Genomic DNA, 72,089 nt, shown 5'->3' with positions numbered 1-72,089 from the left:
TTTTGTATTTTACAAGTATTTAGTTATGTAAACACATACCTCAACAAATTCCATAATGCATTTGAGGTTAACCTTTCTGCCCTCCAAGCTCAACCTCTGTAATAGCAAAATGCATTCGAGGTTATGCCAAACTATAAAGAGTTCTAATGCAACATAGTGCTAAACTGTTTATAACATGTTTGATTTGTATTTCCTTGCACAAACTGTCAGCAGAGAGATTTGGTGTCCCGGAAAATGTTACCAAGCTAGCAATTAGACTAATCCACTCTTTATATCGTAGCTGTACAAGATGTGCTGCAGATATTGTAAACCTGTCCATCCGGCTCATAGGTTTCCGGTGGGTGAAATCTGAGTATTTGGGTCGGTAATATTTGACATTGTCATCAAACCTAATGAAGTAGGGAAAATATCTGCATTGTGCTCTCAGTTCTAAGACCATTAGTCCTCAAAAGGTTATTAGAAGGTTCGGATTTTAATTAACATTGTGCATTTACATTGGAAGAGCGTTCTTAACTAGGTTTGAGGTTCGTATAAACTCCCAAATGAGGGGGGGGGGGGATAACTCCAGTCCTCCAGGTCAGATTTTCAGGATATTCCTGCTTCAGCACAGGTGGCTCAATCAGTGGCTCAGTCTTTCTGAAGATGTGACCCCTTAAACGTTTGTCCTGGTTCGGACTGTCCCTTAGAAAACGGCGCTGCTCATTTTGTTTTTGGAAATGACATTTGATTACCTGACCCAGGGGGTCCGTCAGAATTCCTGACCTCAGGAGACCCCAGCTCCCAAAATAATTTCAGTTTTTGCTGCCATGTTTTTTTTTTTTTTTACAGCGGGGACAAAATGGCTGCCGGGGCATTCCTGGGGCCAATACAAAAATAGCAACATCGGATAGTGAACTCGCGGCCATACAGTACTTGTAGTGTTTGTGGGTCAGAAATTGGCAGGAAAAAAAAACAAAACAATTTCTCAGGAACTGTGGGGTCCTCAGAGGTCGGCGGACTGCAGTAAAATAACACAATACTTATATATACGTGTGTGTGTGTGTGTGTGTGTGTATATATAAATATATATTGCATGTTTTTATCATTGTAAATTCTCTTTTCATACACATTGGGTATATTCATTTTATGGGATAGATATTCAATTATAAATAGCACCAACCCCTTAATTATTATTAATCAATATGAATGTACGCATACTTTGGATAATAACGTCCTAGTATACTACTTCGCGTTTCATCTATTATTTGTTACTTGACCAGGTCTGTGTAATTACAATATGTTTTATCAGACCTAGATTTAATCACAGATGGTGATAAACTTGTGATCTAAGCACTTGATCCCCCCTGGAGGATCTTACTACGCTTGTCCATGCCTTTGTGTCCTCACTCCTGGACTACTGCAATGCCCTCTACCTGGGTCTTGCCGAAAAGGAGCTGCGCCGCCCACAGCTGGGGCAGAATGCCGCGGGCAAGTTGTTACCTAACCAGATCCATTATTGCCACGTTACACCTGTTCTCTGTCCTCTGCACTGGCTGCCTTTAAAATGGCAAGTTTATTTCAAGAACTACATGCCTGGGGTCCCAGCTATCTGAAAGAGCTTCTAGTTCCCGACACTCCCATCCGCTCACTTCGATCTGCAGATGAAGGACCCCTAACAGTTCCTAGAACCTCCTTGACTTCCTTCAGCGCCCGAGCTTTTAGCCACGCTGCTCCCACTCTCTGGAACAGTCTGTCTTGTACAGTTCGACAGTAGAGATGGGCAGATTTTGGGGGCGAATTTGGATCGGCTCGACCGGTTCCTTTGGTCCGCGGATTTCACCAGATGAATGTCAAAAAGGGCGATTCACGGTTTCTTATTATTATTACCAATACACTTTGCGGATTACGCAAACCGTGGATGGATTCGTAAGAACTCGCCAACGCATTGCTGAATCTGCGGATTGAAACCACTCAAATCCGTTTACGGTTTTTACACCGCGAAATGGATTTTGGGGGTAACATCAGTGAAGATCCGGGAAATAGATTTGGGTGGATTCGCCCATCTCTATTCGAGAAGCCCCCTCTCTGGGAATCTATAGAAACAGTCTCAAACCCTACCTGGATACCCAGGCATTTAATTACGGACCCACCACCTGATCGCCATTTAAAAGCTACAGACCGTCCCATCCTGTATTGTATCTTTCCTTGTGTTTGGTCTCGTTTATAACCTTAAATGTTTTCTTCTCTCTCCCTTTCTGTATTTGCGCAGTGCTGTGAGTCCCATTGGGAGAAAAGCGCCAGATAAATAAAGTTATTATTAGAATACATTTTTACGATAGCTATTTCTTAAAGACCTCTTGAGCGGAAAGGGACACATTCTGTGTGCTTCAAATAGCCTAAAGTGTCCTAATTCAAGGAAAACTGATTTTCACTTGTGCCAGATTTCTATTTTCTAATTTTGTCTGAAACAGAGCAAAACCGCAAGGAGAAACATGACCACATTGTCCTGAAATGAGCAGAACATAAAGCCAGTTGCCAGATTGCAAAACTCTTTAACACGTAAACCATTTACATTTAAATTTAGACCCACTAGTGCCGTGTCAGCGTATGAATAAGGTTACCAGACGTATTGATTTGACTGGGACAATACTGTTTTTTGAGCGCTTGTCCCGGTGTCCTGAAAGGCTAAGATAAACGTTTCATTTGTACTGGTTTTTAAATTGCTGCACCAGAGGCTTTGGAGTGGCAATTTCAAATCTGGTACAAATGACATTTTAGTATTTGAAGGTCCCGGCAGGGGCGCCGACAGGGGCAGAGAGCTCTCCCCAGATGCGGGACGGACTTTACCCCAAAGAGCGTTAGGCGGCGAAAGATGGGAGTCGGACCCAACTTCCACATCTACACGTGTGTGTGTGTCGTGTACACTTGTACTGTAGGACATCCCTGCAGAGGGAGCTGGGCTCCCCGCGGGACTCTGGCCTGGTTACCAGCGGCGCCCACGGGGGATTCTCCCAGCTCCGTAGAACCGCTCGGCATCTGTCTGACCTGCAGTGCCCCAGTACCTTTGCCAGGTAAGTGACCATCCCGACTAAAGCACCCACTTATATAGCGCTGCCAATAAAGTGCACAGACTTCCTGATGGCTTCTGGCATCATGCAGTCGGTGACACTGGTAAGTACCTGTATCCACCGTACATGTATTTGTGCCTAATACTACTATACAAAGGGTTGCTGATGCATTCTTAGAATGGTTGATGACCTACTTTTCAAATAAATAATTTTGTCCCGGTTTGTCACGTTATAAATATGGTAACCTTACATATGAACGGTCAGTATAGATCCTGTCCAGCCATCAACACTTTGTGCTCTTATGATAGTGAACGTTTGTTCACTGACAAGTTAGATCAGATTTCTGTTCAAAGGGATTTGAAGAAGCAGTGCGCATGTGTTACGGTTGCGTACATCGCTGTGTACTGTCCAGGAGACCGATCTGCTAGGCAGAGGTGGAGAGAAAAGACTGACCCATACCTGGGATCCGAATCCTGAAGAGTAGATTCGTGAGGTCCGGCTCCGAGGTCAGGGCTGGAGAAGGTAGGATGGTCAAGGTCACTGTTCCGGGGACAGGGCTGGAGAAGGTAGGATGGTCAAGGTCACTGTTCCGGGGACAGGGCTGGAGAAGGTAGAGTAGTAGAGGTCACAGTTCCAAGGTTAGGGCTGGAGAATGCAGGTTGGTCGTGGTCACAGGCTGGGATCGGCAACGGAGGAACAAGGCTGTCAGAATAGGGTTACAGCAGGAGTCCAGCGAAACAGAATCTGGCACAGGCAAGGAGGAGAGGGTAATGAATCCTTATAAAGGGTGCAGACAGGTGCAGGCAATTGCTCCAGAAGGAGACGGGCTTCCTGCCTCGGCAGCCACGTTGGTAGAGGCAGATGTCCTGCCTCGGCAGCCATATTGGGAGATCCTTATAGCGTGGCACTTAAAAAAAAGTGTTTAAAGTGTGTTTAAATATATGCAGCCTTTGATTACCTTTATTGAAAACTAATTTCCTAAGCTGCGGATAGATTTGTCCTCCTGTAATCGATCAGCAAAGATCTTGCATCCTGGGGTTCACTAAATGGCTGCCTTTCAGTTTCAATCAATCCTTCAGTCAGTGTAACTCAGCAGCTACAATGTATTCTCATATTGGTACGGTAACATCCTTTATTGTTACAGTTTACAGCTCAAACTGCTGGGAATAATGGCTACAAATGATCCCAAACAGGAAAGTGTTGCAAACATCGTGCACTGCTGGGGAGGTGGGCTGAAGCCAGCTATAGAAGTCAAAGGATGCTCAGTATGTTAAAACACAAGAAAAATGGTATTAAGAGTTGAAGTTTTTTTAAGAATTATCTAATACTACAGAACTAATTTATTTATTTAAAAACACACACATGTAGGATATTGCACGGGTTGCGCCTTTAATCAAGTTGGCATGGTGAATTACTGTCCCAAACAAATGTTTAGTCGAAAAGTGCCAATGCGAGGAGTTTTGTTCGGCACATTTTTCAAGATTTCTGCGCACAATAACACTCCCGCGGCTTTCGCCTTTTTCGCTGCCAAAATGCGTCAATTTTAAGATAATGGCGACATTTGCAAAAAGTTCTCTCTTTCTCCTGCCACAGTACGGGGGAATTAGTGCACGTCGCCAAACTAAATGTATATATTTTGCAAAAATGGTGACATTTCCCCCCCCCAAAAAAAATTGCGTGTGCACATCTTTAATTATTAGCTGGTTACCTTTCACTCCATGGCGTCGCTTTATTATTTATTCGTTTGCTAAAAGTACCTCCCAGTGTGTACAGCTGGTACTTCACACTGACATGAGATGGTTATTTCTATGAGATTAGGGATATAGGGGCCTATTCCAGTAGCTGGAAAAAGTTCCTTTTCGCTTGGATATGCGCCTCGCCGTATTCTAAAAAAAAACCTTCTCGCCTGTCGAAACCGTGCGTGAAAGGCTTTTTTCAATGCGATTTCATTCTGATTGTGCAAATCCGTGCGATGTGGCGAAAATGTCTCAATCTCAGCATTGCGCTGGTATTTTTAAGTTAAAATACGAAAGCAGGCGAACAGTAAATACTCACACCTTTGATCTTGCCATTTCAAGGCTGGGGAGATCAATCCAATAAATGTCTTCAAGACCCCCCCAACAGGACAGGTTTTGAGGATATCCCATCTACAGCACATGTGGCTCAATCTCCTTGATAAAGAAAATCTATTTGCCGAAACGTTGGACCTTTGGTGGCACAATAAACTGCACCTTTAAGTAAGACCGTGTGCCTGCTTCCATTCCTTTGCTCAATCATCCCCTGCTTCAGCACAAGTGGCTCAATCAGTCCCTTCAGCCCAGGTGGTCAATCAGAGGCTCAGTCTTTGACAGGGCCTCTGTTTGATCCACCTGAGCTGAAGCTGGGATATCCTCAAAACCTGACCGGGTGGGGGTTGAGGGGCTTGAGAACTGGAGTTGAGAAGCCCTGATCTACCTGATTACTGCAAAACGTACTTGTCAATCATGCCCTGGCAGGAGTGGAAGGACCAATGCGAAGCTGAGGGCCTGTAACCCAGCCAGGGCATTAGTGGCTATTAATGTCCTTTTCTATGTGGATTATTACTATAATAATTGAAATGTATGTGTTGTATGATTTATTAAAAAAAATAAAAAATCTCTGCTCTGAAGAACCTACAGTCTCATTTTGTCAGCACAGGGAGGCAAATAGAGATAGAATGAATTGCCCAAGGAGCTGACACTGTGTGCTCATTTGCATGTCATTTCCCAGAATCCCTAGCTGCAGTGGAAGCACTGTATGTCAAAGGTTAATGGGGAAAGGCAGGGTTGCAAACTTGTGTGACATGCAAATGCACTCACAAGTGGTATTTGTTGCAGCAGGGGTGCGCAAAGTGGGGGGTGTACGAGATTTTCTGGGGGGTGTGTGGCTGTTACAGAGGCCCTGTGCTTTCCCGAAGGCATTTAAAAGAAGTCCGGCAACCTGGCGCAACGTGACCTCACATGACCCCCTTGATGTCATTTGACGCTGGAGCCGGGGGGGGGGGGGGCGCGAGCTGGAGGGGCGAGGAGAAAGGGGGGCGCATGCAAGAAACTTTGCACACCTACAGTATATGTATATACACATGTATTGCACCGACACTTTATTCGAGCAAATACCCAGTATGTACCTGGCAGATACCTGGAATGCGCCTCACCTCTGACAAGCCCCGTTGTGTTTGCCTTCCCAGCCTGGGTTCATGCCTGGCTGACGGGCGGCTAATCTGTTAAATGATAATGATTAGGATTTAATAGGCTGCAATGCTTCGCGTGTCTACCAGATGGCATAAATTCATGAATTGTAATGCAGTATATATATATACTGTGCAGTATTGCAGCCAGCGGGAATAAAATGCTTCAATCCCTGCCTGGAAAATAACCCAATGCACTCGGGCAGAAAACAGTCACAAACCTCAATACACCCGGGTATACCCGAATTCGTGGGACTAGCCGAGCTTGAATAAAGTGTGTCGCCAGTGTATATACACATGTATATACTGTATAATGTATATATATATATATATATATATATATATATATATATCAAATAAAAAGATCACTTGTGAGCACATTCACATGTCTTAGGCAGGTCTGCAACCCTGCCTTTCACCATTATCACCCAGCATACAGTGCTTTCACTGCAGCAAGGGATTCTGGGAAATGACATGCAAATGAGCACACAATGTGTCACCTTTTGTCTGAAAAACCATTGCCACATGGAGCCCATATAAGGTAATGCTCGCTGTTAACACAGCTTTAAAGCACAGCATGGGAATCAGATGCAAAGCCAGAAAAACCATTCACAGACATGTTTCAACCTTAATAGGTCTCATCGGTGTGAAGTTGGTGTGTATATATATATTGAGAAAAGAAGAGAGCGCAACCCCATAGCACAATATGAAATGTATTGGGGAAGGGAGATGAGAACAAGGGGATCAAACGCACTTACAGAGTAAATATTAAAAACAAGCATTAGTGAATCATGTCATCGCCAACGATGCAGGGAGGTTAACCCTGAGCTGCGTCCAAGCAGCTTCCACTCCAGCCCATCCGTCCTGGAATAAGGGGTGTCCCGATGTAGATGAGGCACTCAGCAATGGTAGCACAAAGAATAACATGCGGCGCGACCCGGCCACGATCACGTCGCGGAATAGTGACTCAATATCTGGTACCACGTGTTTCCAGAGCTTCCTAACCCGTTTCGTTGCTGACAGCAACTTCTTCAGAGGATTCTGGGTAGCATCATAGCCCAGCGCCTTAAGATTACCTCTGTCGTCAAGCTAAACATAATTTGGCCAATCAGGCTGCTTGACAACCCTGCACCAATGATCCTTCTAATTCTGAAGGACCAATCAGGGAACTCCACTGGTCTATGACGCTAACCCAGCTAAAAAAAAACCACAATGTGCAAATAATATAACGACAAATGCCACTAATATACATATATAAATAATAATGAATAATAATATTTCATTCAACACAGGAATATTTCAAAAACACAGGAATATATATAAAGTATTTGCCTGCAGTGTTTGAAATGCTGGTGAGTTAATTGGAGGCTGATCACAGCATGATAGCTATCTGAGCCTGTAAAGTGGCTGTGCGGGCGCATGCAGCAGGGCCTTAGCATAAGTAGCAATAGCAGGCAGCAGATGATAGAACGGGGGATAACAAGTTTCTCCTGCTGCAGTGTACTGATGTAAGCTACTAGTGGTCGGAACTGTAAGCCAGTTGTTAAAGCAATTAATGGACTTGTGTTCCAAAATGAGCCTACAGTCCACAGACTCAACGCTAGTATGTGGCTGTTTTTATTGGGCGTATATGCCCGGAGAGACTGGGTTTGGTTGCGGAGGAGTAGATGCTTAGACCAAGAGGTCTGTAAGTTCTCCTGATGATCACGGTTATGCTTGAGAGCGGTGACATCACCAACCCTCAAGCATGAGCGCTCGGCTGAACGGGGGAATTTTGCAAGCGCATCGGGGGGGGTGTCATTGGCAAGATCAAGGCTACTGTATGTCTCTGTGTGTGTGTGTGTGTAGACGGACGTTCACAGAGGTACACAATTGGAGACTTTTGTAAGGTGAAATTATAACAAGGCTTTATTGTGCCTTTTCCTTTTCATCAGGAAACCATCCAAACACAGGGGGGGGGGGAGGGGACAAAGCTTCTATTCACTTGGGAGTATTTCTAGTGAAATACTATGCAATTAATTCACAACTCCCTTAGATAAGCATGTCTCCCAACCCCAAAACATATAGCATGAAATAAGCAGATATAAGAAGTCTCTTAAGAATGAAAGTCTTATCTGTTCCTTGGAGGGAAAATCTTCTCTGGTACAGCTCCCTTCCCTCAGGGTGTGTCAGCATTCAGGTTTAGAAGTTTTCCCTTTGTCTTGTAAGCAGCTCTGCTGTTTCTTCTGGCAGGGCTCAAGACTGTTGTGAGAGTCAAAGACAATCTCTGCTCTCTCTCCCAAGTTCAGCTCAAGTATGAGCTAAGGAGACACACTTCCTGTCTCAACAGACAGGCTTTTGTAGGCAATCTAAATCAGGCAGGTGGTGTTTATTAATTGACTACCAGCAGTTAACCACCACACTGCTAGATTGAAAGGCACATTACTTAAACAGAGATTAGTCCCCTGTTACATACCTCCCCTGTTTGTGGGAAGCTCGGGCTTGCCACGGCCAAAGCTCATCCTTCCACTGTCATTCTAGATATCTCTGTGACTTGAATGAGAGTGGATGGAGGAAGAGAACCCTCAGTCCTGCTGGGATTGGAGCCCTTTCTCCAGTTTATTCGTGTCTCCTCCTGAAGGTGCTTGAGATCAGCACCCCTCAGTCGCTTGAGGAGGACTTTTTCCAAGTATAGTCTTTTTTCTACGTGCGCGGTCATGAGATTTCCCTCGCGTCGAGTGCTCGTCTTATTGTAGGCATACTCTATGGCAGCAGTTGCAGAGCGTTTAAAAACAGCCCTTTGAGTTTTCCACTCTTGAAGCTGTCTCTCTGCCCTTTTCCCACTCAATCGGGTTGCTAGTTCAGCCTCTTTGAGATTAAGTTGCAATTCCACACCCACTTCCAGAGAATGTCCCATCTTTTCAGCTTCATCAGCTAAGGATTCTTCTGGTTTTAATTCAGCACGTGTACCTTCTTTTGTTGCCTGCTGGGTGGCTGAAGGTTTTGCTAGTGCTTGTTTAGGTGGTTCAAATTTTGCAACCTTGTCTTTCAGATGAGCGGTATTCCCAGCTCTCACTGTACCCTTGTCTTCATGGGTTTTTGAGGCTGTGGGATACTGACGCTTAGTCAGGGTCAATACTTGTCCTTGTAGGACTGTAATCTCATCCGCGAGAGATCCCTGTTTTTTGAGTGCGTCTTGCAAGTCTCTTCTCAGGGAATTTATCTGCATGCTTTGCTTTCTCTGAGCTTGCTTCCACATTTTTATTGCATTGTGAAGCACTATGAACTTCTTTGCTTGGGCCACAGTTACTTGTTTCAGTTTCTGGGCCTTCTTGTGCTTCCTTTTGTGCCGCGTCACCTGGGTTCTAAGCTTGGCTTTTAGCGTTGCTTTGGTGATGCTCAGGGTAGCCTTCAGTTTCTCATGCTGCTTTGCGGGCACATACTGGGTCATCAGACATTCCTGCAGCACTTGAATTTCTTTAACAGCCTGCAGATTGTCATCCTGCAGAGTTCGCTGCTTCTCTTCTGCCTTCTCGAGGTGCGTTCGCTGACCTTGCAGTTGGTTCTGCAGTTGGTGCTCTGTTTCAAACTTCTCACCTTCCAAAAGTCTATTTATTTCTTTAAGCTCGTGCAGCTTTTCATTTTTTTCCTTGACGTCGTTTGTCAAATTAAAATTTTCTTCTTTGAGTTTTACGTTTTTTTCTTTGTAATCTTAAATGTTCTCCTTTTCAGTTTCTGTACTATTCAGGGCCTCTTTGCAGTCCTCCTTCCATTTACGCACATCTGCTTTGAGACTGACAGTCTCCTGGCGTGAGACATCCTTCTCTAGATTGAGGGTCTGAAGCTCCTTCTGGGAGACTTGGAGATTTGTATTAAGATTGGCAATCGTTTCTTTAGAAATGTCCAGCTCCTCAGTGAAACTGTGTAGTTCCTTTCTGGAAACTTCCATGTCTGTGCGGCAGCTGTTGGTCTCATGATGTGAGGCATCCAGTGCTCTGCGGAGTGTCTGAACCTCTTTCTGAGATACGTCCACCTCTATCCGGACAATGTTGACCTCCTGTTGTGAGGCATTCAGCTCTATGCGAAGAGTGTGAACCTCTTGCTGGAAGACTGTCATCTGCTTCAGTGCCTCCTCATACTTCCGCTTTAGCGTAGCCACCATTTTATCAGATTGGCTCTGCTTTTCATTCATGGCGGAAATAGTAGCATTTGCAGTATCTAGCTCAGTCTTGAGATCGTCCAATTCTGTCCTGGCTAAAGAGTACATTGCGAGCACATATTCCTGTAGCTTCACGTTATTTTTCTGTAGCTCTGTGTAACCATCTTCCTTTTGTTTCAATTGTTCACGGAGCATATCACAGTCATGCCTGGCATTTTCCAGGGCATCTTCAGGGCTGGTCAAGGGATCGTCACTTACTGGTTCCGGCTCCACTTCCCTGGGATGGTTGGTTGAGGGTTCCTCACTGTTGGCACCGGACAGACACTTCTTTGGGGTACACGACTTCTGCCTTGGGCCCTCTGGATATTCGGTTAACCGTGGGACGAATTCTCCATTTTTTCTAGGCTGCAGGGCAACTCGGCCCCCCTTTTCCTCCACAGGATCTGCGGACGTGTCAGTTCCTTCCACGGTAAGTGAAAAAACGCTTTTCTTTTTCCGCCTTTTTAATTTGGATGACACCGTCCCTTCAGGGATACTGGGGTTCCATCTTCATTTGAAATTTTAGCAGCGTCACTGGATCCACCCGGCTTTTCTTGCAACTGTAATAGCTGACAGAAATATTCGGTGATCCACTGCTCCCGCTCTGTCTCCTGCTGATCATATTCGTCATCAAAGGGAGCGGTCTTTTCTGTTCGTGCCGAGTTCAGGCACCCCCACCATTCTTGGGGTGTTTTGTGGGTGTGACTCAGTTCGGGTTCCCCGTAAGAGATGTCTTCCTCTTTATTGGACTGGAAGGGCCACTCTTCTGTGGGGTAGGGTTCATTACAGGAACGCTGCATCTTGTCCTCCATTTTTAGGCTATCAGGTGTAATTTTCTTCCTGACCTCAGGAGGCAGTATTGCAGCTGTTGCCGCTGTATTTGCTAGAACCCCCAATTGTGGTAGTCCTACAGATGGGCATATTTGTCTTGTAGAGGTTGTAGCTCTCACAGGCATCTCTGTAGACTTTTCTTTCTTGGGAATTTTTTTTTTTTCAATATCAGCAGTGCTGTGCATGCATTTTCTCTTATCAGGTATACAAGATGTGCAGTTGTTAGATAAAAAAAAGTCTATTTGCTCTACACCATTTACTTGCTAGGTGCAATCTCTCCGCTTCAGCAACAGAATTTGGTTTCCTGCCTGAGTTCAGTAATTTTCAGTCTCATCTTTGGGTATTATGGCATTCACACTTCACACTTTGGGTGTCTGTTTTTGCTCCCAAGATATATATATAGGCTGACTTTTTTTACTTGCAGAAAAAAAAACATTCTTTCATTCCCGGCAGGGTGACTCAACACTCAGCATTTGTTTGCTAAAAATTCCCCTGCTTCAGCATAGTCTTGTATCAATTTTCACACTTTTCTGCATATACTCCATTCACAGCTGGTAGCCCTATGCGGTGTGGCAACCTTTATTTGCAAAATCAGTACCACTCGTGGGTCACCATCTGTATTCACTGCTTCAGCGAAACTTTTGAAAACAACAAACACCTATCCCTTTTTAAGGGCTGACTCACTTCTTGAACCCTGACTATGGCTGGAAGGCAAAACCCCTATTTCAATGACCATATTACACTTTGTGATAGGCAAATAAGGTTTAGCTGCTTCAGCAGTCTCTCTCCTCTTGGGATTGGGGAAAATAGTCCATCTGTGGTTTTGTAAGTTTCAGTGGTGTGTATCCCTTTAACTCTGGTCTCTGCTGCATGAGAGGTTTTTTTTTTTTTTTTTTTAAGTTGCTCAGACTGTTTGTAGGCAAAAAGCATAAAAAAAATTCACAGAAAAAATCTCCGGTCCTTTCTAACTTCAAAGACGATCTCTCGTCCCACTTCGGACACCATATGTAGACGGACGTTCACAGAAGTACACAATTGGAGACTTTTGTAAGGTGAAATTATAACAAGGCTTTATTGTGCCTTTTCCTTTTCATCAGGAAACCATCCAAACACAGGGGGGGGGGGGGGGACACAAAGCTTCTATTCACTTGGGAGTATTTCTAGTGAAATACTATGCAATTAATTCACATCGCCCTTAGATAAGCATGTCTCCCAACCCCAAAACATATAGCATGAAATAAGCTGATATAAGAGGTCTCTTAAGAATGAAAGTCTTATCTGTTCCTTGGAGGAAAATCTTCTCTGGTTCAGCTCCCTTCCCTCAGGGCGTGTCAGCATTCAGGTTTAGAAGTTTTCCCTGTGTCTTGTAAGCAGCCCTGCTGTTTCTTCTGGCAGGGCTCAAGACTGTTGTGAGAGTCAAAGACAATCTCTGCTCTCTCTCCCAAGTTCAGTTCAGGTATGAGCTAAGGAGACACACTTCCTGTCTCAACAGGCAGGCTTTTGTAAGCAATCTAAATCAGGCAGGTGGTGTTTATTAATTGACTACCAGCAGTTAACCACCACACTGCTAGATTAAAGGCACATTACTTGAACAGAGATTACTCCCCTGTTACAGTGTGGCTGTGTGTTGTGTGCATTGACTGGTGTGATTGCTTGCTGAAGGGTCATGTGACCCTTCAGCGCGCTTGAAAATCAATTTCCCTGTCTCCCCAAGCGCCTAGCTTTGCTAAGTGTACGAGCACAAGCGCGTGCGCGCAGCATCAGCGTGGCCATGCTAATTTGATTACATTAAAGTGAGCGCGCCAAGTGCGTGTTGCGGGAGTGTGTCCGCCGCCTAATGTAGCGATCGGAGCGTAATGGCAGACGGACAGGTGGCAGAGCAGGGGGTGAGAAGTCTCTTCCCGCTGCCTTCAGATAGAGCAGCGCCGCTCAGGAAAGATCTTGTGACCAGGCGGCTGCCGAGTCACTGCTATGTGGGGAAGCCCACAGAGGCTAGTAAATCTACAGTAAGAAGAACCGCCACTTACCTCCCCCCATTCCATCTTCCAGGGGGGCAGGCAGCTCAGTGCGGTGGGACAGGCGGAGCGGTGAGAGGGCGGGTGCTGTGAGGCGTCCTGCTGGCATCGCACCAGAGTCACGGAGAGCGGTGGTGGGGGGGGGGGGGGGGAGGAAGGAAGGAGGAGGGAGGAGGCCACGGCCAATCAGGGGGTTGGGATTTTGAACTTTAGGCGCGCAGCAGTTCCAAATTGAAGGGAAATAGGCTTAAAGAAGCACGTCGATTAGACGGCCATGATGGCTCGCTAGGGTTGCCAAGTGGCTTGTCCAAAAATACTGGACACAATACTGGACCCCCACGCCACCCGAACACATATAAAAAATACCCCCACGCCCCTCGAATACGTATAAAAAAAATATCCCCAAGCCCCCAGAATACATATAAAAATACCCCCACCTCCCTCATTATCACCACAGCTCATCCTGGGCCACCACCATCACCACAGCTCATCCTGGCCCCCATCACCACTGCTCATCCTGGCCCCCCACCATCACCACTGCTCATCCTGGCCCCCCACCATCACCACAGCACGTCCTGGTCCCCCACCATCACCACAGCACGTCCTGGTCCCCCATCACCACCTCACCTCATCCTGGCCCCCCATCACCACCTCATCCTGGACCCCCCATCACTACCTCACCTCATCCTGGCCTCCCACCATCACCTCACCTCATCCTGGCCCCCCACCATCACCTCAGCTCATCCTGGCCCCCCATCACCACCTCATCCTGGTCCCCCCCATCACCACCTCACCTCATCCTGGCCCCCCACCATCACCTCAGCTCATCCTGGTCTCCCACCATCACCACAGCTCATCCTGGGCCCCCCATCATCACCTCACCTCATCCGGCCCCCCACCATCACCACAACTCATCCTGGCCCCCACCATCACCACAGATCATCCGGCCCCCCACCATCACCACAGCTCATCCTGGCCCCCCACCATCATCTCAGCTCATCCTGGCCCCCCACCATCACCACAGCTCATCCTGGGCCCCCCATCACCACAGCTCATACTGGCTCCCCATCATCACCTCACCTCATCCAGCCCCCCACCATCACCACAGCTCATCCTGGCCCCCACCATCATCTCAGCTCATCCGGCCCCCCCATCATCACCTCAGCTCATCCTGGCCCCCCCATCACCAGAGCTCATCCTGGCACCCCATCATCACCACAGATCATCCTGGCCCCCCACCATCACCAGAGCTCATCCTGGCTTCCCCACCATCACCACAGCTCATCCGGCCCCCACCATCACCACAGCTCATCCTGACCCCCCCATCTCCCCAAAATTGTGTTCTTACCTTATTTCCAGACAGGACGCAGACTTCTCTGGGCCGCCGTGGTGTGGGCTCCGCCCCCGCTGTCCTCTGATTTGCTGTCCGCTCCTCCAATCAGAGACAGACTGCACAACAGATCCTTCTTCTCACCATTTTGGCCTCAGGCAGCCACTGCAGCTCTCCTTGTTTAGGCTGAGACACGCACACACTTTATTTTATGTAGCACATTTCTCTCAATGGGACTGAAGGCGCGTCACAATTACAGTACAGCGTGCGGTACGCAGCACATAGGAATATTACAGACACATTTCCTGCCCAGAAGAGCTTACAATCTATGATGTTGATGCCTGAGGCACAGGGAGATAAAGTGACTTACCCAAGGTCACAAGGAACTGTCCCCGGGTTCTGAGCCAGGTCCCCCCCAATTCAAACTCACTGTCAGTGGGGCTTATTCACTAAACCTCGATAAATTCAGTGCATTGACGAGCGACTTTGCATTGTTTTACTGCACTAAGGAAAAACACCATTTTTAAAAAAAATCGGGTCCAAAAATTCAAGATCATACTCCTTGTTTTTTCCCCCTAAGTCTTATTACACGGAGAGAACTGCATCTCCATGCACGGATCTTACAGGCCATCGTGCAGTTTAAATATTCATTTGAATAATAGTGCACAGGAGCCGGGGGTCTCCTGACCTGGACCGCATTGCTTTCAGCCTCAGAGACCCCCGGCTTCCCAAGTTACAGGCCGGTATCCCCGCCATTTTTAAATCCTCCGCGTCATGGCCCACATGACCGGGGGATTTAAACACTGCAGGAGGTACCGGCCCCCCATACCTGGCGGGGCCTGTACCTCGGAAAGGGGTCCCTGAGGCTGAAATCAAGGAGGCTCAGCTCAGGAGACCCCCTGCTCCCGCACACTAATATTAAAATAAAAAACTGTAGTGGCCAGTAAGGTAATGAAGCTGCTTTTATGTGTTTTTTAATAATAGAGTAAGGGAGCAAGGGGTCTCCGGAGCTGCACCGCATTCATTTCAGGTTCGGTGACCCCCTGCTTTCCGAGATACAGGCCCCTTTATTTAAATTGCAGCCAGTGTCATTACCTTAGCGGCTAACCGCTAAGGTAATGAAAGGGTTAAATAGAAGGCACTGTTTGGTTGTTGGTACAGGGGGTGGGTGAAGGTGGCAGTTACCCAAAGGTGGGTGTCTAGGCCTTGCGGGAGGGCGGCAGTAGAAGTTAACCCCTTCTTTACTTTAGTGGTTACAACCACTAAGGTAATGAAGGTGTTAACCCCTCGCGCTACCCTACCGGAAGGCCTAAACACCACCCTGGGGTAACTGCCACCTTCACCCACCCCCTGTACCAACAACCAAACAGTGCCTTCTATTTAACCCTTTCATTACCTTAGCGGTTAGCCGCTAAAGTAATGAAACTGGCTGCAATTTAATTTTTATTGCACAGGATTGGTATCGGAGGCTGGTGGGGACCCGTGGAGATGCAGGGACCGTCGGGAACCCCCTGATCTCTCCCGTGGGGTTCCCGCTGGCCTCTGGTATCAATCCTGTTCAGTAAAACTAAAAGAAACGGCATTTATGCATCTTGCAATTCCTTTAGCACAAGGCATTAGCTGGCGCCAAAATATTACATGTTTTTATAGTACGATATGCTTATCACAGCTTAGTAAATAGCAGTTTCTGTCAAAAAATGCGATTTCGGGGCATTTTTTGGCTTATCGTACGGCTTGTTTTTGCCAGAGTGTTATAGTACAATTAAAAGTCATTTTAGTGCGATATTGCCCATTTATCGGAGCTTTGTGAATAGCAACACAGGCAATATCGCACTATAAGGGTATTTATAGTGCTATAAGTCACTTATCAAGGTTAACTGAATATACCCCAGTGTCTTTACTCACTGTGGCGCTCCTTATGTGCCAGGCTCAACCCAGATGGTGATGACAGTGGGAGAACACCAGGGCACTGTAGAAACTCCAGTGTCGCCGTGGAAGAATCCTCAACAGCCCAACGCGTTTCATCACAATGGTAGACAATGGATGTAGACAATCAACTGATGATAACTAAATTGATGTCACAGTATTATGACAAGTAGCAGATACGATGCGGGAGGTTCATGTTCATTAAACTGGTGTAGCCAGGTCCCCAAAGAGTCCTCCCGGTGGCGTAAGAGGCACGGCGCCGCCATCTTTGTTATGTCCGCATGGGCGCGGAGGCTCGCGCATGTGCAGGCGTGACTCGGCGCTCAATGCAGTGAGCAGGAAGGGGCAGAGATGGCGCTCCGTAGTGCAGGGACTCCCCAAGGTCGCGCAGGTGCAGTTAAGCATAGCGGCGGCCATTACAGCTTCGCACAGGCGCAGTAAAGATAGCGCACGCGGTCCCAATGCTAAAGAGGTCCTGAGTGGACTACAATTCCCAGCAGCCTCTGGGGACTGCCCTTTCACCCACATCACGTGCAGCCAGCCAGCGAATAGAGTTTGCAGCTTCTCCTGTTGGAGAAGGATACAATGTTGCAGAGACCACACTAGTCAGTTGGAGCTGGGAGAAGGAAGGGGGAGGAAGTGTGTAAGGAGCAAGTGGCTTCTTACACTAGGCCAGGTTACCCCCAGGCCCCAGGTAGGCCCCACTCCCCACTAGGTTCATAGGGAAGGCCCCTTAGTTAGGGACCCTGCCCTTAGGTGAGTGTCTAGTCAGTGACACAGCTGCAGTGCTGTGTGCTCTGATAAGAAGAGACAGTGTGGCTTTGAGTGCAGCCACAGCAGTTAGCTTTGACTGTGTCAGTGAAAGGCCCCTCCTAGGAAGAAGGGGGTTTCTTTCTAAGTTATACAGTGTGTGTAATATCACCAGTGCCAGTTTCATGTGGTCAGCTGCCAGAGTCTGGGATCAGACAGAATCTACAGTAAGAGATCTTCTGCATGCAGGGGCTAGGGTAGAGGTATACCCCCAGGGCCCAGTTAGTCCCCTGGGACACTAGAGGAATACTGTATGTTATAGGGTCTGCCTTAAGACAGGGACTCCTTCACTATACTGAGAAAGAGGAATGCTGCATGACAGTGCCTGACTGTCAGTACAGCGTGTAGCAGGAAGAGTATCTGACTGCATAGCAGAGACTGTGGTAAAGGATCATTCCGGCTGGGCATCCGTCCCCTGTGGAGTCAGCATGTGTATCCCTTTCTGCAGAGAGCAGCGCAGTGCGGCGTGGGATCACTGTGCGGTGTTGCTGAGTTCCAAGGATTATCCTGATCCGGAGCAGTGATCAGGGTGGTAGTATAATAAGTGCACCACCGGGCCCCAACACAGGGAAGCGCTATCCCTCACACTCACACTCTCTTTATTGTTGTGGACACTTAACGGATAAAGTGCCCAAGCACATCATTATCAAAGGGACTGAGGGTGATGTGGACACTTAACGGATAAAGTGCCCAAGCACATCATTATCAAAGGGACTGAGGGTGATGTGATGATGGACATGTGGGTGAGGGGATGGTATGCATTCAGGGTGATGCAATGTTATTCATATGATGTATTGATGTTATGCAAAGAGAGTTTCATTGAAGTTATCGTTCATGCTCAGTAAATACTGTTTATTCACATTGTGTGTATTTACTGTATGGTTGTTCTGGTGAGGGCACACTCCCACCACGTTGGGATCCCTCATCAGTGGAGGCGCTGCACCGAGTGTAAGTATATACCCCAGGTTCCCCGTGGCGGAAGCTCAGCCCTCCTGGTTGCCAAACAGGTACAGCACCACACTGATAAGTAGTCAGATACACCTACCCACCTCAATCTCACTTAGGGTGGGGGTAAGAGGGCTACACGGGAAATAGCAGTTTTTCCTTTCTTGGCTCCTAAATGTGGTAAACTTGTCATCTAATCTGAAACACTAAGATTACTATAAAGTTTGAGTTCAAATGTGTGTTCAAAATGTCCTCCTGCTGAAACGCCGAAGACGAGAATGCCGCTGTCTGATTGCATGATCGATAACGCGCTGACCCAGCTGCTCCAACTCCTGGGCGATACGTTGTTTTATGAATGAGTTTTTCAGTCCTCCGACTGTCCTTGGTCAGGAAACATTTTATGGACCATAATTCTCGCTCTGTCTCACGCACTTTATAAAAGGTGCTTATCTTCTTCGTTAAACACCATCAACGCCGTCACCAATTCCGAGGAATATTGACTGGATTATCAAATACTTCTTAAATGTAACAATATACAGCGACAGACCTGTAATTACTCACATTTTCATGTTATGCAACTTGAGTGATTTTTCTGCAAGATATGACGATAAATAACAGGTGTGTGTACATCTATATAACAGTATATATACATAGGTGTGGGTCTGTGTGTATCTATATAACAGTAAATACATAGGTGTGGTTCTGTGTGTATCTATATAACAGTTTATATACACTGGTGTGGTTCTGTGTGTATCTATATAAGTTTATATACACTGGTGTGGGGCTGTGTGTATCTATATACAGTAACAGTATTTATGTGTGTGTGTGTCTGTGTATCTATATAACAGTATATATATATATATACACAGACACTGTTATATCGATAGATAGACACACACACACACACACACACACACACACACACACACAGTTATATAGATACACACAGACAGACACACACACACATATATATATGTGTGTGTGTGTGTGTGTGTGTGTGTGTATCTATATAACAGTGTGCGTGTGGGACTGTGTGTATCTATATAACAGTGTCTGTGTATTTCTGTGTGTGTGTATCTATCTATCGATATAACAGTGTCTGTGTGTCTCTCAGGTTAATAACACCAGCCCCATGTCCCCTGCTTCCTGCAGTGTGTTAGTGTCCCATATCCCATTCCCAGCCCTAACAACGGCCCCTGGAGCTGACGTCCTCACATTGATCCTTCTCAGCCACCGTACAGTATATCTATCCCCTTCCCTGCTTGTACACAGAGCTGTGTGCTGCCTGTGCCCTGAACATCCCCATACAGCGCAGGTAACTACAGTGTGTGTGTGTGTGTGTGTGTGTGTGTGTGTGTGTGTGTGTGTGTGTGTGTGTGTGTGTGTGTGTGTGTGTGTGTGTGTGTGTGTGTGTGTGTGTGTGTGTGTGTGTGTGTGTGTGTCTATATATACATGTGTGGGTCTGTGTGTATCTATATAACAGTATATATACAGGTGTGGGCCTGTGTGTATCTGTATAACAGTATATATACAGGTGTGTATCTGTATAACAGTATATATACTGGTGTGGGTCTGTGTATCTATATAACAGTATATATACAGGTGGGGGTCTGTGTGTATCTATATAACAGTATATATACAGGTGTGGGTCTGTGTGTATCTGTATAACAGTATATATACTGGTGTGGGTCTGTGTATCTATATAACAGTATATATACAGGTGGGGGTCTGTGTGTATCTATATAACAGCATATATACAGGTGTGGGTCTGTGTGTATCTATATAACAGTATATATACAGGTGTGGGTCTGTGTGTATCTATATAACAGTATAACAGCACTTCCCCTCAGTACCCGACTAGCACCCTCTCTATCCACCTTTAAGACCCACCTTAAGACACACTTGCTTAAAGAAGCATACGAATAGCACTGTGAATATTCTGAACACATGATACATAAAGCTTGGCCCCCTGCAGATGCACTTACCAGAACTCCCTCCTACTGTCTCTGTACGTTCTACCTACCTACCAATTAGACTGTAAGCTCCTCGGGGCAGGGACTCCTCTTCCGAAATGTTACTTTTATGTCTAAAGCACTTATTCCCATGATCTGTTATTTATATTATCTGTTATTTATTTGATTACCACATGTATTACTACTGTGAAGCGCTATGTACATTAATGGCGCTATATAAATAAAGACATACAATACAATACAATACAATATATACAGGTGTGGGGCTGTGTGTATCTATATAAAAGTATATATACAGGTGTGGGGCTGTGTGTATCTATATAATAGTAATGAAAACCCAGCAAAAAAAAAAAAAAAGAAGTAATGTTGATAAAATGCAAATAAAGTAATTAGCAGGAAATCCATTGTGATGTAATTTTTTTATGTTGGTGGAATTTTGCTGTTTTAGTGGGTCAGTACCTCCTAGGACAAAAGTGAATGAATGGCATTTGCATGTTCAATAGATGTGGTTAAAAATAAAAATAAATCAGACACAAATATTCACGTTTCCATGTTAAACAAAGTCTTGGAATAGTTTTTACTATCATTATCCAATATATGTGGGTGATTAACTGTTTGCCAATCAAATCTATAGTTCCTTAAGCGTGTTTTTCTTTTTGTTCTTTGTATGTATAAAAGTTCTGATATCGTTATTCTACCTTTCTCCTGATAGCGTTATTAGCCAGGCATGTAAGTAGCTGATACGCATGAATTCTGAACAGAAAAACATATTAATTTTTCTCAGGATACAAAGAAGTATGATTTTTTTTACTTTAAGCGTGATTAAATATTTCTGCAGAGCCCTTTACATTAATAAGTGGTTTCATTAATTGAAAAAAAATTTCGACTCACTAAATTAAGTTTTTTTTTTTTGTTGTTTTTTTTTTTTGTTGTTTTTTTTTAACGCTTTATCTACCCCCATTTATTTGTTTCACTGGCAATAGGACTTCAGATGCTGTCTTTTCTTATCTCCTCTATTAATTACTGGTTGATCTGTGTTATTGGTTCGCTATGTCACTGTCATTACAGTAGTTCACTTTGGTTCTATATCAGACTGGACCTTCAAGCCATTACGTCTCTCTGCTACTGACCCTTTAACCCAGGGGGGCAGGAGATGGGGAAGTACGGTCAAAAGGTGTTATTGTTGTCCGTAGTGCCCAGCAATGGGATAAGGTCCATCATGATCCGTAAATAGATTGGGAAATGTAAAAGTTGGGGGGGTTTTGTTCACAGTATTATGGTCCCTGGTCAGGAATCAGAGAGAAAGTTGAATGATTTTGTTTATCTGCTTGTTGTTACTTCTCCAGGATTCTCCTAAAAGCTGCATTTCCACCGCTGCCACCTGACATGGGACTTCAGGAAAGAGGCTCTCTGCTCACAGACTGGGCTGGAAGGTGCAGGGAAATGCTTAAACAATCTCTTGTGTGCTTATAATGGGAGTGTTTCCAGGCTGGATCTTCCGTTCTTGCTACCACCTGACTGCCATGGTACCATTGGTCTTAGATAGCACGGACCATTAACCCTGGTACATTCAGATGGGGTGGAAAAGGGTGATCGTTCTACCATCCGAAGACCACGTGTGACCGGTCTTCATCTTCATGCATCTACATGTCAATGAAGATCTAGTGCTCTCAACATCGGAAATAACTCTCCCTGCAAAGCATCGGTTTGCTACTCTTTCAAGAGCTTCCAAAATCTGGCCTGAAAGGCTGACGGGACCTGAACCCCGGTGAGTTACAAACCATCTGTAAGTGGTGGGATATTCAATGCTCGTTCATTTTAGACCCTGAATGTGCCTAAATTGAAATGGTTTGTGGAAGACAGGTCACCCACAGGGTGAAACCCAAGTCACTTTTAGGGGGTTTACTTACCTTTTCCCCTTCACGGCACACATCTGCTATTGTTCATATGCTTATCATTGGTGGCTAAATTGTAAGTGTGCATTTGGCTTGCCATTGCTTACAATATAGCACCATTACCGTCTGCACTATCCCGCTGCTCTCTTTTTTTTCACATTGGACACCTACACTTCATCATTCTGCACCTTACGCACTGACACACTGGATTGTGATACCGCGAGGCGTAAGAAATATTGATCCAAATCCTAAGGGGGTTGATGCCTGATACATTCACATACATTGTGCGTGCACATTTGGCGAGAGCTGACCCCCTCCCCCTTTTTTCACCTGCATTAGACGATATTGCCCTATATTTTTTGTTTTTTATTTTTCTGGTTACCTGCGCTCCCCGTATTTCCACCAACAGCAACCATAAGAACCAAGGTGGAAGGTTCAACAAGGGTAGAGCTGCGATAACTGGTCATTTATTCCATCATATTATATTTGACTAGCTGATATACCCGGCGTTGCCCGGGATTTAATTTTCCCGCTTTCCGCTCTTCCCCTTCACAGCTTCGTCCCCCCCACGTTCACATGTCCGATTTCCCCCCCCCCCTTTCACAGCTCCATTCCCCCCCCCCCTTTCACAGCTGTGATTTCCCCCCCCTTCACATCTCCAATTCCCCCCCTCCCCCGCCTTCATAGCTCGGCGGCGGGTCACTGAGGGGGGCGGCCGGGATTCCCCTCCCCCCTTGACAGATAGCCGGCGGCTCCCTGGGTGGGCAGGAAGGTTGTAATCCCCCCCCCCCCCCCCTTCAGATCTTAGCAGCGGTGGGTCACCTTTGGTTAGTGATTTCCTCCCACCCCCCACTTCAGAGCTCGGCAGCAGTGACTCACTGGAGGGCGGGAGGGTTGTGATTTCCCCCCCCCCCCTTCAGAGCTGTCCAGTGGCAGATCACTGGGGAACAGGCGGGAGGGTTGTGCGGCGGCTCACTGCGGGTGGGTTAGTGACGGGGTGCGGCGGCACGCTGCGGGTATCTCTGCGGTGGCTGACTTTGGGTGCGGTGTGTGACGGGGGGGTGGGTGCAGCGGACTTACTGTGGGGCGGGGTGTCTGCTGCGGTGGCGGGTGGGAGCAGAGTTGTCAACAGAAAGCATGGGGCTCGGGACAAATGAAAGGAGCAGGGCGGCCGCCCCCCCAACCCATAGCGCACCTACCAGGGAAAAATATTTTTTAGCGCACAACTTTAACGTAACTGTTTTCTTATTGTCATACAGAAAAAAAGATTACAATGCAACCTGTTTATTTTTACATTTACAACAAAAGACAGGTGACTGAGTGGGTGACAGTGACTTGACAGTGGGTGGGTGACTGGGTGGGTGGGTGAGTGACTGGGTGGGTGACTGAGTGACTGGGTGACTGAGTGACTGGGTGGGTGACTGAAAGGGGGGGAGGAAGGTAAGATGGGGGGGGGGAGGTGAAGGGGGGGAGAGAGGTGAAGGGGGGGGGAGGGAAGTGACAATGTATCCGGCGACCGCTTGCTCCCATGTCCGATCCCCCCGCTGTCTCTGACGGTCGTCCGTCCACTCATCCCCCCCCCCCTATCGGCGGAACCTTCCGTGTGCTGGTGCAGGCGGAGGCGCGTGCACGCGGCGGCTGTTCCCTCCCCCATCCGGCCGCTCCCCCGCGTATCTGAGGCGGGAGGCAGCGTGTCTGCAATTGTTGTGCCCGCTCCCCCTCCCGGCTGTCCGCTCCCCCGCTTGGTCTTGTCCGGCCGGTTCCCCGCTGACTGTAGCGGCCGGGGGTGTGAGGCGGCGGGAGGCACAGGTGGTGTGAGGTAAGGCGGGAAGGGAGGCCCCGGTGGCAGGGGTGTGATCGGGGAGGCGCAGGGGTTTGAGGCCCCGGCGACGGCAGGAGTGTCAGCGGGGAAGGGAGGCTGTAGGCGCAGGGGTGTTAAGCTGAGGTTTAGTTACTTACCTGGGCGGGAGGTGGCGGTGGCTGGTGCACATCGTGTGGTAGTGTGTGTGTGTGTCACTGTTAGACCACACCGGCCAATGAGAGGTGTGCGGTGGCGGGCGGGCCAAGGGAGCCATCTCATTGGCCTGAGGCGGAGTGATGGGCCAAAGTTCCAATGTGATTGCCCCTAGACACAGGGACATACAATGTTTTCAAAAATATATATATAGATATGGGTTTTCACTTAAGTGATTCACGTATTATTATATGCATTTATTTTTTATATTTTACTCACTGAAGCTAGTTTCACGGATTGTTACTCACTATATAGTTTGGGTTTTGTTGATCACTTACACAATTTGAGTGCCGGGTGAATATTCTTTCACTGTTACCTTAGCGGTTGGTAGAGAAACGGCCGGTGGAAGCAGCTTCCGGCGTCGGAGAGTCATGGCAAGGCCACCGGCGAAATGTCATAGACCGATGTTTACAAAGATGTGCTACTCCATAAAACGGCTTCTCTTTGAGGCCCATCGAATTGAATGTGCCGTATGTTCTATTAACTTCAGTAGGTCCTTAAGGTGTTTTCTAGCATGGGGGATGTCTTATGAAGTAACACTTCTTAGTATACATGGCCCAAAATGTGTAATAAATGTTAAAAATAACTTATTTACTTTAACGTTTATAAGTGAATCAAAACTGTTGTTAATGTCTGCTACACTTTTATTGTGTTTACTGTTTTTTATTGCATGAAATATCGCTATCGACATATATATTTTTTTGATATGGGAAATGTTTTGGTTATTGCCGAACCCTAATTCAATAGAATTTCCTCTAGATGACCATCTGCGAAAAGCAGTCTAGTAAGACTGCTCCTCAGAAGGAGGGCGGGGAGGCTACTACAGAACCCCCTCAACATTGGAGGAGGAATGGCTGGAGCTGGCCTCCACACCTGCTGCAGATTACTGCCTGGGTCACCTATCTCTTATTCACCGTCATAGGATTCGGCATTCTCATCCCCCTCTTGCCGCTGCACTGGGTTCCGGCCGGTTACATTGTATCCTTTTTGTTGCAGAGGGAACTGGTCTCGGAGAAGAAATACAGTCTCGGCCAGGAGTGGGCATCTCCAGTCCTCAAGGGCCACCAACTGGTCAGGTTTTACGAATATCCCTGCTTCAGCAGAGGTGGCTGTTGAGCCACCCGTGCTGAAGCAGGTACATCCTGAAAACAGCCCCCAACAGGTTGAGTTAAATAATAATTCCACTTATTATTATTTCTTATTCAGAAAGATTCCAATACTTCAGAAGGTTGTTGTTCAGTAGACACTAAGTTTATTCTTACAATGTTACTTACAGATGAAAGTTCAATCAATGATGAAGTGCTCAGATGCAATGAGAGAGAAACCTTTTTGTTTACTCACATGCTGCTTGTGTTACATGTGGAGAGAGATCTTGGAGAGAGAGGGAGTTGATCAGATTACAACTGTATTTATTGATCACTAGCTCTGCCCCCTTTCTCCTCGTGGCTTCTTCAGACATAGCTGGAGTTTCTTTGTCAGTCTTCAGACTAGGCCATGAAATCTTACACATAAGCCAGCCTCTAACATCTGTTGTGCATTAAACCTTTACTGCAACTCATCTCTTTTGGCTACATTTGAATTCTAAATCTTACAACATATTCTCATTCAATTGCCTTGATTATAAGTTCTCATTCATACATTTTAATATAATAAATTGATTTCTAACAGTGGAATTGCCCAGCCCTGGTCTAGTCGTACAGATAAGGCAAGAGACAGAAATCCAGCAGCGTTACCCATTGGGCTACTGTCGATTTTTTTTGTTTTCATTTTTGAAAAATATTTGTTTTTCCCATTTGGGACGTTTCTCCCTGAAGTTTGCAAGCATAAAAACATTAATGCAACACATAATTCAAGAGGCTAACGTTTGGCAAAGACGACTTCATCAGGACTGAAATGTATGTTGTATGTATGTATGTATATCTTTATATAGCGCCCACAGTGTACTCGGCGGTTTACAAAGACAGTACAGGGAATTGTAATACAAGGAGTGCAACAAAGTCAGACAATAGGAAAAGAAATCCCTGCCCCGGAGAGCTTACAATCTAAGTGGTAGGATTGAAAACTTGCAGAGACAGCAGGTAAGGGAATAAGTGCAGTAGATGGCAGTTGTTAGTAGGAGTGACTGTGGGTGTGGGGCAGTAGCCATGAGTCCAGGCTATTGAAATGCTTCATTTAGGATGCAGGTTTTCAGGTTTGTCTTGAATGTTAGGGAGAGAGGGTGCTCGGCGTATACTGAGTGTGAGTGAGTTCCACAGTTAAGGGGCAGTGACGGGAAAAGGTTTAAGGTGTGAGAGAGAGCAGTGGAGGTGAAAGTAGCGCAGAGGAAACATTTTTGGGTAGAGCGCAGGAGACGAGCAGGGGCAGAGCGAGAGATCAGCGCTGATATGTAGGGAGGAGCAGAGGAGAGGAGAGGCTTGAAGGTAAGGAGGAGGAGAACTTTGTACAGTAGGTGATCCAACACTTGATGGGAAACCCATCTGATAACTGATAAATAATGCAGCGAGAGTACGTCAACACCTTCATCAGGAGTAAGATCAGACAAATGGGCAGTATCGAGTTACGTTTTGAGGTCTGAAATGTTGGTCAGTTTAAAATAATTAATAAACAATGTTTGATATTTTAACACACAAAAGAGCTCTGGGAATGTTGCTACTGTGGCTGTGACAAGTCAATCATTTCAATTAACCTTTTCACAGCGCACCTTGACAATTAGTTTGATTAACAAGACTAGGATTTGAAACTTGATTCTAAATTAAATCTGCCAATATCCTTGAGTTAAGATAGAGCACATGGGTAAATACTCAGATGTAACATACTTCATGATACCCTCTGGTGCTTTATTGGTTGGATATATTTATATTATATGTACAGTATATGGGATGAAGACACTGACTCTGTAAACAGGACACTGAGTGTGAAGCACGGGAGCCTGCTTCAAATCACGGGGTCAGCTCCTTGTGACCTTGGGAAAGTCACTTTATCTCCCTGTGCCTCAGGCACCAAAATCATAGAGTGTAAGCTCATCTGGACAGGGACTGTGTCTGTAAGAAGAATCCTATGTGCGGTGTACCGTGCACTATACTGTAATTGTGATGTGCTTTGAGTCCCATTGGGAGAAAAACGCTATCTACTATATATTTGTGAAATCACTGTATGTCTGCGTCCCAAGGGTCAATCGCATTGGACCTTGGGCCTGTCACTCCTGCTCAGGCCATGCCCGCCCCCGCACACCTCTCATTGGCCTACGTCCAACACCAATGCCACACTGTCCCACCCCTCACTGACTCTCATTGGCCTGCGTCCAATGCCCGCCCCCGCACACCTCTCATTGGCCTGCGTCCCACCCCTCACTGACTCTCATTGGCCTGCGTCCAATGCCCGCCCCTGCACACCTCTCATTGGCTTGCGTCCCACCCCTCACTGACTCTCATTGGCCTGCGTCCAATGCCCGCCCCCGCACACCTCTCATTGGCCTGCGTCCAACACCAATGCCCTAATACTTCCACACTGTCCCACCCCTCACGCTTTGCTTTTGCAACACCTAATCCTCTAATCCTCAACCTGCTCTGGGGCCACGCTTCACAGCTATCAAAACCTTCACGTCTGCTACCACAGACTGCCGAATCAGGTACAGCAGTGTTTCCCAAACTGTGCGCCGCGGCGCCCTGGTGCGCCGCGGCTTGGCTAGAGGGGCGCCGCGATCAGGGCCGCCAGCAGCGGGAAACAAGGGCTGCTAGCTCATTTAAAAAAAAAAAAAAAAAAAACCTCTGAGGGGAAGCAGAGGAGCGGTCCAATGGGGCTGCAGCCTGCCCGGCATTGCAACTGCAGAGCCACCAGACAGCACCAAGGTGTGTGTGTGTGTGTGTGTGTGTGTGTGTGTGTGTGTGTGTGTGTGTGTGTGTGTGTGTGTGTGTGTGTGTGTGTGTGTGAGAAAAACGGGCTGCAGGGTGTGTGTGTGTGTGTGAGAAAAACGGGCTGCAGGGTGTGTGTGTGTGTGTGTGTGTGTGTGAAAAACGGGCTGCAGGGTGTGTGTGAAAAACGGGCTGCAGGGTGTGTGTGTGTGTGTGTGTGTGTGTGTGTGTGTGTGTGTGTGAAAAACGGGCTGCAGGGTGTGTGTGAAAAACGGGCTGCAGTGTGTGTGTGTTGTGTGTGTGTGTGTGAAAAACGGGCTGCAGGGTGTGTGTGTGTGTGTGTGTGTGTGTGTGTGTGTGTGTGTGTGTGTGTGTGTGTGTGTGTGAAAAACGGGCTGCAGGGTGTGTGTGTGTGTGTGTATATATGTGTGGTGTGTGTGTATATATGTGTGGTGTGTGTGTGTGTGTGTATATATGTATATATGTATATATGTGTGTGTATGTGTGGTGTGTATATATACACATATATATATATATATATAATGTGTATGTGTGGTGTATATATATGTGTGGTGTGTGTGTGTGTGTGTGTGATGTGTGTGTGGTGTGTGCGTGTGAATATATTTATCAAAGTTGCACAATGTTAATAAATAATTTATTCTCACATGTCTTTTTTTTTTTTCATTTTTAAATATTATATAATACACACACACACACACACACGCACACGCACACGCACACGCACACGCAAACACAAACACACAAACACACACAGTGATACCCGCCTACCAAGCGCGCTTGCTGTCTCCTCTGCCAGGACAGCGAAAAGCTCCTGGTAGAGCGAGCGGCAGCAAGCAAGAGCGAGCAGCAGCACCTAAGCGCTTACTATGTCCCAGGCCAGAGGAACTATAGCAGCGCTGATTACAGATGCAGGGGCTTTGTGCATCTGTTCAGCCCGGCTCAGCGACGCTGAGAGAGGGAGGCCCGGCGCGCACGCTGGAGGAGCAGCACCGGGAGACTGAGAGAGTGAGGTCAGAGAGAGAGTGATGTCAGAGAGAGAGAGAGAGTGAGGTCAGAGAGAGAGAGAGAGTGAGGTCAGAGAGAGAGAGAGTGAGGTCAGAGAGAGAGAGTGAGGTCAGAGAGAGAGAGTGAGGTCAGAGAGAGAGAGTGAGGTCAGAGAGAGAGAGTGAGGTCAGAGAGAGAGAGTGAGGTCAGAGAGAGAGAGTGAGGTCAGAGAGAGAGAGTGAGGTCAGAGAGAGAGAGAGGTCAGAGAGAGAGAGTGAGGTCAGAGAGAGAGAGTGAGGTCAGAGAGAGAGAGTGAGGTCAGAGAGAGAGAGAGTGAGGTCAGAGAGAGAGAGAGTGAGGTCAGAGAGAGAGAGAGTGAGGTCAGAGAGAGAGAGTGAGGTCAGAGAGAGAGAGTGAGGTCAGAGAGAGAGAGTGAGGTCAGAGAGAGAGAGAGAGTGAGGTCAGAGAGAGAGAGAGAGTGAGGTCAGAGAGAGAGAGAGAGTGAGGTCAGAGAGAGAGTGAGGTCAGAGAGAGAGAGTGAGGTCAGAGAGAGAGAGTGAGGTCAGAGAGAGAGAGTGAGGTCAGAGAGAGAGAGTGAGGTCAGAGAGAGAGAGTGAGGTCAGAGAGAGAGAGTGAGGTCAGAGAGAGAGAGTGAGGTCAGAGAGAGAGAGTGAGGTCAGAGAGAGAGTGAGGTCAGAGAGAGAGAGAGGGAGGTCAGAGAGAGTGAGAGTGTGTGAGAGAGACACCAACTGCGCACTGCAACTGTTAGGTATGTATATACACCTTTGTTTTTACTTTGGGCGCCGCGTAAAAATCCTGATCGCCTTGGGGAGCCTTGAACCGAAAAAGTTTGGGAACCACTGAGGTACAGAATCTACACACAACGCACAAACACAGCACACACACACATTCACACAACACCAAACACTGCAGACTGCCTCTTCAAACCCCCCCTCCCCTCCACGCCACACATCTCCCTCCCGCAACCGGACCGCGAGGACGCGGCCTCCACTCACACACCATGGCAACGATGTCCCTCCCCCTATCCCGCTACCTCACACAGTGTAGCTCCCGCGAACCGCACAGCACGCCACATCTCCTGCACCTCACACAGCTCCCTACCGCAACCGGACCGCGAGGCCCCCTACCCCGCTACACCATGCCACCAATGTCCCTCCCCCTATCCCGCTACCTCACACAGTGTAGCTCCCGCGGACCGCACAGCACGCCTCACATCTCCTGCACCTCACACAGCTCCCTACCGCAACCGGACCGCGAGGCCCCCTACCCCGCTACACCATGCCACCAATGTCCCTCCCCCTATCCCGCTACCTCACACAGTGTAGCTCCCGCGGACCGCACAGCACGCCTCACATCTCCTGCACCTCACACATCTCCCTACCGCAACCGGACCGCGAGGCCCCCTACCCCGCTACACCATGCCACCAATGTCCCTCCCCCTATCCCGCTACCTCATACAGTGTAGCTCCCGCGGACCGCACAGCACGCCTCACATCTCCTGCACCTCACACATCTCCCTACCGCAACCGGACCGCGAGGCCGCGGCCTACACTCACACACCATGGCAACGATGTCCCTCCCCCTATCCCGCTACCTCACACAGTGTAGCTCCCGCGGACCGCACAGCACGCCACATCTCCTGCACCTCACACAGCTCCCTACCGCAACCGGACCGCGAGGCCGCGGCCTACACTCACACACCATGGCAACGATGTCCCTCCCCCTATCCCGCTACCTCACACAGTGTAGCTCCCGCGGACCGCACAGCACGCCTCATCTCCTGCACCTCACACAGCTCCCTACCGCAACCAGACCGCGAGGCCCCCTACCCCGCTACACCATGCCACCAATGTCCCTCCCCCTATCCCGCTACCTCACACAGTGTAGCTCCCGCGAACCGCACAGCACGCCTCACATCTCCTGCACCTCACACATCTCCCTACCGCAACCGGACCGCGAGGCCCCCTACCCCGCTACACCATGCCACCAATGTCCCTCCCCCTATCCCGCTACCTCACACAGTGTAGCTCCCGCGGACCGCACAGCACGCCTCACATCTCCTGCACCTCACACATCTCCCTACCGCAACCGGACCGCGAGGCCGCGGCCTACACTCACACACCATGGCAACGATGTCCCTCCCCCTATCCCGCTACCTCACACAGTGTAGCTCCCGCAGACCGCACAGCACGCCTCACATCTCCTGCACCTCACACAGCTCCCTACCGCAACCGGACCGCGAGGCCGCGGCCTACACTCACACACCATGGCAACGATGTCCCTCCCCCTATCCCGCTACCTCACACAGTGTAGCTCCCGCGGACCGCACAGCACGCCTCATCTCCTGCACCTCACACAGCTCCCTACCGCAACCGGACCGCGAGGCCGCGGCCTACACTCACACACCATGGCAACGATGTCCCTCCCCCTATCCCGCTACCTCACACAGTGTAGCTCCCGCGGACCGCACAGCACGCCTCACATCTCCTGCACCTCACACAGCTCCCTACCGCAACCGGACCGCGAGGCCGCGGCCTACACTCACACACCATGGCAACGATGTCCCTCCCCCTATCCCGCTACCTCACACAGTGTAGCTCCCGCGGACCGCACAGCACGCCTCATCTCCTGCACCTCACACAGCTCCCTACCGCAACCGGACCGCGAGGCCGCGGCCTACACTCACACACCATGCCACCAATGTTCCTCCCCCTATCCCGCTACCTCACACAGTGTATGACAACACCTACCACTGGAAATCAGATGTTCGTTGAAATAAAATATGTTTTCCTAACTATTTTACTGTCTGTATAATGTACACAACACTCACCCACACAAAACCCCCTCATACACACACACACACACACACGCAAACATCCTGTCATTCTATGCCACACACTACACTCAAAAACATGCCATTTTTAACATGTGTATGACCAACAACACGCACTCACACACGTCACACACACAACATGCCTCATACACACACACACGCCATCACACACCAGCAACACACACACATGCTCTCACACACACCACACACCATGCCACCGATGTCACTCCCGCTATCCCGCTACCTCACACACTCTACCTCCCGCGGAACAACCAGCACGCCTGACATCTCCTGCACCTCACACATCTCCCTCCGCAACCGGACCGCAACGCCGCGGACTACAGTCAAACAGCATGCCACCAATGTCACTCCCGCTACCTCACACACTGTATGACAACACCTACCACTGAAACTCAGCTGTTCCTTACAATAAAATATGTTTTCCTAACAATTTCACAGTCTGTATAATTTATTCAAAAACACTTCTCACACCACCACTCACACACAACACTCACCCACACAAAACCCCCTCATACAAACACACACACACACACGCAAACATCCTGTCATTCTATGCCACACATAACAACAAATCACACCTCACCTTCACCCTCATAATACACACACTACACTCAAAAACATGCAATTTACAACATGTCTATGACCAACAACACGCACTCACACACACAACATGCGTCATACACACACACATGCCATCACACACGCCACATACACACATGCTCTCACACACACCACACACCATCACACACAACACACACACAAATACACAAACACATGCACACACACACGCACTCAGCAACGCCACACGCCCTCAACCACGCAACACACGTACTCACACACACACACCAACCTCCTCTGCTGATACAACACACAAAACAACACTTCAACATAACCTTAACTACCACACACAACACAACCACCACTAAACAAACACACACACCCAACCCACTGTTCCAATTACCTACCCTTCACCATACACACTACACTGAATACAATGCACATTTACACGTCTCACCACCCACTCCCATTGCACATCAACATCCCACCACACACAAACATATACAACAACACAACACCTCCGCTACTAACACACCTAGCACAATAAATCACCTCTTCCTTTCAATAACATATTTTACACAAAACATTACTATTTACACATCTGTCTAATTTATTGCACACAAACACTCAACTAACCAACACTGACACACACACTCACACACCACACACTCACTATCACATCACACACTCACTCATCCACACACACACCCCACACAATCAACAATTACACACAATAATTACATACACAGTCACCCACCCACCCACTCAGTCACCCACCCACTCAGTAACCCACCCACCCACTCACTCACTCAGTCAAGTCACCCACCCAGTCAGTCACCCACCCAGTCACCCACCCACTCAGTCACCCACCCAGTCAACTCAGTCAACTCAGTCACCCACCCACTCAGTCACCCACCCACTCAGTCACCCACCCAGTCACTCAGTCACCCACCCAGTCACTCAGTCACCCACCCATTCAGTCACCCATTCAGTCAGTCACCCAGTCACCCACCCATTCAGTCAGTCACCCACTCACCCACCCACTCACTCACCCAGTCAGTCACCCAGTCAGTCACCCACTCACCCACCCAGTCAGTCACCCACTCACCCACCCAGTCAGTCACCCACTCACCCACCCACCCACCCAGTCAGTCACCCACTCACCCACCCAGTCAGTCACCCACTCACCCACCCAGTCAGTCACCCACTCACCCAGTCAGTCACCCACTCACCCACCCAGTCAGTCACCCACTCACCCACCCAGTCAGTCACACACTCACCCACCCAGTCAGTCTCCCACTCACCCACCCATTCAGTTTCCCACTCACCCACCCATTCAGTTTCCCACTCACCCACCCATTCAGTTTCCCACTCACCCACCCATTCAGTTTCCCACTCACCCACCCATTCAGTTTCCCACTCATCCACCCATTCAGTTTCCCACTCACCCACCCATTCAGTCTCCCACTCACCCACCCATTCAGTCTCACACTCACCCACCCATTCAGTCTCACACTCACCCACCCATTCAGTCTCACACTCACCCACCCATTCAGTCTCACACTCACCTACCCAGTCTCACCCAAAACCACCCACCCAGTCACTGACCCCACCCACCCACTCACCGACCCCACCCACCCACTCACCGACCCCACCTACCCACTCACTGACCCACCCAGTCACCGACCCCAGTCACTGACCCACCCAGTCACCGACCCTGAAAAAGTCACCCAGTCACCGACCCACCCACCGACCCAAACTCACCCACCCACCCACCAACCCAGAGTCACCCACCCACCCACCTACCCAAAGTCACCCACCCACCCACCTACCCAAAGTCACCCACCCACCGACCCAAAGTCACCCACCGACCCAAAGTCACCCACCCACCAACCCAAAGTCACCCACCCACCGACCCAAAGTCACCCACCCACCGACCCAAAGTCACACACCCACCGACCCAAAGTCACACACCCACCGACCCAAAGTCACCCACCCACCGACCCAAAGTCACCCACCTACCGACCCAAAGTCAAACCGATGCAAAGTCACCCACTCAGTCACCGACCCAAAGTCACCCACTCAGTCACCAACCCACCCACCCACTCAGTCAAGTGTCACCCACCCACCCACACAGTCACCCACACACTCAGTCAACTCAGTCACCCACCTAGCTGTCAAGGGGGGGGGGAAGCCTAACCCTGTCGTACGCCCCCCCCCAAAATTACATCCCGGGCAACGCCGGGTCTCTCAGCTAGTATGAAATAAAGATGATTATTATTATTATTATTATATTGATACGTTGCCATTAAACCTTATGGAGACTCAGTGATGTTCTGCATTGGAGTGATGTTATCTGGAGGAACAACGTTGCATGCTACATCTGTACAGTAGTGGGTGCAAAATAAGAGTCTGTTGAAGATAATTATACCCTTAACCACCTCTCCCCAGTGCGTGGGTGCAATGTTTGCTTTTCATTGTGTTGTCCACTTCCTTGCTGTGACCATCGACCCAGCGGATGAGAACGTGCTGGCCAAGAGCTCCCCGCGCCCCCTGGCTGTGTTTGATCGAAGCAAACACTCACATGTCATTGAGAATATGCACTGTTACATCTGTGAAGTGGACGTGTAAGTACCAGACATTCATGTGGCTGTGTGTCGTACTTTGCTTAGAGGTTAGGGGGTTGGTTTTGGATGCGCAAAGCTGTGGGTACGAATCCAGCCTACGTCGCTCATGATCAATATTAAGCACTTTATGCCCGCGGCCATAGTAAGCGCGACGGCGCGAGCTAAACTCAAAAGGCAGGAAAGCGTCGAGGCAGCCGAAGCTTGGCAAGACATTTTTTTTTTGCGTGATGGCCGGATCACGTGCAAGGTTCAGCCAATGAGCGCGAACCGCTTACGTGATGTCACGAGCACGCCCCCAAACATTGAATTAGAGCTGCTCTTAGTCACGTCTCGTCCTCCAGACCCCACAGGCCACGGATCGCCTGTGCTGCAGGCGCGTGTGATGTCACGCACTCTGTTGCACGCGCGCCTACTATGTACAAGGCCTTAAGCAAATCATTGTCCCTCTTCCCTAGTTTGTCCAGCTACCACTCGTTAATAACAATGCTTTGCTTACCAACGTGTGTGGGCATGTGTACACACACACACTTGCTCCCGCTGGTGCGTTGTGGTAGGATATTCTGCGTTATCATAGTCATTGAATCTGTGATGTTCTTCGTTTTATCAGCGGGTGCAATAACGATTTCTACACCTGTGTGTACACACACACACACCTACAGTTATAGAGATCAATTTTCCTTCGGGGTTCTCTCTCTCCTCTCATATTTGCCTCGGGTGTGCTCTCTCGCTCTCTCGCGCTCGCTCACTCGCGCTCGCTCTCTCATGTTAATTTTTCTCTCAGACATTTATAGAGCTAAGAACATATAGTGGTTTTTCCTATGATTAGATATATTTGTATGTGTGTAAGTATGAGCTATATTATTATATTGCACCATGACGTCTCCTTCCTGATACATGATAAATCTCCCCCCTGCCGGCACTGAACTCGCTGTTCTCTTTTCATTGCTAGGGGCCCCAAGTCCAAGCACTGCAGTATATGCAATAAATGCGTCAGTCAGTTTGATCACCACTGCAAGTGGCTCAACAACTGCGTGGGAGGCAAAAACTACTGGTAATGTGCACAAATATTCTGCTTCTTAACCTCCTTTCCCAGCTAGGGCAGCAGGTGTAACATTAATTACTTAGGGCAGCGGTGCGCAAACTGGGGAGCGCTCCCCCCAGGGGGAGCGGGAGATATGTCTGGGGGGGGGCGCGGGCGGTTGCAGAGGTTCTCTCCAAGGCATATTAAATTAATGCCGGGGGATCGCGTGAGGCCTCTGCAACACTGAAACTTACCGGGATTCAGACGCGTCTCCATGTCATTTGACGCCGCGGGTCCTGTGACCCAACTTCAGGTGACCCCGGAGCGTCATCAGACGCTGCTGCCAGGTAGGACAGGGGGCGCGAGACCGAGGGAGGCCAGACGGGGCACGGCTTCAAAAGTTTGCGCTCCCCTGACTTAGGGGACTACATTCTTCAGTGTCAGACATACACTGATACACACAGAGCACGCTGACACACACACACTGATACACACAGAGCAGGCTGACACACACACACACTGACATACACAGAGCAGGCTGACTCGCACACATACACTGATACACACAGGGGTCTGCCACGGTCTCAGGTCCATATTTATTATAGAAAAAACTGTGCACATAACCCACAAAAATCTGTTGTAGCAAAATGTGTCCGAAAATTTCAATATTGTCTCGAGCGTGCAAGAGTTAATTCAGAGCCTCAAAGCATTGCTTATTAAAGAACCGTTTAATATTTATAAAAATTCAGTGCTTGAGATTACAGAAAAAGATAATTACAAGAACATACAATTACAGTACAGTAAATGCAAAACAGTTTCCTACTCCACAGTTACCAGATGTCATAGATTTCCCCCAGAGAGCTCACTGGCTAGAAATATAGGAATTCATGTGTTGGTACAAAACACACCTCTGTTAAATTCTGATTTCATAACTCCAGGTAAAGCCCTATATAGCATTTATTTTCCCATTGAAAACCACATAAGATCACTTCTGTCATAAATCAGCTTTTCCTCAATATATAAACGCACTCGTAACTTCCTTTCTCTAATACTTAGACACGCGAGTCACATCAATAGATTCAGATGATTATGACCATCTTGCTCCTAAATTTGAGTGACAAATGGATATCTGTCAGTGGAACCTCTTACCCATATAGTGTGCGGTACGGTTTGATTTGTCTTTTTGCCACGATTCCAAACTGTAACTCTTATTATGCAGAGTAGATGACGTCACATGATTATGCTAATTTTTTAATAAAGTCACTCTTTGGTTGAATACTTTCTGAGCCACGCCCCCTGAACCTTGCAGAACCCTCCAGAGAATGCCTTTGAAAGGGGGTCTAAGAGGATCCTGTTTATAACATTGTCAAGGGCCATATTTTATTCCCACCTCTGACAAAACAACTGCCCTTATCTCGAGACTATCAGCTCCGTATCTTGTACTTTTAGTGGGCCATAAGGGATAACCCACCCATTAAGTCCTCTTTGAAGCTCTGGACAGACCCAGTCATAAACCCAATATTTTGTGTTTTTACAATCAAACCGTAGCTACATTAACTCCTGAAGCACCCGATTGATTAAAAGATGTAATATCTCATGATGTTAGCATGACGGACACTATGATTTTACTTCATCAGGTTGTTTCTGAACTGCCTGATCTCCGCGTTCCTGGGCGCGCTCCTGCTTAGTATAATTGCTTCATATGTATTTGCTGCATACTTCATCAACCCGGCGATGTTAAGGACCGATAAGCATTTTGAAGGTATGGCCTTATTTCATTGTACTGTATATAGTGCCTTTTTTTTTTTTTTTTTTTTTTTTTTTTTTTTAAAAGTCCGGGCTTACAGAGATTCCTCTAATGGGACTGAAATACTGCATCGAATTTCCAGCATTCTATTGAAAAATGTCTGTTTTTGTTACCTTTTTGCTGTGTTTGCCGTTTGTTTCCGTGACCAAAAATGGTAAAAAATAATCTAGATTTGTAACGCATCTTTATTCTTTTGCGTCTATAACAGGGGTGGCCAGTCAAAGACTGAGCCACGCATTGAGACACCTGTGCTGAAGCAGGGATATCCTGACAATCTGACCTGTTGGTGGCCCTTGAGGACTGGAGTTAGCTAAACCTGGTCTATATTGTAGTTACAGTAGCAATTCTCCCCAGGGCCAAAGTCTAGGTGTCACATTTGGGGAGTTCATGCCTTTTCTACACAAATCTGTAAACTAGAAGCATTATTATTTTTTTTAAAGTTCATATGTAAACATGGTGAGCTGAGATTTGGGAAGGGTTTTGATTTCCAAGAGTTTGCGCCGGCAAAGCCCCCTCTCTCCCCTTCCCCTTATCCTGTATTGGGTCTCTGCTAAGGACAGGGGGGTGGGATAAGGGGAAAGAAAACACTTGATTTGACAAATACACACATTCAGAGGCCCCTAAGAAATTCAGCGGGTAATGAATGTACCTCCCAAAAATGAAAGCAGTCCAATCTTTGCACTTTGCATAGTTAGATTTGTTTTAGGGAAATTAGACTGTTAAAGGATTTTAAAACATGGGTTTTTTTTGTCAGTTTTGTGGAATTTTACCTTTTTTTTAAAGAGGCATTTCCACCTAACCCCAAAGTGAGCTAAGGACAGTGGCATGTTTAACAGGTTAAATAGAGCTGAATGACAGAAGCAGACAAGTGTAGGTTATTCAAACTTAAAACATTTCCATGGTAAACAAATGGAGGATTTTACAGTCTTTAATGTCTTTTGGTGATAACTTTGCCAAGACAGGAACAGAAGAAAAGTTATTATGAAGCCATCATTAGTCAGAGAAATATAATAGCTGATCTGCGTGAATCCAGTGTTCCTGGCGGGAATAGATACATATAAACAATAGATGGCGCTCTAACCATCTCTCATTGATCCCAGTGAAAAACTATATTATAGTCACATAAATATATTATGTGATAAACCAAATTACAACGGTCTACAACATACTGGTGCAATGTGACTTCAACCTATAACACTGAAATAGTGAAAAGGGTGCTAAACAATAAATGTAGACGGTGTAAACCTCCACTCAACGCTCATAGACTGTTCCAAATGTCTTGCAAAACGATTCTTTCCAAAGGTAAGGGCAGGTGAATACCATGTGAGAAAAAGAGAAGTGTGCATAGTGCACAATGGCTAAATACATGTAACTAATGTGTGACAAAAGCCTCCAAAGTACCTACTCACAATGGAGCAATCAATGAAGGCAGTATCCCAATGAGTGGCAGTATCCCAATGAGTGGCAGTATCCCAATCGGTGGCAGTATCCCAATCGGTGGCAGTATCCCAATGAGTGGCAGTATCCCAATCGGTGGCAGTATCCCAATCGGTGGCAGTATCCCAATCGGTGGCAGTATCCCAATCGGTGGCAGTATCCCAATCGGTGGCAGTATCCCAATCGGTGGCAGTATCCCAATCGGTGGCAGTATCCCAATCGGTGGCAGTATCCCAATCGGTGGCAGTATCCCAATCGGTGGCAGTATCCCAATCGGTGGCAGTATCCCAATCGGTGGCAGTATCCCAATCGGTGGCAGTATCCCAATCGGTGGCAGTATCCCAATGAGTGGCAGTATCCCAATGAGTGGCAGTATCCCAATGAGTGGCAGTATCCCAATCGGTGGCAGTATCCCAATCGGTGGCAGTATCCCAATCGGTGGCAGTATCCCAATGAGTGGCAGTATCCCAATGAGTGGCAGTATCCCAATCGGTGGCAGTATCCCAATCGGTGGCAGTATCCCAATCGGTGGCAGTATCCCAATCGGTGGCAGTATCCCAATCGGTGGCAGTATCCCAATCGGTGGCAGTATCCCAATCGGTGGCAGTATCCCAATCGGTGGCAGTATCCCAATCGGTGGCAGTATCCCAATCGGTGGCAGTATCCCAATCGGTGGCAGTATCCCAATCGGTGGCAGTATCCCAATCGGTGGCAGTATCCCAATGAGTGGCAGTATCCCAATGAGTGGCAGTATCCCAATGAGTGGCAGTATCCCAATGGGTGGCAGTATCCCAATCGGTGGCAGTATCCCAATCGGTGGCAGTATCCCAATCGGTGGCAGTATCCCAATGAGTGGCAGTATCCCAATGAGTGGCAGTATCCCAATCGGTGGCAGTATCCCAATCGGTGGCAGTATCCCAATCGGTGGCAATATCCCAATCGGTGGCAGTATCCCAATCGGTGGCAGTATCCCAATCGGTGGCAGTATCCCAATCGGTGGCAGTATCCCAATCGGTGGCAGTATCCCAATCGGTGGCAATATCCCAATGAGTGGCAGTATCCCAATGAGTGGCAGTATCCCAATGAGTGGCAGTATCCCAATCGGTGGCAGTATCCCAATCGGTGGCAGTATCCCAATGAGTGGCAGTATCCCAATCGGTGGCAGTATCCCAATCGGTGGCAGTATCCCAATCGGTGGCAGTATCCCAATCGGTGGCAGTATCCCAATCGGTGGCAGTATCCCAATCGGTGGCAGTATCCCAATCTGTGGCAGTATCCCAATCGGTGGCAGTATCCCAATGAGTGGCAGTATCTCAATCGGTGGCAGTATCCCAATCGGTGGCAGTATCCCAATCGGTGGCAGTATCCCAATCGGTGGCAGTATCCCAATCGGTGGCAGTATCCCAATCGGTGGCAGTATCCCAATCGGTGGCAGTATCCCAATCGGTGGCAGTATCCCAATCGGTGGCAGTATCCCAATCGGTGGCAGTATCCCAATCGGTGGCAGTATCCCAATCGGTGGCAGTATCCCAATCTGTGGCAGTATCCCAATGAGTGGCAGTATCCCAATGAGTGGCAGTATCCCAATGAGTGGCAGTATCCCAATGAGTGGCAGTATCCCAATGAGTGGCAGTATCCCAATGAGTGGCAGTATCCCAATGGGTGGCAGTATCCCAATGGGTGGCAGTATCCCAATGGGTGGCAGTATCCCAATCGGTGGCAGTATCCCAATCGGTGGCTGCAGTATCCCTGTCTTGGGTAAGATGTCAGGTGGTTCCCAGTGAATCTCAGGGACAGAGAACAAAAGATAGTGCCGACGGGAAATACAAATATGTATTTAATATAGAAACTCTAGGCCCGGAATATAGTGGGTGCGCTGTGCGCGCGGCAGTTATAGTTGGCTGTGGTTAGCCAGCCATTGTATGCTAGGGCCGCGCGCGCTCGGCAGTGAGCGTGGAGCTGGGCGATAGGGGAGAAGACTTTAAAAAGTAAGTATTCGTGCCGCTACCACAGTATGTGTATGTGTGTATGTATACACAATATATGTGCTGGGTAGGTTTACCATATCACATTTTAAGTTATGGTGGGTGAAAAAGGCAACAAAAAACCTCCACTATATTATATATATCTATATATAGAACAAAACAAGCAGAAATAGAAGTAGCGCCTCTAAAGTATCCTGATATAAATGAATTCTTAGAAGAACCAGTTGCTAATCATGAATGTGCTTAGCGGGGCGGCTAGATGTAGGCTAATACACTATGATACAGACAATAAAATAATACAATATTAGTGCAATCTTTTGACAATAGAACCCTATAAAAAATATATGAAAAAATCAAAAAATGAATTTAATATGTAAAAAATGTAGAAAAAATTGTCAAAAAATGAAAATGAAGATTAAAAAACCTTTAGTACATAAAGTCCTGTTCCAATGGCACAGACTCCAGGTTCTTGCAGCCCGTTTCAAAGGGATCACCAGTCCCTAATGATATCTAGAAAAAAGAAAGAAACAGGCGCACACCTAGTGCATTACCATAATAAAAATGTATTAAAGGAACATAAAATCTATAAAATGCCCACTCACAAAGGTACAGCAGTAATAAGCGTGTATGAGATCCTATCTCATACACGCTTATTATTGCTGTACCTTTGTACCTGAGGGAAGGTCCTACACAGGACCGAAACGTTGCTCATGTTTGTGCCAGGTCTTTTTTCCTTTACTTTGAGTGCTGTCTTTTGTTTGCTTCTCGCTGGAGAGGACTGCTTCTCTCTCTTTCTCTCTCTATCTATCTATCTATCTATCTATATATCTATATAATCTATCCGCGGAATACTGTAAAATAAGGTTTATTGGTGAAAGAATAAAAAAATGAAACTCACAATGGTCGCAAGAAATTGCGCAAGAGAGTATACAATAGTAGCAGGGCCTGTAGATTGGTGCAGCAGCCACGATGTGTGCTGGAACAAGGTCCTCCTGGACCTGCAGGTGATGAACTTCCAGTTCTGGGTGCGCGTCGACGTGCGTCACGTCAACAGTCCCCCCCAGGAATAGTGTCACGGGAGCTTGTGCAGGGTTATAATATACACAAAATAACTGGGTTGAATTGAATGCGACCGTAATATAATAAAGAAAGCTTATTCCTTGAAGAAGGTGAACACACAGAATATACAAATAACACACAAGATATATACACTTAGGGTTTTGGGCAATGAAGCGATCTGGATTGGCAATTCATTCAACGATACAGGATACAAACGAAGACACTGGGCATAGGGCTTACACTCGTTTTTATATGGGATTTAAGCCCTATCCCTTAACATTGGGTGTCAGGTATTGGATAACAATTACCTGCACTCAATTACCTTGTGCCAGCTAACGTGGGAAGCATTTTGGGACATGCCCCCAGGTAGCTGACACACGCGCACATTCCCTGACTGGGGGTCTCATTTTCGTAACCCCACACTAAAGGAATGGCGCCTCTCAGTCTGCCAGAAGAGGATCTGGACAGGAAAACCTTTGTCTGTAGGTGTGATTTATAACACCTACAGAACTACTCAAGTCCTGCTTTTCTCCTCCCTAGTATATACAAACAGGGTGGGGGAGCCTTTGATCAGGGGCCTTGTTGTAGACATTGTGTCACCCCCTGACCATTAACATACTGCAGGGGCTAGTAGGTTACGCGGGCTTTCTGCTAGGCATCAAATACAATATATTTATATGAAAACATAGCTATTAAAATAATCCGTTCAGCTGGGCCGAGTGGGCTACAAATTGCCAGACCCTCATGCTGGAGGGTATTCTACATAATGGCCAATTTTCAGCTCGCTGGAACCCACCGAACCGGAGTTATAGAAATACACTTTAAACAGACCAAGATTGGAAATTGCATTTCTCTGCATTGAAGTCAATGGCAGAATCACATTTTAACCATTGACCCATACTCCGTTCTGTTGATCGGAGAGGGCTGGAATTTGCCATGCAATCATGCCAGAGCAGTGACTACATGCTGGCCAAATCTCAGCCCTCTGGTCCTTACAGAACCGGTGATCTGGGTTTACACTTTTCACCTTTTTGGACTTGGTGTTAAAACGCCACGCGGCTTTTCTCTGTCATTGCGGGCAATGGGAAGACACTCATGGCCGGCGAGACCCTTTCTCGCTGTCATTGACCGTCAGACCCTGTTTGGGTCGAGTAAGGGGGTCCCCTTGAGCTAGGGGCAAAAAGAATTAACCCGCTAGCTGCCCAAGGACCGGAGATACCATTTTTAATATGAATGAACTTGGCCGTGACCAAGTTCCCACGCCACTTGAGTGATCAAAGCTTTTTATTGAAAATGTATCCGCTTTTGCGGTTTGCGGTCTGGCTGGCTGCAAGCTTGTCTCCGGAGGTCGGCCTCGAGGAATCCCTATTGAAATGCATACTCCATTCACTTTCAATGGGGAAACGCCGCTCCTCCTCTCGGGCGCCACCTGCAGGTCTTCTCAGGTTTTGGGCCCAAATCGGCAGAATCTCCATAGGATTACATGGCGCTCCAATGGCGACCTATGGAGATCCTGCAAAATGGAGGCTGAAAAGGTGGGAAAGGGAACAAAGGGTCATAAACACAAAAATACCATAAACCCTTTCCCTCCCGCCTGGATCCCAGTGTATGTGTTGGTGCAAACACTGAAATAGGGAAAATATACATTTACTTGGGGGGACACATTTGGTGCTGAAGCAGGGGCATAAAAACAGTACTGAACATCATTCCAGTTAACCCCTCGCCTCCCATACGAGGATAGGGGGTTGCCAGCTGGGATGTAACCCCTTTATTACCGGACCAAGCCCCCTCCCCCACTACAAATAGGCACCCCTGGTTCAACAGTTCCACCGCTCCACTATTGCTGATTTAGGAATGATAACAGCTCCCTGCTGACAGATCTCAAAAGCACAGTCACCCTACGTTACACTGACGTAAAGTGACTTCATCAGGGGTACATATGTATATGTACACATCTTTGCACATTACCTGCTCTCACTGCCTTCGCTCATTCCCTCTTCTTCCCCAACTCGTTCACATAACAAGCAGCTCTCAGAAACACACCAACCTCCTCCCCCTGTACCTAATATTTCCACTTACCCTTCCTTATAGATTGTAAGCTCCTTAGGGCAGGGCCCTCCTCACCTCCTGTACCAATGTGTGTTAATGTTTGATAGTTTACAGTAACCCCATTGTACTGCGCTGCGGAATATGTTGGCACGTTATAAATAATGATAATCTATGTATATATATGTGTGTGTATATAATATACGTGTGCATTATTGTATACATGTGTTGGTACAGTATACACTCATTCATCCCGTTGTTGTGTATTCCAGTGTTAAGGAACCTCTCCGACGTGTGGTTTGTGTTCCTGCCAGCGGCCCCGGTGGAGACGCGAGCACATGTGATCTGGGTCTTAGCAGCTCTCATTTCGGTCATGGGGTTCATCACGTTACTTCTGATAGGACAACTTCTCTGCTTTCACTTCTACCTCTGTACGTATCGCCCGGTGACGGTAACAGAACACCCCCTCCTACCTCTGTACGTATCGCGTGGTGACGGTAACAGAACCCTCCCTCCTACCTCTGTACGTATCGCCCGGTGACGGTAACAGAACACCCCCTCCTACCTCTGTACGTATCGCCCGGTGACGGTAACAGAACACCCCCTCCTACCTCTGTACGTATCGCGCGGTGACGGTAACAGAACCCTCCCTCCTACCTCTGTACGTATCGCCCGGTGACGGTAACAGAACACCCCCTCCTACCTCTGTACGTATCGCACGGTGACGGTAACAGAACACTCCCTCCTACCTCTGTACGTATCACATGGTGACGGTAACAGAACACTCCCTCCCACCTCTGTACGTATCGCCCGGTGACGGTAACAGAACACCCCCTCCCACCTCTGTATGTATCGCGTGGTGACGGTAACAGAACACCCCCTCCTACCTCTGTACGTATCACATGGTGACGGTAACAGAACACTCCCTCCCACCTCTGTACGTATCGCCCGGTGACGGTAACAGAACACCCCATCCTACCTCTGTACGTATCGCCCGGTGACGGTAACAGAACACCCCCTCCTACCTCTGTAAGTATCGCCCGGTGACGGTAACAGAACACTCCCGCCTACCTCTGTATGTATCGCGTGGTGACGGTAACAGAACACCCCCTCCTACCTCTGTACGTATCGCCCGGTGACGGTAACAGAACACCCCCTCCTACCTCTGTACGTATCGCGCGGTGACGGTAACAGAACACCCCCTCCTACCTCTGTACGTATCGCGTGGTGACGGTAACAGAACACCCCCTCCTACCTCTGTACGTATCGCCCGGTGACGGTAACAGAACACCCCCTCCTACCTCTGTACTGTACGTATCGCGTGGTGACGGTAACAGAACACCCCCTCCTACCTCTGTACGTATCGCGTGGTGACGGTAACAGAACCCTCCCTCCTACCTCTGTACATATCGCCCGGTGACGGTAACAGAACACTCCCTCCTATCTCTGTACGTATCGCGTGGTGACGGTAACAGAACACCCCCTCCTACCTCTGTACGTGTCGCACGGTGACGGTAACAGAACCCTCCCTCCTACCTCTGTACGTATCGCGTGGTGACGGTAACAGAACACTCCCTCCTACCTCTGTACGTATCGCCCGGTGACGGTAACAGAACACCCCCTCCTACCTCTGTACGTATCGCGTGGTGACGGTAACAGAACACCCCCTCCTACCTCTGTACGTATCGCGTGGTGACGGTAACAGAACCCTCCCTCCTACCTCTGTACATATCGCCCGGTGACGGTAACAGAACACTCCCTCCTACCTCTGTACGTATCGCGTGGTGACGGTAACAGAACCCTCCCTCCTACCTCTGTACATATCGCCCGGTGACGGTAACAGAACACTCCCTCCTATCTCTGTACGTATCGCGTGGTGACGGTAACAGAACACCCCCTCCTACCTCTGTACGTGTCGCACGGTGACGGTAACAGAACCCTCCCTCCTACCTCTGTACGTATCGCGTGGTGACGGTAACAGAACACTCCCTCCTACCTCTGTACGTATCGCCCGGTGACGGTAACAGAACACCCCCTCCTATCTCTGTACGTATCGCATGGTGACGGTAACAGAGCACTCCCTCCTACCTCTGTACGTATCGCCCGGTGACGGTAACAGAACACCCCCTCCTACCTCTGTACGTATCGCCCGGTGACGGTAACAGAACACTCCCTCCTATCTCTGTATGTATCGCCCGGTGACGGTAACAGAACACCCCCTCCTACCTCTGTACGTATCGCCCGGTGACGGTAACAGAACACTCCCTCCTACCTCTGTACGTATCGCCCGGTAACAGAACACCCCCTCCTACCTCTGTATGTATCGCGTGGTGACGGTAACAGAACACCCCCTCCTACCTCTGTATGTATCACACGGTGACGGTAACAGAACACCCCCTCCTATCTCTGTATGTATCGCGCGGTGACGGTAACAGAACCCTCCCTCCTACCTCTGTACATATCGCCCGGTGACGGTAACAGAACACTCCCTCCTATCTCTGTACGTATCGCGTGGTGACGGTAACAGAACACCCCCTCCTACCTCTGTACGTATCGCGTGGTGACGGTAACAGAACCCTCCCTCCTACCTCTGTACGTATCGCCCGGTGACGGTAACAGAACACTCCCTCCTACCTCTGTACGTATCGCCCGGTAACAGAACACTCCCTCCTATCTCTGTACATATCGCGCGGTGACGGTAACAGAATCCTCCCTCCTACCTCTGTATGTATCGCGTGGTGATGGTAACAGAACACCCCCTCCTACCTCTGTATGTATCGCGTGGTGACGGTAACAGAACACTCCCGCCTACCTCTGTATGTATCGCGTGGTGATGGTAACAGAACACCCCCTCCTATCTCTGTATGTATCGCCCGGTGACGGTAACAGAACACCCCCTCCTACCTCTGTACGTATCGCGTGGTGACGGTAACAGAGCACTCCCTCCTATCTCTGTACGTATCGCCCGGTGACGGTAACAGAACACCCCCTCCTACCTCTGTACGTATCGCGCGGTGACGGTAACAGAACCCTCCCTCCTACCTCTGTACGTATCGCGTGGTGACGGTAACAGAACACCCCCTCCTACCTCTGTACGTATCGCCCGGTGACGGTAACAGAACACCCTCTCCTACCTCTGTACGTATCGCGTGGTGACGGTAACAGAACATCCCCTCCTACCTCTGTACGTATCGCATGGTGACGGTAACAGAACCCTCCCTCCTACCTCTGTACGTATCGCCCGGTGACGGTAACAGAACACTCCCTCCTACCTCTGTACGTATCGCCCGGTGACGGTAACAGAACACTCCCTCCTACCTCTGTACGTATCGCACGGTGACGGTAACAGAACACTCCCTCCTACCTCTGTACGTATCACATGGTGACGGTAACAGAACACTCCCTCCCACCTCTGTACGTATCGCCCGGTGACGGTAACAGAACACCCCCTCCCACCTCTGTATGTATCGCGTGGTGACGGTAACAGAACACCCCCTCCTACCTCTGTACGTATCACATGGTGACGGTAACAGAACACTCCCTCCCACCTCTGTACGTATCGCCCGGTGACGGTAACAGAACACCCCATCCTACCTCTGTACGTATCGCCCGGTGACGGTAACAGAACACCCCCTCCTACCTCTGTAAGTATCGCCCGGTGACGGTAACAGAACACTCCCGCCTACCTCTGTATGTATCGCGTGGTGACGGTAACAGAACACCCCCTCCTACCTCTGTACGTATCGCCCGGTGACGGTAACAGAACACCCCCTCCTACCTCTGTACGTATCGCGAGGTGACGGTAACAGAACACCCCCTCCTACCTCTGTACGTATCGCGTGGTGACGGTAACAGAACACCCCCTCCTACCTCTGTACGTATCGCCCGGTGACGGTAACAGAACACCCCCTCCTACCTCTGTACGTATCGCGTGGTGACGGTAACAGAACACCCCCTCCTACCTCTGTACGTATCGCGTGGTGACGGTAACAGAACCCTCCCTCCTACCTCTGTACATATCGCCCGGTGACGGTAACAGAACCCTCCCTCCTACCTCTGTACGTATCGCGTGGTGACGGTAACAGAACACTCCCTCCTACCTCTGTACGTATCGCCCGGTGACGGTAACAGAACACCCCCTCCTATCTCTGTACGTATCGCATGGTGACGGTAACAGAGCACTCCCTCCTACCTCTGTACGTATCGCCCGGTGACGGTAACAGAACACCCCCTCCTACCTCTGTACGTATCGCCCGGTGACGGTAACAGAACACTCCCTCCTATCTCTGTATGTATCGCCCGGTGACGGTAACAGAACACCCCCTCCTACCTCTGTACGTATCGCCCGGTGACGGTAACAGAACACTCCCTCCTACCTCTGTACGTATCGCCCGGTAACAGAACACCCCCTCCTACCTCTGTATGTATCGCGTGGTGACGGTAACAGAACACCCCCTCCTACCTCTGTATGTATCACACGGTGACGGTAACAGAACACCCCCTCCTATCTCTGTATGTATCGCGCGGTGACGGTAACAGAACCCTCCCTCCTACCTCTGTACATATCGCCCGGTGACGGTAACAGAACACTCCCTCCTATCTCTGTACGTATCGCGTGGTGACGGTAACAGAACACCCCCTCCTACCTCTGTACGTATCGCGTGGTGACGGTAACAGAACCCTCCCTCCTACCTCTGTACGTATCGCCCGGTGACGGTAACAGAACACTCCCTCCTACCTCTGTACGTATCGCCCGGTAACAGAACACTCCCTCCTACCTCTGTACGTATCGCCCGGTAACAGAACACTCCCTCCTATCTCTGTACATATCGCGCGGTGACGGTAACAGAATCCTCCCTCCTACCTCTGTATGTATCGCGTGGTGATGGTAACAGAACACCCCCTCCTACCTCTGTACGTATCGCGTGGTGACGGTAACAGAACACCCCCTCCTACCTCTGTATGTATCGCGTGGTGACGGTAACAGAACACTCCCGCCTACCTCTGTATGTATCGCGTGGTGATGGTAACAGAACACTCCTCCTATCTCTGTATGTATCGCCCGGTGACGGTAACAGAACACCCCCTCCTACCTCTGTACGTATCGCGTGGTGACGGTAACAGAGCACTCCCTCCTATCTCTGTACGTATCGCCCGGTGACGGTAACAGAACACCCCCTCCTACCTCTGTACGTATCGCGCGGTGACGGTAACAGAACCCTCCCTCCTACCTCTGTACGTATCGCGTGGTGACGGTAACAGAACACCCCCTCCTACCTCTGTACGTATCGCCCGGTGACGGTAACAGAACACCCTCTCCTACCTCTGTACGTATCGCGTGGTGACGGTAACAGAACATCCCCTCCTACCTCTGTACGTATCACGTGGTGACGGTAACAGAACACCCCCTCCTACCTCTGTATGTATCGCCCGGTGACGGTAACAACACCCCCTCCTACCTCTGTACGTATCGCGTGGTGACGGTAACAGAACACCCCCTCCTACCTCTGTATGTATCGCCCGGTGACGGTAACAACACCCCCTCCTACCTCTGTACGTATCGCGTGGTGACGGTAACAGAACCCTCCCTCCTACCTCTGTACGTATCGCCCGGTGACGGTAACAGAACACCCCCTCCTACCTCTGTACGTATCGCCCGGTGACGGTAACAGAACACCCCCTCCTACCTCTGTACGTATCGCGCGGTGACGGTAACAGAACCCTCCCTCCTACCTCTGTACGTATCGCGTGGTGACGGTAACAGAACACCCCCTCCTACCTCTGTACGTATCGCCCGGTGACGGTAACAGAACACCCTCTCCTACCTCTGTACGTATCGCGTGGTGACGGTAACAGAACATCCCCTCCTACCTCTGTACGTATCGCGTGGTGACGGTAACAGAACCCTCCCTCCTACCTCTGTACGTATCGCCCGGTGACGGTAACAGAACACCCCCTCCTACCTCTGTACGTATCGCGTGGTGACGGTAACAGAACACCCCCTCCTACCTCTGTATGTATCGCGCGGTGACGGTAACAGAACCCTCCCTCCTAACTCTGTACGTATCGCGTGGTGACGGTAACGGAACACCCCCTCCTACCTCTGTATGTATCGCGTGGTGACGGTAACAGAACACCTGCTCCTACCTCTGTACGTATCGCCCGGTGACGGTAACAGAGCACTCCCTCCTATCTCTGTACGTATCGCCCGGTGACGGTAACAGAACCCTCCCTCCTATCTCTGTACGTATCGCCCGGTGATGGTAACAGAACCCTCCCTCCTATCTCTGTACGTATCGCATGGTGACGGTAACAGAACACCCCCTCCTACCTCTGTACGTATCGCGTGGTGACGGTAACAGAACCCTCCCTCCTAACTCTGTACGTATCGCGTGGTGACGGTAACGGAACACCCCCTCCTACCTCTGTATGTATCGCGTGGTGACGGTAACAGAACACCTGCTCCTACCTCTGTACGTATCGCCCGGTGACGGTAACAGAGCACTCCCTCCTATCTCTGTACGTATCGCCCGGTGACGGTAACAGAACCCTCCCTCCTATCTCTGTACGTATCGCCCGGTGATGGTAACAGAACCCTCCCTCCTATCTCTGTACGTATCGCATGGTGACGGTAACAGAACACCCACTCCTACCTCTGTATGTATTGCGTGGTGACGGTAGCAGAACCCTCCCTCCTACGTCTGTATGTATCGCCCGGTGACGGTAACAGAACACTCCCTCCTACCTCTGTACGTATCGCGCGGTGACGGTAACAGAACACCCCCTCCTACCTCTGTACGTATCGCCCGGTGACGGTAACAGAACACCCCCTCCTACCTCTGTACGTATCGCGTGGTGACGGTAACAGAACACCCCCTCCTACCTCTGTACGTATCGTGTGGTGACGGTAACAGAACACTCCCTCCTACCTCTGTACGTATCGCGTGGTGACGGTAACAGAACCCTCCCTCCTACCTCTGTATGTATCGCGCGGTGACGGTAACAGAACCCTCCCTCCTACCTCTGTATGTATCGCGCGGTGACGGTAACAGAACACCCCCTCCTACCTCTGTACGTATCGCGTGGTGACGGTAACAGAACACCCCCTCCTACCTCTGTACGTATCGCCCGGTGACGGTAACAGAACACTCACGCCTATCTCTGTATGTATCGCGCGGTGACGGTAACAACACCCCCTCCTACCTCTGTACGTGTCGCGCGGTGACGGTAACAGAACACCCCCTCCTACCTCTGTATGTATCGCGCGGTGACGGTAACAGAACCCTCCCTCCTACCTCTGTATGTATCGCGCGGTGACGGTAACAGAACCCTCCCTCCTACCTCTGTATGTATTGCGTGGTGACGGTAACAGAACACTCCCTAACTCTGTATGTATCGCCCGGTGACGGTAACAGAACACTCCCTAACTCTGTACGTATCGCACGGTGACGGTAACAGAACCCTCCCTCCTACCTCTGTATGTATCGCGCGGTGACGGTAACAGAACCCTCCCTCCTACCTCTGTATGTATTGCGTGGTGACGGTAGCAGAACCCTCCCTCCTACCTCTGTACGTATCGCGTGGTGACGGTAACAGAACACCCCCTCCTACCTCTGTACGTATCGCCCGGTGACGGTAACAGAACACCCCCTCCTACCTCTGTACGTATCGCGTGGTGATGGTAACAGAACACCCCCTCCTACCTCTGTACGTATCGCCCGGTGACGGTAACAGAACACCCCCTCCTACCTCTGTATGTATCGCGCGGTGACGGTAACAGAACACCCCCTCCTACCTCTGTATGTATCGCGCGGTGACGGTAACAGAACCCTCCCTCCTACCTCTGTACGTATCGCCCGGTGACGGTAACAGAACACCCCCTCCTACCTCTGTACGTATCGCCCGGTGACGGTAACAGAACACTCCCTCCTATCTCTGTATGTATCGCCCGGTGACGGTAACAGAACACCCCCTCCTACCTCTGTACGTATCGCCCGGTGACGGTAACAGAACACTCCCTCCTACCTCTGTACGTATCGCCCGGTAACAGAACACCCCCTCCTACCTCTGTATGTATCGCGTGGTGACGGTAACAGAACACCCCCTCCTACCTCTGTATGTATCACACGGTGACGGTAACAGAACACCCCCTCCTATCTCTGTATGTATCGCGCGGTGACGGTAACAGAACCCTCCCTCCTACCTCTGTACATATCGCCCGGTGACGGTAACAGAACACTCCCTCCTATCTCTGTACGTATCGCGTGGTGACGGTAACAGAACACCCCCTCCTACCTCTGTACGTATCGCGTGGTGACGGTAACAGAACCCTCCCTCCTACCTCTGTACGTATCGCCCGGTGACGGTAACAGAACACTCCCTCCTACCTCTGTACGTATCGCATGGTGACGGTAACAGAGCACTCCCTCCTACCTCTGTACGTATCGCCCGGTAACAGAACACCCCCTCCTATCTCTGTATGTATCGCGCGGTGACGGTAACAGAATCCTCCCTCCTACCTCTGTATGTATCGCGTGGTGATGGTAACAGAACACCCCCTCCTACCTCTGTACGTATCGCGTGGTGACGGTAACAACACCCCCTCCTACCTCTGTATGTATCGCGTGGTGACGGTAACAGAACACTCCCGCCTACCTCTGTATGTATCGCGTGGTGATGGTAACAGAACACCCCCTCCTATCTCTGTATGTATCGCCCGGTGACGGTAACAGAACACCCCCTCCTACCTCTGTACGTATCGCGTGGTGACGGTAACAGAGCACTCCCTCCTATCTCTGTACGTATCGCCCGGTGACGGTAACAGAACACCCCCTCCTACCTCTGTACGTATCGCGCGGTGACGGTAACAGAACCCTCCCTCCTACCTCTGTACGTATCGCGTGGTGACGGTAACAGAACACCCCTTCCTACCTCTGTACGTATCGCCCGGTGACGGTAACAGAACACCCTCTCCTACCTCTGTACGTATCGCGTGGTGACGGTAACAGAACACCCCCTCCTACCTCTGTACGTATCGCGTGGTGACGGTAACAGAACACCCCCTCCTACCTCTGTATGTATCGCCCGGTGACGGTAACAACACCCCCTCCTACCTCTGTACGTATCGCGTGGTGACGGTAACAGAACCCTCCCTCCTACCTCTGTACGTATCGCCCGGTGACGGTAACAGAACACCCCCTCCTACCTCTGTACGTATCGCCCGGTGACGGTAACAGAACACTCCCTCCTATCTCTGTATGTATCGCCCGGTAACGGTAACAGAACACCCCCTCCTACCTCTGTACGTATCGCCCGGTGACGGTAACAGAACACTCCCTCCTACCTCTGTACGTATCGCCCGGTAACAGAACACCCCCTCCTACCTCTGTATGTATCGCGTGGTGACGGTAACAGAACACCCCCTCCTACCTCTGTATGTATCACACGGTGACGGTAACAGAACACCCCCTCCTATCTCTGTATGTATCGCGCGGTGACGGTAACAGAACCCTCCCTCCTACCTCTGTACATATCGCCCGGTGACGGTAACAGAACACTCCCTCCTATCTCTGTACGTATCGCGTGGTGACGGTAACAGAACACCCTTCCTACCTCTGTACGTATCGCGTGGTGACGGTAACAGAACCCTCCCTCCTACCTCTGTACTTATCGCCCGGTGACGGTAACAGAACACTCCCTCCTACCTCTGTACGTATCGCATGGTGACGGTAACAGAGCACTCCCTCCTACCTCTGTACGTATCGCCCGGTAACAGAACACCCCCTCCTATCTCTGTATGTATCGCGCGGTGACGGTAACAGAATCCTCCCTCCTACCTCTGTATGTATCGCGTGGTGATGGTAACAGAACACCCCCTCCTACCTCTGTACGTATCGCGTGGTGACGGTAACAGAACCCTCCCTCCTACCTCTGTATGTATCGCGTGGTGACGGTAACAGAACACTCCCGCCTACCTCTGTATGTATCGCGTGGTGATGGTAACAGAACACCCCCTCCTATCTCTGTATGTATCGCCCGGTGACGGTAACAGAACACCCCCTCCTACCTCTGTACGTATCGCGTGGTGACGGTAACAGAGCACTCCCTCCTATCTCTGTACGTATCGCCCGGTGACGGTAACAGAACACCCCCTCCTACCTCTGTACGTATCGCGCGGTGACGGTAACAGAACCCTCCCTCCTACCTCTGTACGTATCGCGTGGTGACGGTAACAGAACACCCCTTCCTACCTCTGTACGTATCGCCCGGTGACGGTAACAGAACACCCTCTCCTACCTCTGTACGTATCGCGTGGTGACGGTAACAGAACACCCCCTCCTACCTCTGTACGTATCGCGTGGTGACGGTAACAGAACACCCCCTCCTACCTCTGTATGTATCGCCCGGTGACGGTAACAACACCCCCTCCTACCTCTGTACGTATCGTGTGGTGACGGTAACAGAACCCTCCCTCCTACCTCTGTACGTATCGCCCGGTGACGGTAACAGAACACCCCCTCCTACCTCTGTACGTATCGCGTGGTGACGGTAACAGAACACCCCCTCCTACCTCTGTATGTATCGCGCGGTGACGGTAACAGAACCCTCCCTCCTACCTCTGTACGTATCGCGTGGTGACGGTAACGGAACACCCCCTCCTACCTCTGTATGTATCGCGTGGTGACGGTAACAGAACACCTGCTCCTACCTCTGTACGTATCGCCCGGTGACGGTAACAGAGCACTCCCTCCTATCTCTGTACGTATCGCCCGGTGACGGTAACAGAACCCTCCCTCCTATCTCTGTACGTATCGCCCGGTGATGGTAACAGAACCCTCCCTCCTATCTCTGTACGTATCGCATGGTGACGGTAACAGAACACCCCCTCCTACCTCTGTATGTATTGCGTGGTGACGGTAGCAGAACCCTCCCTCCTACGTCTGTATGTATCGCCCGGTGACGGTAACAGAACACTCCCTCCTACCTCTGTACGTATCGCATAGACGGTAACAGAACACCCCCTCCTACCTCTGTACGTGTCGCACGGTGACGGTAACAGAACCCTCCCTCCTACGTCTGTATGTATCGCCCGGTGAGGGTAACAGAACACTCCCTCCTACCTCTGTACGTATCGCGCGGTGACGGTAACAGAACACCCCCTCCTACCTCTGTACGTATCGCCCGGTGACGGTAACAGAACACCCCCTCCTACCTCTGTACGTATCACGTGGTGACGGTAACAGAACACCCCCTCCTACCTCTGTACGTATCGTGTGGTGACGGTAACAGAACACCCCCTCCTACCTCTGTACGTATCGCGTGGTGACGGTAACAGAACCCTCCCTCCTACCTCTGTATGTATCGCGCGGTGACGGTAACAGAACCCTCCCTCCTACCTCTGTATGTATCGCGCGGTGACGGTAACAGAACACCCCCTCCTACCTCTGTACGTATCGCGTGGTGACGGTAACAGAACACCCCCTCCTACCTCTGTACGTATCGCATGGTGACGGTAACAGAACACCCCCTCCTACCTCTGTATGTATTGCGTGGTGACGGTAGCAGAACCCTCCCTCCTACGTCTGTATGTATCGCCCGGTGACGGTAACAGAACACTCCCTCCTACCTCTGTACGTATCGCATAGACGGTAACAGAACACCCCCTCCTACCTCTGTACGTGTCGCACGGTGACGGTAACAGAACCCTCCCTCCTACGTCTGTATGTATCGCCCGGTGAGGGTAACAGAACACTCCCTCCTACCTCTGTACGTATCGCGCGGTGACGGTAACAGAACACCCCCTCCTACCTCTGTACGTATCGCCCGGTGACGGTAACAGAACACCCCCTCCTACCTCTGTACGTATCGCGTGGTGACGGTAACAGAACACCCCCTCCTACCTCTGTACGTATCGCCCGGTGACGGTAACAGAACACTCACGCCTATCTCTGTATGTATCGCGCGGTGACGGTAACAACACCCCCTCCTACCTCTGTACGTATCGCCCGGTGACGGTAACAGAACACCCCCTCCTACCTCTGTACGTGTCGCGCGGTGACGGTAACAGAACACTCCCTAACTCTGTACGTATCGCACGGTGACGGTAACAGAACCCTCCCTCCTACCTCTGTATGTATCGCGCGGTGACGGTAACAGAACCCTCCCTCCTACCTCTGTATGTATTGCGTGGTGACGGTAGCAGAACCCTCCCTCCTACCTCTGTACGTATCGCGTGGTGACGGTAACAGAACACCCCCTCCTACCTCTGTACGTATCGCCCGGTGACGGTAACAGAATACCCCCTCCTACCTCTGTACGTATCGCGTGGTGATGGTAACAGAACACCCCCTCCTACCTCTGTACGTATCGCCCGGTGACGGTAACAGAACACCCCCTCCTACCTCTGTATGTATCGCGCGGTGACGGTAACAGAACACCCCCTCCTACCTCTGTATGTATCGCGCGGTGACGGTAACAGAACACCCCCTCCTACCTCTGTACGTATCGCGTGGTGACGGTAACAGAACACCCCCTCCTACCTCTGTACGTATCGCGCGGTGACGGTAACAGAACACTCCCTCCTACCTCTGTACGTATCGCGTGGTGACGGTAACAGAACACCCCCTCCTACGTCTGTACGTATCGCCCGGTGACGGTAACAGAACACCCCCTCCTACCTCTGTACGTATCGCCCGGTGACGGTAACAGAACACCCCCTCCTACCTCTGTACGTATCGCCCGGTGACGGTAACAGAACACCCCCTCCTACCTCTGTACGTATCGCCCGGTGACGGTAACAGAACCCTCCCTCCAACCTCTGTATGTATCGCGTGGTGACGGTAACAGAACACCCCCTCCTACCTCTGTACGTATCGCGTGGTGACGGTAACAGAACACCCCCTCCTACCTCTGTACGTATCGCGCGGTGACGGTAACAGAACACCCCCTCCTACCTCTGTACGTATCGCCCGGTGACGGTAACAGAACACCCCCTCCTACCTCTGTACGTATCGCGTGGTGACGGTAACAGAACCCTCCCTCCTACCTCTGTACGTATCGCGCGGTGACGGTAACAGAACACCCCCTCCTACCTCTGTACGTATCGCGTGGTGAAGGTAACAGAACACCCCCTCCTACCTCTGTATGTATCGCGCGGTGACGGTAACAGAACACCCCCTCCTACCTCTGTACGTATCGCCCGGTGACGGTAACAGAACACCCCCTCCTACCTCTGTACGTATCGCGTAGTGACGGTAACAGAACACCCCCTCCTACCTCTGTACGTATCGCCCGGTGACGGTAACAGAACCCTCCCTCCTACCTCTGTACATATCGCCCGGTGACGGTAACAGAACACCCCCTCCTACCTCTGTATGTATCGCCCGGTGACGGTAACAGAACACCCCCTCCTACCTCTGTACGTATCGCGTGGTGACGGTAACAGAACCCTCCCTCCTACCTCTGTACGTATCGCCCGGTGACGGTAGCAGAACCCTCCCTCCTACCTCTGTACGTATCGCCCAGTGACGGTAACAACACCCCCTCCTACCTCTGTACGTGTCGCGCGGTGACGGTAACAGAACACCCCCTCCTACCTCTGTACGTATCGCGTGGTGACGGTAACAGAACACCCCCTCCTACCTCTGTACGTATCGCGTGGTGACGGTAACAGAACCCTCCCTCCTATCTCTGTACGTATCGCCCGGTGACGGTAACAGAACACCCCCTCCTACCTCTCCACGTATCGCCCGGTGACGGTAACAGAACACCCCCTCCTAACTCTGTACGTATCGCCCGGTGACGGTAACAGAACACCCCCTCCTACCTCTCCACGTATCGCGCGGTGACACAGACGCACTATATTGGATAATCTCAAAATGAGATGTGTGTATGTGTGCAGTCATGTGAAAAAGAAAGTACACCCTCTTCTTTTGAATTCCATGGTTTTACATATCAGGACATAATAACAATCGTCTGTTCCTTAGCAGGTCTTAAAATGAGGTAAATACAACCTCAGATGAACAGCAACACATTACATATTACACCGTGTCATGATTTATTTAACAAAAATAAAGCCAAAATGGAGAAGCTATGTGTGAAAAACTAAGTACACCCTTACTGCTTCCATAGGAATTAAGATGCTAAGTAGCAGACAGGTGCTGCTAATCAAATGCCCTTGATTAATTGATCATCAGCAAGTGTGACCACCTCATATAAAAGCCGAAGTTTTAGCAGTTTGCTGGTCTGGAGCATTCAGGTGTGTGTAAAAACAATGCCAAGGAGGAAAGACATCAGCAATGATCTTAGAGAAGTAATTGTTGCTGCCCATAAATCTGGGAAGGGTTATAAGGCCATTTCCAAACAATTTAAAGTCCATCATTCTACAGTGAGAAAGATTATTCAAAAGTGGAAAACATTCAAGACAGTTGCAAATCTTGCTAGGAGTGGATGTCCCAGCAAATTCACCCCAAGGTCAGACCGTGCAATGCTCAGAGAAATTGCAAAAAACCCAAGAGTTACATCTCAGACTCTACAGGCCTCAGTTAGCATGTTAAATGTTAAAGTTCATGACAGTACACTTAGGAAAAGGCTGAACAAGTATGGTTTGTTTGGAAGGGTTGCCTGGAGAAAGCCTCTTCTCTCTAAAAAGAACATGGCAGCACGGCTTTGGTTTGCAAAGTTGCATCTGAACAAACCACAAGACTTCTGGAACAATGTCCTTTGGACAGACGAGACCAAAGTGGAGATGTTTGGCCAAAATGCACAGCGCCACTTTTGGCAAAAAACAAACGCAGCATATCAGCACAAAAACCTCATACCAACTGTCAAGCACGGTGGTAGAGGGGTGATGATTTGGGCTTGTTTTTGCAGCCACAGGACCTGGGAACCTTGCTGTCATTGAGTCGACCATGAACTCCTCTGTATACCAAAGTATTCTAGAGTCAAATGTGAGGCCATCTGTCCGACAGCTAACGCTTGGCCGAAATTGGGTCATGCAACAGGACAATGATCCCAAGCACACCAGTAAATCTACAACAGAATGGCTGAAAAAGAAAAGAATCAAGGTGTTGCAATGGCCCAGTCAAAGTCCAGACCTCAACCCGATTGAAATGCTGTAGCTGGACCTTAAGAGAGCTGTGCATAAACAAATGCCCACAAACCTCAATGAACTGAAGCAACGTTGTAAAGAAGAGTGGGCCAAAATTCCTCCACAACAGACTGATAAAGTCATACAGAAAATGATCACTTCAAGTTATTGCTGTTAAAGGTGGTTCTACAAGCTATTGAATCATAAGGTGTACTTAGTTTTTCACACAAAATTCTCCATTTTGGCTTTATTTTTGTTAAATCATGACACGGTGTAATATGTCAGGTGGTATTCTTCATCTGAGGTTGTATTTACCTAATTTTAAGACCTGCTAAGGAACAGACGATTGTTATTATGTCCTAATATGTAAAACCATAGAATTCAAAGAGGGTGCACTTTCTTTTTCACACAACTGTATGTATAAATATCTATACCTCCAGTACTTTTTGCTCTTCCTCCCGCAGTGTGGAACAAGCTCAGTACTTATGAATACATTATGCACCAGCGTCAGAAACAAGACAGGAAGGCGAGCAGGACGCAGCCAGAAGAGGGGGACGATTGCCCTGCAGTCAGGGTCCCTGTACAGGTACAGAGGGATTGTGTGGCAACATAAAGGAACCGTGGTCATGTATGAACCGATAGGCGCACCTTGTCCATCCTTTCTCTAATCGGCTCTGCATCCTCAGACCCCAATACATCCTTGGCTTTCTTTCTTATTTTAGTATTCCCTTTCATATCTCCCAAACTGCTTCAAAATCCCTGACTGTATTTGTCTCTACCACCTCTGTTGGGCGACTGTTCCATGAATCCATCACCCTTTCTGTGCAGAAGTACATACTCCCATTTCCCCTGAGCCTCCCAGCCTCTAGTTTCTGAGCGTGAGCTCTTGTTCTGCCACTTCTTTCTCTGAAATATGCTTCCCTCCTGTACCATTATTTTATTTTAAAATTTCCCTTTATTAACTCTGTGGGGGTCCCTGCTTCTGAACGGGACCCTCATCGCATTAACCCTTCACTTAATGGGCTATCAGTAGAGGAGAGAAACCAATACTAACCTTGTGGAGGAGCTCAGCGCTGTCCCCGTCCCCAGCAGCTCTGAAGATACTGTAAGAAGCTGTCTCCCGTGTCTGTCCAACCCAACGGGTGTCCGAATATGGATATCTACATTGTGAGGGAGTGCTGTAGCACCATATCCGGTCATCTATGTCATGAAAGGGGTTGGACAGGAGACATTTAACACAGTCTAGCCCCCTTAATGATGTAGAGGACCCAATATGGCCCTCTAGTATTACCTCTTATGATGTAGAGACCTATATTCGGGCACCCATTGGGTTGGGCAGATGGGAGACAGCTTCTTTCCTTCAGAGCTGCTGGGGACAGGGACAGCACTCCGCTCCTCCACAAGGTTAATATCGGTTCCTCTCCTGATGGCCCAACAGGATTAAAACATCACCACTTGATGAAAGGTCCATATGGGACCCGAAACGTTATCTTTCCTCTGTTCTTGGCGGTCACAGTAAATGGAGAACTTCATTATGAACTTGTGATACTTTGTATCTCTGACTTAGAGGAGACCTGCACCTTGAAGACATTGTTTGCCAGCAGGATTAACACAGTGGGTCGCATTTAGAAGCAGGGACCCTTGCATTGTTAAACCTGCCGGGCCGCTTACTGTTTCTGGGGCTGCCCTTGGTCCGGCGGTCGCGCCGATTGCAGCCCCGAAAACAGGAAGTCTTACGCCATCTGAATCCCCGTGTGAAAGCAAAATATAACAATGACATAGTGATCTTCTGGGAATAACCACGTGTCACGCATAACTAAAGGTGCAATAACCACGTGTCACGCATAACTAACGGTGCAATAACCACGTGTCACGCACAACTAAAGGTGCAATAACCACGTGTCACGCATAACTAACGGTGCAATAACCACGTGTCACGCATAACTAACAGTGCAATAACCACGTGTCACGCATAACTAAAGGTGCAATAACCACGTGTCACGCATAACTAACGGTGCAATAACCACATGTCACGCACAACTAAAGGTGCAATAACCACGTGTCACGCATAACTAACGGTGCAATAACCACGTGTCACGCATAACTAACAGTGCAATAACCACGTGTCACGCATAACTAAAGGTGCAATAACCACGTGTCACGCATAACTAAAGGTGCAATAACCACGTGTCACGCATAACTAACGGTGCAATAACCACGTGTCACGCATAACTAACGGTGCAATAACCACGTGTCACGCATAACTAAAGGTGCAATAACCACGTGTCACGCATAACTAAAGGTGCAATAACCACGTGTCACGCATAACTAAAGGTGCAATAACCACGTGTCACGCATAACTAAAGGTGCAATAACCACGTGTCACGCATAACTAACGGTGCAATAACCACGTGTCACGCATAACTAACGGTGCAATAACCACGTGTCACGCATAACTAACGGTGCAATAACCACGTGTCACGCATAACTAGCGGTGCAATAACCACGTGTCACGCATAACTAACGGTGCAATAACCACGTGTCACGCATAACTAACGGTGCAATAACCACGTGTCACGCATAACTAACGGTGCAATAACCACGTGTCACGCATAACTAACGGTGCAATAAACACACCCAAAAGTTTTAGTGTTTCAAATGATTTTGTTATTTTTGTGGTTCGCCCAATTCTTTGCAGAGTTTATACAGTCTTTATCGAATGTCTTTTGGGGACACTATTTGCCAGTCACACAGGTCGTTGGCCTCATTCTTTTCCTTCAGTTTACAAAGCCATCATGGCGCCTTTAAACCAGCAATCCTGCTTTTTTTCTTTCAGAGTTATAGGATTGAAGCAGGGGGTCTCGGGAGAGGAACCGCGTTCATTTCAGCTTCGGGGAACTCCCTGCTTCCCGAGCCGCCTGTGCTGAAGCAGGGATATCCTTAAAACCTGACCTGTTGGTGGCCTCTGCTCTAGAGTATGCAATGTTTTACGCAGCATGTTTAAGCCCCGGCCCACAGAGCTCACAATCTAATATTCTTGTGAGCCGAGTCTCGGGGAGAGCAAGTAAGCGGCTCACAGTTAAAGTAGCTGGGATTCGAACGAGGGTCACCTATTCCCAAAGCAGTGGCATTACCGCTGTATTTCCCCTTCTGCCCATGTCCCACGTGTGGTAACTGTGGTCTCCTGTTGTGCGTTTCAGGAGGAGAGCTATGGCGGGAGTCTCCTATACACTACTCCAGATGTACAAATCGAAGGACCTTCTACTGCGTCATTCAATAGAGAGTGAGTCCAACGCTTGTTAGGACAGTGAATACACAGTGATATTGTTGTTGTACCTTGACATGAACGAGGGGCACAGCCACCCCAGCCTTACCTCCCAATAGATACTCGCCCTCAATCTCCTGGCAGAAAGCCGGGGAATCCGGGGAAGGTTACGGTCATGGCTAATGTCTTTGACCGAGGTTGTGTTAGGGGCATGAAGAGATCAGGAGGAGCAGAGACAAATATCTGCTGGTCGTAATAGTAAGACTGTGATGTTCTTCCTCTGGGAGCCCCTCATGATAACGTCAAGTTTGGGGGTTCAGCTGCTGCTTTCAGAACAACGTAGCCATGGGTCTGGCACCCATTAAAGCTGCAGACCAAGTAATATCCTACATGTGTTTTATTTAATAAATCAGCTCTGTACTATGAGAAAATGCATGTAGCATCTACTATATATTTGTGAAAGTGTTCTATGTGTCCGTGTCTGTATGTGTCTCCCTGTGTCCCTCCCTGTGTCCCTAGCGGCAATCTCATTGGACCTTGGCCCAGGCCAATGAGATTGGTCCCTTGGCCCGCCCCCGCACACGTCTCATTGGCACACACACACACACCCCCACACACACAGAGCACGCGGCTCTCCCCTCACCCGGCGCTCTCCCTCACCCCCCCCCCCCCACACACACACAGAGCACGCGGCTCTCCCTCACCCGGCGCTCTCCCTCACCCCTCCCACCCCCCCACACAGAGCACGCGGCTCTCCCCTCACCCGGCGCTCTCCCTCACCCCCCCCACCCGCCCACACAGAGCACTGAGCGGCTCTCCCCTCACACAGGCCGCTACCCGTCCCCGTGGGCGCACCTCCGGCTGTCTCCGCCTCTCCTCCGGCTGTCTCCGCCTCTCCCCGCGAGAGGCCCAGCACCTCCTCACCGGAGCGTCTCTGCCTCGCCGCGGAGGAGCCCGAGGTGGAGGAGGAGGGCGGCCGGGACCCAGAGGAAGAGGAGCGCGGCCGTGTGCAAGGTGAGTACACGCAGGGGAATGGGTTATTTAACGCTTCCCTGACTCCCCCTGCCCTTTGCCCCCCCTACCCTCCCTCCCCCTGCCCTTTGGCCCCCCCGCCCCTCCCTGCCCTTTGGCCCCCCCGCCCCTCCCCTCCCTGCCCTTTGGCCCCCCCACCCCTCCCTGCCCTTTGGCACCCCCGCCCCTCCCTGCCCTTTGGCACCCCCGCCCCTCCCTGCCCTTTGGCACCCCCGCCCCTCCCAGCCCTTTGGCACCCCCGCCCCTCCCAGCCCTTTGGCACCCCCGCCCCTCCCTGCACTTTGGCACCCCCGCCCCTCCCTGCCCTTTGGCACCCCCGCCCCTCCCTGCCCTTTGGCACTGCCGCCCCTCCCTGCCCTTTGCCGCCCCTCCCTGCCCTCTTGCCCCTCCCTGCCCTCTTGCACCTCCCTGTCCTTTGCCCCCCGCCCGCCCCTCCGTGCCCTTTGCCCCCCCCCCCCCCGCCCCTCCCTGCTCTTTGCCCTCCCACCCTTCCACGCCCCTTGGCCCTCCCCCCGTCCTTCCACTCCATGCCCCCTGCCCTTCCACGCCCGGGCAACGCCGGGTATATCAGCTAGTTTAAAATAAAATCAAAACTTTGATATTTTTAATGTATTATAATGTAACCAGCATTTTTTTGTTTCTATAGCAACCATTTACAAAAGTCACTTCCTCTCCTGAAACAGGCTCTGGCACACCCCTCTCTAGCAATGCACCAATTGTATCTAGTTACTGCCTGGTCACATGATCTTCCCTACAGACCTTTGCATCTTTGGTCCTCTTCTGCTGCACTGACAGCCATTTGGTGAACCCCGAAGCCGAATCTTTGCTGATCGATCAGTAACTTAGCTAATTACTTATCGTTGTGTGGATTTATTAATGCACATATTAAAGGGAAAATATGTGTGGAAAAAAAAAAAAAACCCCGGCAGCTTGGACTGCTGCTTTAAGGCCCAAAAGCACAATGTCAGCTGGTATGTAAATATGTGTAAGTCTGCAGGTGTTTTTGTACGTGTGTGTGTGTCTACGTATTATATCATTGTGTATATCAGCGAGTGTGCGTATCAGTGTGTACTGTTTTGGTGAACTCAGTAGATAAAGAACATCGTGTTCTGGGATTCTGGATCGGCAGGTGTAAATGACAGAGGACACTATTAATCAGGGGCGGATCGCAGACAAACATCTTCCTTGGGTTTTCTCTCATCCCAACCTCCCTCCTCTTGCGACATTAACACGTCGCGTTGTCGCAGCGTAATTTGACATTGGGTCACCATGACTACGCAACGCGAGATGCCGCTCCGGAGAAGGCAAGGTTACAGAGTCCCCGCGCTCTCCCCCCGGAAATCAGTTTCTTTGTTCTGGGGAAGAACGCGGGGCCTCTGTAACCGCGGGGCTCGGTGCAGCGGGGATCTTCTCAGTCCGGCGCCGGTCCGGGGGCACCGCAGCTCCCTGCTTCGGTCAGGTGGAAGTTGGACCCAACATCCAGCGCTGACAGGAGGAGGGAGAGGATAGCTGTGACTGTCGCGCTGCTCTGGCGCCGCTGGGACAGTTCTATCACTAACCACACCGAGTGCCTATGACGATCAGCACCGGCCCACCGGGGCAAGCCGATGGACTAATCCGCCCTGCTATTAACCCTTGTGCTTCCATAGGTATTACATTGGAAAATTGGGACTTCATGTGGTCTCCTCTTTGGTAACGTTAAGTGTGTAACCAAAAACCAACAAGAAATCACCAATCTTCCACCTTTTAGCACTTTATTTGACTTGACAAACCCGCACAGGCGCCATATTCAGGATATTCAGGTACCGTATGCCTCTGACTTTGTCATTTTATTGTAGCTGCCCAAAGTTGCCCGTTAATGAAAGTAAGCCAGATGGGAGTCCTGAATCAGACCTGCCGCCTTCGTTAACTGTGCCGAAAAAGCCAAGAAAAGTATGTAGAAGTCCCAAGCTTCCTCTCGTACTACATTTCGCAGAATAAACGCCGTTGCTGCTTGTACAGTTTCTCCACATCTGCAGCTGGAGATCCAGACCCGACAGTCTGTATATAATGATTTGAGAGATGACCATGTCATGATCAGTGGTTGAGTTGTGATGGTTATCAGAAACGCCCAGTGGCACGACCTCCTTTGTTTGTATGCAGGGCCGCCGATCGATTTCCTGGGGCCCAGGAGTAGAGTTTCAACCCCCACCCATATACAACAAACATCACCGCCCCAACCCCTCAGATACAAACACCCCCCACCACCCAGATACAAACACCACCTCCGCCCCCATATATAACAAATACACCCCCAGATGCAAGCATCACACACTTACCTCTTGTGCCGCCGGGCCCTGACTGTCCCCAGCTGCTGCTTCCCTTTCATGCCAGGCCTGCCTCTCTCTCCCTCCGGTGTGTGCCGGGAGTTGGGCCAGACTTCCGGACGCGCTCAGCTTCCAACACGCACCACTGGGAGAGAGAAGCCCGGCGTGGGAAGAGTTAGGCAGCAGCTGGGGAGACCCGGGGCCCGGCGGCTGGACTCCGAAGATGTGCCTGACCTCTGGTCGGGCCGTGACACTTGTCCCTGCTCTCCCCCCCCCCCGGTTGGCAGCCCTGTTTGTATGTATATCTTTATATAGCGCCACCCGTGTACATATAACTTTACAGCAGTCACATACGTGATATAATAATATAACACATAATAGGAATAACGAATAAGCGTTTCCAGCATTTCTGTAGAGATGACCCTGAGAGGTTGGAAAGCCTGTAACATGTCAACTACTTGTTGGTCCAATAAAAGGTGTCATACCCCTTACTCCCTCTCCCTCGTTTGTCACCCGTTGGGAAGCAAGGACCAGCACGGCTTTCCACCCTTCTTTGCCTTCAGACATGTAACATGTGACAAAGTAACATTAGGAAAATGAGTCCCGGCTCCCCGAAGAGCTTACGCTCTAAATGACACAGTGCATTATTTGCAGTACAAACCTACTGGTTTTTTTTTGTTGTTTTTTTTTTAAGAACAGGAGGCTGTTTTAAGTATTCCGCATTTTCTATTCCCGGGGTTTTCTGCCACTAAGGGGGTCTTCTGCCATTTCAATTAGGATGACACTGGGTACAAATGTTTTAGCTATAATTAAGGAAATTATTACATATAGAAAAATTATATATGATTTCCTTTAATCCTTTGCTTAATTGTTCTCTCCCGAGCTGAAGAATAAAAACTGATATGATAAACGTGGCTCAACATTTTTTTATATTTACTATGGTTTTCAGATAATGGGGAATATATACATAATGGCAATTCTAATGTCATGACTTTGTTAGCCTCTTTATGATTGAAACAATATTTATAACCCCTTGTATGTAAAACTTGATGTATATATTTTTATAACATTCGCAGAAGAAAAGAAAGAAAAGGAAAAAAGCCAATAAAGTTTCACCAGAAGCCAGTGACCGGCCAGCTCATCGCGAGCTTCTCCCGCTGCCCCACGCAGGTAATCGTTGGAATTGTGAACACAAAAAGCCGGTAATCCCTCGCCTAGAGGCACCACAGCCTTGGGGTAATCACAGTGACTCTGACGCGTTTCATCCCAAAGTGACGATTCATTGTGTGTGTGTACAGTAACCAGCACACTCCTCTAATAAAAGTTATAGTTTATTTATTTGGGACCAAAACATCGATCCCAAATAAATAAACTATTACTTAGAGGAGTGTGCTAATTCCATTTCTCAGATTTACACCCTATGTTGACAATTAAAAAAAAAATATATATATATATAATATAAAAAAAACACAGGTTTGTGTGACATCCATCGTGTCGGTCCAACAAAACAGACCTTTCTCAGGGAAGAAACGGATGTCTCCGAGTGGGTCCACTGATTCTGTACTTCCATGCCCTAGGTTGAGCTGTATAATGCAGTAGGCAAAAGCTGTAGGAAATCCATATTCAAAATGGGTCAAAAGCTAAAAGTGACATGCCCAGTGTGCTCATTTGTCCCAACCCATAATCCTTGTCTGCAATGTAACCCCTGTATGACATGATAAATGAAGCCGGCACGTGGCACACACCCGGAGCGTCCCTCAAGGGTGACCAGATTTTCAAAATTAAAAACCGGGACACATTAAAACAATTATTTAAAAAACAAATTACATCACGTGACGCACCCTGTTGCCATGACAACGAGATACTGACGTCAGGGCGGTGACATGTTGCCATGACAATGTGACATCACGTGATGCCTCGGCGCCATAATACGTCCTGTTGTCATGTCAACTTGATGCCGCGTGACGTCATGGAGTGTCCTGTTGTTATGGCAATGTGCATTACGTGACGTCGCGCAGCCATGTTGATGGAATTTGGAGGGGAGGATACAGCCACACACAGACAGTGACACACACACACACAGTGACAGTGAGACACACACAGTGACAGTGAGACACACACACATAGTGACACACACAGTGACAGTGACACACACAAACACACACACAGTGACACACACACACAGTTACACACATACACACAGACAATGACACACATACACACAGTGACAGACACACACACACACACACACAGACAGTGACACACAGACTGACACACAGTGACACACACACACATTGACACACACAACAAGCCCACCTCTGCAAACACACACATAAAAATAAGGCCTCTCCCCCCTTGGGGTGGGTAAGGTGCCTGGGAGGGGATATAAGGGGGCATGTGGGTTACCTGGGGCCCGGGGATGGGCTGCTGGAGCAGCATAGGGAGCCAGTGCAGCTGAGAGACTGGCAGGCCCGCGGAGCCTAAAGGGAGGGACAGAGGGGGCGGAGCCTAAAGGGAGGGACAGAGGGTCGGAGCCTAAGGAAGGGGAGGACCCGACATTACTCCGCGCCCCCCCCCCCATTCGCCCGCTTGAGATGGCAGCCAGCATCCTCCGCTCCCCGCAGCCCCAAAAGCCAGGACCCCAAGAAAAAACCGGGACATTTTGAGAATCAATTGGAAACCGGGACAGCACATGAAAAACCGTGACTGTCCCGTCAAGTGTGAGTAAAACGGCGTGGCCCCTGCTAGAAAGGCCACTGGGGACACAGCTCTGCAGCTCGCTTACACCGTGCGATATCAAACATTTCGCTACAAGCGAACAACTGGTGTTGAAATCGTTATTTGGGACACAAAGTGGTTAAATTAGGAAAGAAACATTGCATAGATTCTGCGAGTGAATAAGTGTGGCTTATTCACCTGATGCATTGGAGTCCTGCGCCAGCGGCTTACAGCCGGCGACCCCTAATTGTGTTAAGATCTAATTGGGATAGAGGCCACAATGGACGCTGTTTGTTCCTTGGACTCAAAATCAAATGTAGCCCTACTCAAATTATCTATGGAGCATGCGTTTCTCTGTTCTTTTTACTGTGTGTGTGTGTGATTTTTTTACATACATACATACATACATACATACACACACACACACACACACATACATACATACATACACACATACCCATATACACACACCAATGGAATTGATACAAGTGCTCAGGGGAACATTATGTATCTGCATCTCCTTATCCTTTGTGACTTTCAGAACGTCCAGTTTCTCCTGCACCTCTCAGTCTGGCTGTGCCGGCTTCAGTTTTTCCATCCCGATCCTTGCCCATGCTGGCGCCCATCAACACTCGCCCCATCCAGGCTGCCGGCCCCCCCGCCGAATACCACTCTGACTCGGCCGAATCCATGGAGGAAATTCCCGTGGCCCAGACTCATCTCGGCAGCTCTTCCATGAGTGAGAACTTGTTCTTCAGCCAACGGAGTCCCCAGGACGCGGCGAGCTCGGGTGAGCAGGGACCGAGACCGAGCTACCTGCAGTCTGTCTCCTTGCACCAGAAGTTTGAACTCCTTCCGAAGGTTCCCGCTGTTTTTGTCAGTGAGAGCAGTGGGAATCCGCTACCCAATGAGCTACTGGTGGGACCCAAATGCGAGGACAATCACTATACTCATAAGAAGGTGTAGGGGGCCAAGGGAATAGAAGGGGGGCAGGTTCTCTCCATCCACAATCCGGAATTCCCTGCCTCCGTCAGTACAAACTCTTTGGCCTGATTCTTCTTTTCTATGACATTCTAACATAATCCTTTATTCTGAATAAAATTCCATTATTTTGTACCGGGTCTTCCAGAACATTGATGCTGTAATTTTTAATCATTTGCTGTGATACACTAAAATAATTCAATTTGTAACTACCAGCTTAACAATGCAGAGTCAGTGGCCAAACTCAAAGTGCTGGCTCAATAAGGATAATCATTTATAGAAATATATGCGGCCCTCCTCCAGCGCGCAAAATCGCAATTGCATAGTGCATGTTTTGCGTGCGTGACGTCGTGCGTGCGGCCTCTATAAACGGCCTAATGCAGCAGGCAAAAGCTGTAGGGATTCCATGTAGAAAATGGACACGCCCAGTGCGCTCATTTGCATGTTCCTGCCCCTGTTTGGGGACCTGATTTAAAGTCCAGGTTATTCTGTTTCTGCTTTATAGAGTAGTAACACGTTAAATGGCGAGACCCAATAATTGCTACTGACATTTTGGGGATTCATACTTAAGTTGATATATAATTTAATTTGCATAAAAATCAAGAATTTAAAAATGTGCCCTCTGGTTTGGGATGATTTGAAAGAGGCCGCTTGCAGTGAAGGGGTTAAAATGGAAACTCCCCTCCTAGGGCCAGCGTATACTAATGGCAGTGACCTGGTTAAGGGGTCAGTCCCTCCTAGGGCCAGCGTATACTAATGGCAGTGACCTGGTTAAGGGGTCAGTCCCTCCTAGGGCCAGCGTATACTAATGGCAGTGACCTGGTTAAGGGGTCAGTCCCTCCTAGGGCCAGCGTATACTAATGCCAGTGACCTGGTTAAGGGGTCAGTCCCTCCTAGGGCCAAAGTGTACTAATGGCAGTGGGGTCACATCTGAGTGACCGATGCCTTTTTTTAACACTATCGATAAGTATTTTCCAATCATTTTTTAAAGTTATTATGTAAACATGATGAGCTTAGACTTGGGAGGGAGTTTGATTTCCTCTGGCTGCTCCCTTCTGTCTGTCGCTGTGTGATATCACTGTCTAATCACAGTGTTTGCACCAGCAGAAACCCCCTTATTCCCTGTCCCCACTATCTTGATTGAATCTCTGATAAGGACATGGTGGACAAATCACCCAAAAATCTACTTGCCACCTAGTCCCGCCCCCAGGCCCGCTTTAAAAAAAAAAAAATTGAATAAATAATAAGAACAACATTTGTTTTTGACATAAGTTTAATTTATTGTATTACATTATACTACAATTAGTCCTGATTACGTGTGTGTGTCGGATTTACAAAAAAATTATGTGAATGACTAGTTTCCTGCACCCTTTAACCAGTGTCTGGATGCCCCCGCTTCACAATATCTAAAGCGGCAATCCCGCCCGGTTTCTTACCTGATCCGCAGTCCCTCAATGTCCAGGTACCTCATTTCCGCAATGTTATAAGTTGCAGGGGAGGTGTTCCCTACCTGTCTTCTGGGTTAGGGGGGATTCCGATGTCTCCCGTCTGAAGCTTGAGAGTCAAATATGGAAGAAAGTAGTATAGGTTATTTTGGTGTAGTATAGGACAGTTAAGATATATAGGGTAAATAAGATATCCAGATACAGAGAGTGGAGAGAGAGGGAGGAGAGAGGGGGGGGGGGGAGAGAGAGAGAGAGGGGAGAGAGAGAGAGAGAGAGGGGAGACAGAGAGGGGAGAGAAAGAGAGACAGGGGAGACCAGAGAGAAGGGAGAGAGACAGAGACAGAGAGGGGGGAGAGAGAAAGAGAGAGAGAGGGGGGAGACGGGAGAGAAAGAGAGACCAGAGAGAGGGGAGACGGGGGAGACCAGAGAGAGGGGAGACGGGGAGACCAGATAGAGGGGAGACGGGGGAGACCAGAGAGAGGGGAGATGGGGGAGACCAGAGAGAGGGGATGCGGCGCGACTGACTGGGGGGGGGGGGTGACTGACTGGGGGGGTACCTCTGGTGTCACACACATACTCCCATACACACATACACATACACACACACACATATATATATATATAATATATATATATATATATATATATATATCTACAAAAACACAGAAAAAACAGGCGCACTCATAGCGTAAAATTGTATAACAATAAATTTATGGAGTAAGGGATAAAAATGCACACTCACAAACAAAGCTGAAAAAAATGCGTTTTTGAGTACAACTCAGCCCGTTCAGATGCAGGAACCCAAGGAGGAGGAC

General features: G+C 49.3%; 1 protein-coding gene across 1 annotated transcript; it reads left to right on the top strand.

Annotated features, from left to right (window-relative positions):
- Positions 1-19,466: 19,466 nt before the first annotated feature.
- Positions 19,467-69,964, top strand: ZDHHC1 (zDHHC palmitoyltransferase 1). The gene is made up of 12 exons (XM_075577029.1): positions 19,467-19,601; positions 21,606-22,027; positions 24,928-25,146; positions 34,909-35,084; positions 36,034-36,135; positions 37,743-37,867; positions 44,712-44,870; positions 59,992-60,113; positions 62,728-62,810; positions 65,663-65,756; positions 67,207-67,300; positions 69,390-69,964. The coding sequence occupies exons 3-12, from the start codon at positions 24,928-24,930 to the stop codon at positions 69,812-69,814; spliced, it is 1,599 nt and encodes a 532-aa protein (XP_075433144.1). The 5' UTR covers positions 19,467-19,601; positions 21,606-22,027; the 3' UTR covers positions 69,815-69,964.
- Positions 69,965-72,089: the final 2,125 nt, after the last annotated feature.

The sequence above is a fragment of the Ascaphus truei genome, chromosome 19, assembly GCF_040206685.1.
Source record: "Ascaphus truei isolate aAscTru1 chromosome 19, aAscTru1.hap1, whole genome shotgun sequence".
NCBI lineage: Eukaryota > Metazoa > Chordata > Amphibia > Anura > Ascaphidae > Ascaphus > Ascaphus truei.
This window is presented reverse-complemented; position numbering and strand designations above follow the sequence as displayed.

What these genes read in the sequence shown, in the direction of transcription:
- ZDHHC1 (XM_075577029.1), top strand. Translation starts at nt 24,928, where the DNA reads ATGACCATCTGCGAAAAGCAGTCTAGTAAGACTGCTCCTCAGAAGGAG. An exon ending in TGCCGAAAAAGCCAAGAAAA is followed by an intron (nt 65,757 to 67,206) that starts GTATGTAGAAGT and finishes TAACATTCGCAG; the next exon opens with AAGAAAAGAAAGAAAAGGAA. An exon ending in TCTCCCGCTGCCCCACGCAG is followed by an intron (nt 67,301 to 69,389) that starts GTAATCGTTGGA and finishes TGTGACTTTCAG; the next exon opens with AACGTCCAGTTTCTCCTGCA.